This window comes from Anthonomus grandis, chromosome 9, assembly GCF_022605725.1.
Source record: "Anthonomus grandis grandis chromosome 9, icAntGran1.3, whole genome shotgun sequence".
Lineage (NCBI taxonomy): Eukaryota > Metazoa > Arthropoda > Insecta > Coleoptera > Curculionidae > Anthonomus > Anthonomus grandis.
The window spans coordinates 22,735,628-22,806,105 of NC_065554.1; the positions used below are offsets into that span (position 1 = coordinate 22,735,628).

At 32.3% G+C, this 70,478-nt stretch overlaps 1 protein-coding gene across 3 annotated transcripts; it reads left to right on the top strand.

Moving 5' to 3' along the window:
• Positions 1 to 29,329: 29,329 nt before the first annotated feature.
• On the top strand, positions 29,330 to 44,602 carry LOC126740577 (propionyl-CoA carboxylase alpha chain, mitochondrial-like). 3 transcript variants are annotated; one of them, XM_050446654.1, is made up of 10 exons: positions 29,330 to 29,452; positions 29,518 to 29,673; positions 33,701 to 33,868; positions 33,923 to 34,170; positions 38,379 to 38,576; positions 38,628 to 38,809; positions 38,868 to 39,018; positions 39,070 to 39,708; positions 44,215 to 44,402; positions 44,457 to 44,602. In XM_050446654.1, the coding sequence occupies exons 1-10, from the start codon at positions 29,390 to 29,392 to the stop codon at positions 44,570 to 44,572; spliced, it is 2,109 nt and encodes a 702-aa protein (XP_050302611.1). In that variant the 5' UTR covers positions 29,330 to 29,389; the 3' UTR covers positions 44,573 to 44,602. The 3 variants fall into 3 exon arrangements, with proteins under 3 accessions (XP_050302611.1, XP_050302614.1, XP_050302612.1); XM_050446655.1 differs by having other exon boundaries at positions 29,341 to 29,452; positions 29,521 to 29,673; XM_050446657.1 differs by lacking the exon at positions 44,457 to 44,602 and having other exon boundaries at positions 39,070 to 39,712; positions 44,215 to 44,363.
• The last annotated feature ends 25,876 nt before the right edge of the window (positions 44,603 to 70,478 follow it).

Sequence of the window (70,478 nt, forward strand, 5' to 3'; positions counted from 1 at the left end):
GATTGAAGCACCCCCGAAGTAACAAATTGCGAGTGTCGTCAAAAGAAATTTATATACACTGTGGCTTTAGATTTTAGATTGCAACGCTTACGCAGCTCTCTTTTGAAGGGGAATGATGAATTTACAAAGAAACGATGTTAGCTACAATTCTCCTAGAGTGTTCAAAGGAATTATTATTCTTTCATAGCCCCTCGGGCTTAAATTCCTTCGGTTTGTAGAGGTAAAAACGGAATATTTTTCTTACAGAGTGGTTTTCTGTAAAATCAATAAAATATTCGAATTATTTATAGGTAGACCGGGAAAATTCCCGGTTGCAAAACCGCAATCTTAAACTCAATCAACATTTCATCAATCGAATCGGGATGCTGACCACAACAATTGCGTCCATCCGGTGTCCATCCGAAATATCTGGATAACAAGGACAGATTTCTCTGAAGTTCGTGACTGTGTGGCTAACCCCACTATGTCTCATTTCATAAATTGATTAACTGAATTGTATGGTGTTGCCTAGAATTGAAATAGGACGCTGCATTTTGGAAATTTTCGAAATATTAATTCTAAGGCAAAGCATTGTTGAGTAAAAGTGTTAGAGCTATTAATTTAAAAATTATATTATTGATATACATACAGTGGGTATTAAAAGTGTTACCTTAATTAAATTATAAATAATTTGAGATGTGTCTTTATAATGATAAGCTCAGGCAGGTTCAGAAATATCTTCCAGCAATTAACAATTATTTATGTCTAAAATATTTGGGCAGGGATACATGATACAGGGATGGAAATAATCAAAACGATTCTTATGGTCTTTCTGAAATTATATCTTATTAGATATATTTATAGTATGTTTAAAGTTATGAGAAAAAGTGAGACTTAGATTCAAAAAGACTCCGAAATCTCTGACTGAGTCAAGCTCCCTTAAGAAGATACTATCAGTAACATATTGATAAGCAGTAGATACCTTAAACAAGCAAACTTTATAAACTCACATTTCTTAATATTTAATGATATTTTATTTAACGTATACCAGGAAAACGCTTTATTTATATCTCCCAGAAGCACCAACTTCTGAGAGGATTAAATTCATCGTAAAATCTTCGAATAATCAGCGAGCAGTACGAACTCAGACTCCAATAAGGCGACCGATAAAGAGACTGATGAATGGTTTTAGGTGGGAAAAGAAAAAAAAAGATCCGGTGACGCCAAGATAACGCTGGTGATAACTGGTGACGCTAAAATATGAAGAATATTATGGTTGACCTTATCAAAAGCTTTACTAAAGACCATGTATATTGTATGTATTTCAATACCGTCACCAAAAGAGTTAAAGGTATAGTAAAAGTTTGTATCCACTGAACGATCTCAAGTAAATTTATGTTATTGATCCCTAATTTTTTCCTGAAGTATACCAGATAGAGTCTATCGATATACACCTATCTGTATGTCTACCTGTATTCACCTACCTATACACAGTGCTCAAATAGCTTAGGAATTGCAGAGAGGATACATGGGATGATCATTAGTTATATTACTGTTTTTTCCAGATTTAGTAATAGAATATACATAAAACGAATTTTGTTATTTGGAAAAGGGTCAGGAATCAGGGAAAGATTGAAAATGTGAAAAAGTTGATGCAGTAGAAATACTAGTATCAGCCCTCGGATCATAAAGAATCATTTTAATTGTATTATTGGAACCTCAAACTTTCCAAAAGATTTGCTCTCAGTATAATATCTCTAGTAGTCCCTAGGTTTTCTGCCACAGCTTTCTGAGCACTGAAATTTAATTAATCAGTTTTTTTGTTTAATCAAAAATTCAATTAGTTTACAATTTTCTGCAACTTCTGTGTGCTTTCTTTTTACGAATAACTAGACTGTACAGACTCAAACAAATTTAAATGCTATTAATAAATCAAATAACTGAAAAAATGCATTTCTACTCTAACAATAAATGTACAAATTATATTTTCTTGAACCTGTATAGATATCAGAATCGAGACTCTGCTTCTGGATATAAGAAGACACTTGGACATAGAAGCTACTTGGGCGAAGTTTTCTTTCTGGGTGTTAAAAAATTTACCCTGCAAGATTTGTTTCTATAAGATGGAAGTCCATTTATTGCGATGGCTTGATCTTAGCATGCTATTATCAGTGCCTCTGTTTCTGTCTCTAGATTTGCGTATGACAGTCACATCCAAATTTGGGTTATGTTTATTGTCTCTTTTGTAAGCTGCCCATGTAAGGCTTTAGACATTCATGTCCTAATTCGAAGATCTATCATTTGCTGTTTTAGGTATTGCTTCATCTCGTTTTGCTTGTTTTTTCACTTTAAGATTTTGCTTTTCTGTTTCTTCATATTTAATTTGAGGCCATCTAGTTTTTTAGATGTCTGTACCTCAAACCTAAGTATTTATGTCGTTCTCTGAAGACGATTGATGGCAAACGCTTCAGTGAAGTCGTAAATGACATAGCAGACGTTCAATTTAAAGACATTATCGCAAAATTAGAAGTGCCAGAAAAGAAGCTTGATGGCAATGACATTTTAATAGAATTTTCGATGAATATTGACGTATTTGAAAAAAAATAGTAACCTTTAGTAACACGTAAGTGTGCTAGGTGGTAATATATATTATTCTTATGTTATAATTCTGCCATATATATAATTATAATAAGGTTTTTGTTCACTTATGCTAGACATGTTGCACCCGCGATCGCTTTAAAAGTAAAAAATTTCTTGCTAATTTAAGTCTTGTATCATTTCAATGATTAGTTTGGTTAATTATTGTATTGGCTTTTAAAAAATGAAGGCATAATATAATAAAAGTTCAATATTTAACAGAATTTTGTGTTTTTGTTCAGAATCTTGAAAATGGTGGGCCAATTTGGTTGCACCCGCGATAGCTTTTTAAAAATTCCTAGTAATTATTTATGTATTTCAATTGAATTCTTATTAACAAATCAAAATAAAACAGGTTAAAATGTTATCCTTTAAAGAAGGATTTTATTAAAATTTTATTTAATTTTACAAGTAAAAAACTTTAAATACGTTTAAATGTTGCACCCGCGATAACGGAATCGCCCCACCCGCCCTGTAGCTCAAAATCTAAAAGGTTTAGGACCTATGTTTATAGGAACTTTTTTGCGAATTTTTATCCAAAGAACACGTGCCTGAATTTTGTCGCAATATATAAAAAACACCCTGTATAATGTAACAAATGATATTTTTCAAGCCTAAGATACAGGGTTGTTTGCTACGCTGCATATTTTGCTCGACTACTCAAAAGCATTCAACAAGATTCAGCATCAGTTACTAATTTCTATACTTAAATTGTACGACTTTGATTTATCTGCTCTGGAATTATTTACATCTTATCTTTCTCATATAACTCAATGCATATCATACTCGTATAAAGATAATTTTTCCGAACAGCTAAATTTATTATCCATACGTCGCATTTATTAACCTCATCAAAGCACTGCAAGATTCTTGCTTATGCTGATGATACGCAGTTGTATTTTTCATTTGACCCTAATAACTTCAGTGAAACCAGTAATGTGGCTAATAATGAACTTGCACAAATTTGCCATTTATCATCATAAAATAATTTAAATTTAAACTTTATTAAATCTAACGCGATGCTATTTACAAGGAAGAGTAACGTTGACTTTTTAAAGGATAATATTAAGATTTGTATTGATCATGTTCTGCTTGAGTATGTGGACGTGGCTCGCAATTCGGGTCCATTATTGGATTCACAACTAAAATTTGATCCTCACTTTGCTGAAGTTACGAAGAAAGCATTTTATAATTTAAATTTGATGTATTGTAATGTCAATATTTTAATTTGATCTTAAGAAAGATCTCTCTAACTCAGTCTTTAGTTCTTTCAAGTTTATTTTTTCAAAAATCTGTTGCTTTTACATTAAATTCTCTTTTAAATCAGTTGCTAGTAGAGTTTAGAAATGTAATTGCTTTAAAGTTTAAGTATAAGTTTAAAACACTTTTTTTAATGAAATAAGCTAATGATCATCGGCAACTATAATCGTTTATCTATTATAGCAACCGATGATCTACTATTGGTAATTTAATGTGTGCCCCATTTCTGTTGCCACCGCCCTGTAACTTTTAATATGATTATCTTCGTTAATCTTAAGGCAAAGTGTTGGAATTTTGAAATTAGTTTTATCTCATATATTATTATAATTGTTATGAATCTCATGGACTTTTACAACTATAATTGTGTCTTGTTAAAAGGAACTCGTTTTCTCATGTAATGTGATGGTTACTAGAATAGCAAAATTTTATAGACTTCGCCATTTTCATTTTTTTTTTGGTGTTACTTAATAAAGACCAGATTTATTTATTTATAAAATTAAACTTACACAAAAGCTAAATCCAGTCGATCATGGACGATGCCGTAGTTTTTATAATTGGATCCTAGAGCGGAAAACAGAGGACAACAATTTTTGCAATAAAATCATTTTTAGTGACGAGGCTCATTTCCACTTGAACGTTTACATAAATAATTGTCGAATCTGGGGCAATAGAAATCCTAGGCAAATCGATGAAAAATTCATAGTTTGGTGCGGTTTTTGGTTTAGAAGTATCATTGAACTATATTTTTTTGAAAATACGAGAGCTATACCTAACGATGATTAATCGTTTTTTATAGAATGAGATAATGCACATAAATCTAGAGATTATAAGGTTCTAAAAAGATGGTGCAACATGTCATACATCACGATTTAACGCTACTGGATTATTTTTTGTGGGGCTATATAAAAAACAAAGCTTACATAAACAATCTACAAAGCACTCAACAATTAAAAGAAGAGATAATTCGTGATATAACTCTAGAAATGTGTTTAGAAATAATGGGAAATTGTATGCTGCCGGAGAAGTCGTGGTGGTCACTTGGCAGATATTATGCTTCACGTATCAGTAGATATCAGTGTCTGACACTATCCGTGTCACTAGCCTTATTGAAACACCCTTTATATATCAATTTTTTGGGAATTATAGAGATACCTGCAGAGCTTGTTATGCTGATGCCTTTATCGTTTGAATTATCAGACTTAGAGATTAGGAAAATAATACGAAAATCATTTCTTCCATATTTTAAGACAAAAAGGCAGAGCTGTAGTAAGATTTAAAAAAAAAATCCTCATTGGAATCTGGATAGTAGCTTTTCTGCAGTAAAGTTTTTGATTTTCATCGTGATTTTGTTCCTACTATAAAAAGATTTACGACAAGCGTAAATTTTCATAAAGAACGTCAAATAATCTTAGCAGAGTTATTTTGCATTTTTATGGAAAATTGACTTTCACCAATTTGTTAATTTATTAGTAGAGTCTAAATTAATGGCAAGTTCAGAAGGGAGGTGCCAGACGGATGGCATTTATACCAATCTCTTCAAAACCTTTGTTAAATATTGATTCTGAAAATTTGATGAATAAATTTGATCCTTTTGGTTTCTCAGGCTTTGACAGCTTTGCTGGACTAATTCTTTTTCTAGACAGCTAGATTTAATATAAAAGTTTCATTTAAAAAATATACTTCCACTTTTCTGACTACACAATTACTTTTTATCAAAAGATGTTGGTACTAAATATAGAGATGGGGTTTTCATGAGTAAATTATTATAATAATATATCATAATATGTATAAATTTAAAAAAAACAATAATAAAGGATATTGAATGTGGCAGCCAACCCGTTAATAATAACCACCAAATAAAAATAAATCTCAGTAACCAATAAAACGAAATATATAAAATTATACTTATTACCACCTATTCTCTCATTACTAATTATAAACACTCTACTGATGGCGCTAAAGACTAAACTTATTAAATTAAAATTTTTGGTTAAACTGATTTTACGTACTCAAATCTTATCTTTAAATTAAATATTATCTTGCTATCAACTATCCCGAATTTCTAACTTTATTAAACTTAACCCAACAATCCCGAATAATAAGCAACTTTTCACGCTTGAGTGGCTGTGACTAGGGTCAGACGTCTAACAAAATAGTACGTGGGCGTATGTAGTCAAATTTTACAAATCAAATGTATAAATTTAAAAAAAAATTAAAAGATTAAAAGATGCATACCATGTGACAATACAAGCAATACTGACACACGGACTATTCGCGGCACATCAAAGATTCATTCTAATAGATCTCTGAACTAGACTTGATATGTCCCATTTTCATCGAATCAAAAATTTCATAACACTAAATTTGTCAATGCACGATGACACCTCTCCCACAAATACGTTCCGGTACCCCGGCATGGATCTAAAAAAGGGATTTGGACGATAAGAAAAGACAAAGAACTGTATTAGAAAATATTTACAGCTGCGTCCCTCTTACCGATGAGACCCGTAGTCGCAGCTCGGATTGACAAATATTTTATGATCTAAAAAAGTGCAGAATTTGGCATTATAGCATACTCCCAAGTTAGGTTACGGAACCTCGGAAAAGACCTTTCAAAAATTTAAGTAATAAAGTTTACAAACTAAAGAGTAAATAAACTAAATTATTAGTTTTTCCTGCATAACTATGTATCACCCATATTTATAATAATCACAAAACAGTTTTATCACAAACCAAAACTCTTGTGACAATCTTTTTTAAATGCTTGGGTTTCGCTAACGATATGAATTTTGCTTCAGGAGATGGTTTTAAAATGGTTAATATAATAAGTAATAACAGGCGAGTGGGTAGGGTCAGGACAAGCTGCATTGATTTATCATGTGATATTCTATAGAGAGATCATTGTTCTTCCTTATTTTTTTTGACGTAGTGAGTTGTAGTGCAGAGGGAGACTAACAGGCTAAGTCAGTAATGCATTAGAATGTTGCAAAAGATATTGATGTTTGGTTTAATAAGCAACTAACCTTCCACCAACGTGTAAACAAAATTGTTCTCAACTCATCTAAGGTTCTGATTTTACACTTCGGAAACCCAGGGGGTTTTATTTTGTTTTACTTTATAAATAGACTAAGACAACCCAAATATGCTCCAAACGCCAACATCTTATTTCAAGAAAATATGTTCTCTATGTGGTGTCACTAGAGGATCTCAACACGCTACCGTTTTGACTTTAACGAATCTGGCATTTACATGTTAAATTTAACAAAAGGGATTTTAATAAGCAAAAAGTTCCGAGATAGGCTATTAAAACATTACGTGAAATAGGGAAATTTTACGCTCCGCTCTGCCAAAATGGAAACTTTTATCTCGGTTTGTGTTTAAACACATCGGAATAATTTTACCAATTAAAATTATTCGTGTTTAAATTCTTAATTGACGCCTAAAGCTTCAGTAGGTACGTTGAGAGAATGTATTTTTACATGTATAATATTTTATTGATCAGTAGGTTAAATTAATGTTAAGTAGGAAAATGCGATTGTTCAATCCTAGAGGAAAAGGTGCCACTGAAATTATATCTTCGCGATCTTAATCATTATGTTATTTTCCTCCCTAGGTGAATATTATCAATTAATTTGAAACCGAAGTTCTTTACACTTTTTTTTATTGCTAAACTCCTGAAAAAGCTATATATAACCGAAATGCTTTAGAAAGGGGAATTTCTTTTTCATAATTTGGAACCAACAAAAATAGAGAATTAATGATTATTTACAATATCCATGCAGATGTTACTGTCCCGAAAAGTCATAAATTCCGAGCCATAAACAACCAAATATAATAAAATGCAGACACTTTAGATAATGCGGGCTGAATTACGCGTTCTTAAGTGGAAGCAATTACACGGGTATTGTTCTATTAAAAATCCCTGTCCCTTATGTTTGGAACTTGTCCATTTAACGCTCCATCATTATTAGATTTATTGCGGGTTTTATGGTCATTGTGTGATTTATGAATAAAGTTCATTATAAATACAGAAGTGTCTTGTTATTGACAAGAAAATGTAAGCCACTGACTTTTCTTAAAATGGTCAATCTTCTATTTTTTATTGAATAAAAGCTTAGAGGAAACAAATAAAAACCACTTTATTGCATATCCCTGGGTACTAAAGGGCTGCAAGAAATTAGATTCGACAAAGTAAAAGATAAAGACTTAAAATTGTATCACAGTATTTGTAATTGAAATGATATCTATAGAGTATATTTAAGGAGTCTTCGCGATTCTTAGATTATATTCCCACAACCGATGTTTGTTGGATTCAGGCCAAAAATAAAACGTTCTAAGACAATTATATCTTTATATTCTTGCATTTTTCTTAATCATTAGTTAGGAATTAAAATAATCCAAAACAGTCAACTAATTTATTTACATACTTTACTACGAAAATTCGATCACTCACGACTACTAGAGATATTTATTTTTACTGTATTTATTTACAACTATTTAAATCTCGCGCCAATATTCTATCTTTACTTCACTTAACTGACAACTGACAACCGTCGGCGATGCGGCTCCTTATATACTAGGCAGAATGCTGTTCCGGAAGATTCCCGCTGAACCTTCGAGATGTCGTGCGGTGTATCGCTTGTATCCGGAATGACGGAGAATCAACTGGTTTCTCGGTGTTTACAATATCGTTACAATATTATATTAAGGTTTTGACCTCTATGAGGTCCTCTTCAAGATAATAAAATAGAAAAAATTTATGATGTTAAATATTCTTATAATAAAAAATGCTAATTACATATAAATTAGTTATCTGCGTTAATAAATAATATAAAAAAACATAAACAAATATAGATAGATTCAAGGATTATGCGATATTTTATATGTATATCTTTTCACAACAACTATAATATTAAATACCTTAATTTTAACAGATAATACATTCTAGAATACTTATAGCCCTATGGTTCGAACCTTTGGTGTGACACTCAAATTGCGAGACAGTTTTACCACTAACCAAAATTTTTATTTTTGCTCTAGACACGTGTTTCGCTAACAATGTGAGCATCTTCGGGAGAAGATTAAAACTGTTTTTATTAACTTTAACGTCGTTTCGTAATTTCGTAATTAACGTAATTTCTAGGTGAGCGTTATTGCAACATCTTGCACAACTTTGAAATTAATTAGCTACGAAGTTTGCCGCTGGCTAATCATTGCAATGTATTTAATAAACACAAGCGCCTTTATATGATGGTTATTTAGTCAATAATCAACAATATGTTTTACGATCAATGGATAGCCAACAACGTAAACAGTATTTTTCAAATCTTTGGCCATCCCGCTCCCCAGGTCTAACCGTACTGGATTTTTACTGCACATTGCCTCTTACAGATTCAAGTTTTGTATAATTTTTTTGATAGTATTTGAGTATGCTTTCTTTTTTCCAAAAGTGCAGCATGGTCGCAAATGAAGACATGTTATTGTGTTTACTTTATTATATTCTCCGTAAATAATAACTAATAATTTAAATATTCTTTGCTTGCTAATTTTAATTTTCCTGGCATTGTTATATTAACAGAACATTGGCTTAGACCTAATGAATGTTTTTGTATTGATGAATATGTACCACTGTCAGTTTATTATTGACAAAACTCTCTGCATGGAGGGACTGCTGTTCTAGTTAGGAGACATTTTCAAAACTTTTTCTGTACTGTTGATAAGTTTGGTGATGCCTCAGTTGAACGGGTTTTTGAGTGTTCGGTGTGTTTTTGTAAATTGTTTAATATGTACGTTATTTGTATATACCGCCCGTTCTCTGGGGATATCAGTGTGTTTCTTGACAGGTTAGATTGTCTTCTGTCCCAGCTCCCTATTCACTCTCGTGTTATCTTGGCTGGAGATTTTAATATTAATTATTCAAAGGTTTCCTTACCGCAAAGAATTTCTCGTGATGGAATCTTCAAATCATTTGCACTCACCATGCATGTTAATGCACCCACTCGTATTTCGTCCTCTTCATCGACCACTATTGATTATTTCTGCAGTAATTTGGACGGTGTTACCTATTCAGTGCACTCAGTGGGTATATCGGATCACGAGGGAGTGTATGTCCAATTCCCTGGTGACTTTAAAAACAAATCTGGCCGCCGCATTGGGAGAGTGTTTAGTGGGAACAATTTGAATTTATTTTCTCAATCCATTTCATCTGTTAACTGGAATATAATTCGGGCTGCTCCACAACCATTTTCTTCCTTTTATTATATATTACGTGATAAAATAAATATCTGCTTTCCCTTGCTTCGACTTAAATCCAAGAGACGAAAACCATGAATCACCGCGGGACTAAAAACATCTGCCCAAACTTTGCGATGCTTAGCAAGACTTCACAAATCTATTGACAATCAATTCATCAAGTCTTATTTTCAGGATTATCGGAAAATTTATAGGCGTCTGATAAAAGTCAGAAAGGAACTGTATTACAATGAGCGCTTAGACTGGTCCGGTAACAGACAGAAGGAAAGTTGGTTATTCATTAACGAATGTAGGCAGTCTTCTTGTCGGCGGTTGGTTGAATCGGACTTGGGCCCCGATGATTTCATTGACTATTTTTCTAATATTGCTGAGAAGTTACTGGAAGCAGTTCCCAGTGAGGGCGATCCATTGCAGTATCTTAATCGGAATCCTATCAACCAATAATTTTTTTTCCACCCTGTAGATGCAACAATTGGTCCTTGAAACAATTCTGTGCTTGAAGAATCATAGGTCTTTAGGTTCCGATGGTATCTCTTCACGTCTGCTGTCACTTCTGCTTGCGAGCGCTTTAGGTGCTTTGGTTTGGGCAATCAATCAGTCATTTCTTCGGGGCGAGTTCCCATCCTGCTTAAAGGAAGCTATGATTATCCCTCTTCATAAAGGTGGTAGCTTGGACCGACCCTCTAACTTCCGTCCCATATTAATTTTGTCTACCTTCTCCAAGGTTCTTGAGCGGCTTGCAAAAAAGAGAATTGTCTCTTTTTTGACCAAATACAATGTGCTGTCCCCTAATCAGTAGGGATTTTAGTCATCTAAGGGCACGCAGGGTGCTATTTTCAGATTCTTGGAAAGTTTGTATCTATCTATGAACTCCAAGGAGGCTGCAGCAGCGGTGTTCTGTCCAAGGCCTTCGATTGTGTGGATCATGGAATACTGCTGTCAAAGCTTGATTTTTACGGATTTAAGGGAATGGCTTTGGGGTGGTTGCATCTGGATTTTCATCAGGGATAGCACACCTTAAATATGGTGTACCTCAAGGGTCAGTGTTGGGTCCTATTTTATTTTTATTATACGTTAATGACTTAAGCTCTCTATCACTGCATGGGCTAGTGGTTCAGTTTGTCGATGATACTACAATTTTGTGGCATAACAAAGATCAAAAAGTAGTCAGATCTCTCATAGTAGAGGACCTTCATAAAATTAAAGAGTGGTGCATCTGCAATCAGTTTGTATTCAATGTTGATAAGACTTTTGTTCTGGGCTTCAAGTGTAATGTGGAGGGTTTTTTGTTTGATGAGCAGAGTCCACTACATGGTGGGGATTATTGTCGATTTCTCGGCCTCTTCATTGATGAGAGTTTAATGTTTGACAACCACGTTTTGGGCCTCGCTGCCAAACTCTCTTCTGGTTGTTTTGCAGTCAGGGTTGCCAGGCATGAGTTGGGGGGGGTTGTTTGCTCGTTCAGTTTATTTCGCCTTAATAGACTCTCATATCCGTTATGATTTGCCATTTCGGGGTTTGTGCTCCAAGGGACTCCTTAACATCATTTTTACTATTCAGAAAAAAGCATTAAGGTATCTGTGTGGTTTGGTCTGACAGTCTCTTGTAAACCTCTTTTTGTAGCTGAAAGAATTTTAACAGTTTTCTCACTCTTTATATTGGAAACTGCAACACTCATACATAAGTCCGTAAGTCCACCATCCTGCACCAGTCATAATACTCGTCAAGTGGGCAACTTATCTCTTCCAATCCCCACCTCCTCACTTACGAGAAACTCTCTTATACATATTTATTAGTCAAATTATTAAACATGTTCCTTTTTCTATTAGGACTGTTACAGACCTTAAAAAGTTTAGGAGAGAACTAAAGAAATTAATTTTACCAAAAGCTTACTACAGCATTGAAGAGTATTTTAACGACTCATTTTAATATTTAAAATTAATTATATATCTGTTGATCAGATTTATTTTATATATTTTTTTATTATTCTTGTTTTATGTTGGTTCTTGCCTTTTCTTTTCTTCTTTTTTGGTTTTTTCTTTGATTATATAAAATATGCTTCTATGTACAATCACAATTGATTCTGTATTCTGTTTTTGTCCTGTATCCTGTATAGCCAAATAAATACTAGTATTATAAATTCTAGGATTAGGAAGCTTTTAGCACAAGTTTGTAAACTTAGCAAATAAAGTATATTTTGACTTTGACTTTGCCTTTGAGTGTGCAATTCAATCGTCATTATAATATTTGTAGACATTATTGTATTACTTGATGGTCTTGTAATGCCACGTTGTTATGGCCAACGGGTACAATTTAGACAGCATATAGTATTCTTACGATAAAAAAGTTATAATATTAACATTTACAAAATCAGTGGTTCTCTGCTTTGGCAACGAAAATTCTGATACTGCACAGAAAGTGAATCTGAAATTTAACTAAGGATTACTTTCATTGTCATTCTGTGCTAAAAACCTTGGCCTTATGATATAAAGCACACATGATATATGATACGGAAAACCACGATTTAGAGAACACGTCAGCATGAATATTAAAAAAGCATATGAAACATTAAAGACAAACAAAGAAACTTAAAGTCCCTTGTTTTTTTCTATGGATTAATCAAACTAAGACTCCATCATATTTTATCAAAAGAAATAAATATCGGACAGATGATCGATCATAACCTTAACATAAGGGAACAAATAACACCTCTTCAGCATTATATTTAAATGTTTTTAGCAAAGCTTTACCTATAACGTCAACCGCTTGTACAATTTTATATAAAAGCACACTTAAAACAATAGATTGCTAATAATTTCAGAAAGAAAATAAAATTATACCTACTTGGTTAAAAAAGAGAAAAAAATAACATTGAAAATAATCAATGATGTCACAATTTTTGGTTTTAACATTTTGTACTATTAAACTTAAAATATATTTTTTTTAAATATAGCAGCAACTTTAAAATACTATGTTGACATACGTATAATTGATATAATATATTGTAACGATATTGAACACTCCGAGAAACTTAGCTGATTCTCCACTATTCCGGAATGACATAAGTGGCACACTGCACGACGTCTCGAAGATCAGTGAATCTTCCGGACTTATGGTCAGCCAAGTATATAAGGAGCTGCGTCGCCGCTGGGAATCAGTTGACAGTTCAGTTCAGAATATTGGTGCGAGATTTAAATTAGACATAAACAGTTGTAAGTAAATAGAGTGAAAATACATATTTCTAGTAGTCGTAAGTGTGTAAATAAATTAGTGGTCTATTTTCGATTGTTAATTCTCACCTAACGAACGGGAAAAACCCTACAATATATATAATTTTGTTTAACCAAATTTTGTATTCTTGCAGCTTGAACTGATTATTTCTAATTTCCTTTTGCATTATCTACATTCATTCTGTATGACAATATTTTTAGGAAATAATAAGAAACATTCTTACCTTTTTTACCCAATGTAAGAACATTTCTTGCATCTCAAGACTTTTTTGAGTTAAAGTCATATTTATCATCTAAAATCTGAGAGCCACCAAATTTGAAGCATTTTTTTGTAATTTATACAGAGCTCCCGATGATAAAATTGACTGTAAAAAGTAGAAAATAGATCTATTTTTATTTAAGATCTTCTAAACTTCTATGTAGCTTTTAATTTTGAGCAATAATAACTTTAACTTCCTTTAACTAATAAACTGCATTGCCTTTAAATGCAATAATGCCCACATAAATAAAATTACCATTAACGATCAACCCTGTAAAAATTAATTTAAAGAACTTCAAACACACATGCATCCATGGTAATTGTTCCAGAGACTCGTATCCAAACAAGTGCAGGGCTTCATTTATCGATTGAGGCTACTCCATCATTTATGAGTTTGTGTTCCAGCTAAATTCACATCGGGAGCCGAAGGCGATAGACTTAACGAAGCTTACGTTTGCCGTAATTACAGCGTTACCGCTGGCCATTCGCTTCCTTAACAAAATAAACATCCCGAGTATACGTCTCTGACGGACGTATATTTATGATTGAGTTAAGACCACGTGAAAGCAGCAGCTATGGTGGAAATAATTATTTGGTTGTTAATTGTTCACCATTACCATTAAATTCACTATTGCGTTCTGACGAAGCATTTTCCGTTATTGAATTCAGAACTTACCTAACACTCCAGGGATTTTCGATTCAATTTACATACAAGGGTTTTTTCTAAAACGTTAACAAAGGAACAAGATACAGATACTTCCTTTGTCGACTTATTTCTAACATGCTCCTAAAATCCAAAATTAGGAAAGTCAGATTTCAGAATCTAAGATTTCACCGTTTAAATTTTCGGCAGAAACTTCATCCAACTGGAAGTTTTTGGTTGATAACTTGATGTACTAAAGCTGGAATTATGAAATAAGGCATGTTTGATACAAGATCAACCAACTTCAAAGATTTGGGAGTCATTTTTGATAGCTCACTTTCATTTAGTTTTCATATCGAAGATATTATAAAAAGAAGTTATAAAATGCTGGGTTTTGTTGTCAGGAAGTCTCAATTCTTTGAGAATATATCTAGAAATAAACTCTCTGGTCGCCATACTATCAGAACCATATTGAAGAGCTTCAAAATATACAGCGAAAATTTCTTAAATTCCTTTTGTTTAAATGAGAAACAGGGTATCCTGAACTTGGCTTCTCACATGATTTTGCTTGAAAGATTTCAGGTAAAATCCTTACAGGAAGGAAGGGATTCGGTAGACTTACAGTTCTTACATAAATGAAATAATGGCGTAATTGACTCATCAGAGATCTTGCAACTTCTAAATTTACACAGTCCTTGGCTATTAGCTTGCAGTTCTCAAACTTTTTACCTTTCAATACCTCGAATCAACATTACAAAATTTTCACCTATACGTAGAGCTTGCAATACATACAACTCTTTACAGAATCAATGCGATATATCTAACTGTAGCCTAGACGAAATTAAAAGAATTCGCTTAGTTTAGATAATCTTGTTTTCTTCTTTTTTATATATTTATTAATAATTTATCATATCTATAATATTAATTTTATTTTTATAAGATCATTTCATGTTTATATACATCGTTTCCACTCTATTGTTGGAGTTTCTGTGTTGAGTAATGTAAATAAATAAATAAATAAAATAACTTTTTATTAAGAAATAACTCTAAAGACGTCAGGACGTAAGTATCCCCTATATCTTCTTTGGTAGTTGATATAAAATTATAAGAAATATAAGCAAAGTTAAAGATTACCTCAATGTCTGTGAGATTCCATCGGTTCAATTTTTTAACCAGAACTTTCTTGTTGATAACTTTTGATCTACTGAATCTAGAATCATGAAATAAGTAGCGTTAAATTAAAACCAATAAGCTATTCATATCACTACTAAAGCTCTAAACGCCCTATAGAGGTGAAATATTTTAGCTCTTATTTAATATGCCTCTTCCAAACAGATTGGAACTTCAATCATGAGCAATATTAAAGAGTAGGTAATTATTTAAATGTTTCTATTAAGACGACTTAAAATTTGCCTTATGTTAGGAGACCTTTACTCGGTCCAGCTATGAATTTTTAATTGATTACTTTAAATCTATCGTAGCTAGGATTATATATATTTTATTATATACATATTTTTTTAATTAGAAGTTATTAAGGGTGGTTCATTTTGAAATGAAAGTACTATATAACGAGAAACATTAAAAAAATTATAACATATCTTCTTCAGACCCCAGGTATCATACATAGATGATACTATACATAGATGATTTTATTTTCTCAAACAAAGCGCGCAATAATATTTCGCTCAGAACCAGACGTATCATTGGCGATGCCCACTGGCAATGCTGTTTATATTTTTTTCCGCACACGATTTTGACATTTTGAGGTTATAGTTTTATGCGGTTTGTTTACGCTTGGACTTTTGTTTCTTGGACCATGGTTTTAAGTAGAAATAAACGTAAGTATAGAAAAATGAATTATTTTGTTTTGTTTAAAATATAGTTTGTAGCTTGCAGAATTACGATTTAATAAAAAATTGTGAATAAAGTTAAAATCTCGGATGATTTGGAGAGTTTTAGCAAGCAAAAAAATATTCAATCAACGGTTTTAGTTAAGGTATCATTGGCGATACCTTGGGATTCTACCGATTCAGATATATACGAGCCCCGTCTCATTTCAGTTGGCCCACTTAGTAAAAAACGAATTTATTATTCTTTTATCGAATCTTTATTCCACAATATTACAATACCAAAAAGTATCTCATATAAACATTATGTGTTATCTGTAAAATTAGATTTTGATTGATTGATACATTTTTTAATCATATTTAATATAGTAGAAATAAATTTCTTGTTTCTATTTTTTATTTTATTTTCATCTTATTTTTATTTTATTTTAACTCTTTAGGCATATACAAGGGTTCTATTCATTATGTCTGAAATCCACTAGCAAGAAATTTGGGATAGTTTTAATCAGGGGGAGTACCAGAACTTAATAAACACCATGCCTTAAAGAATTGCGGCTGTTAAAAAATAAAAAATAAAAATATGTTCAATATAAATTTGTTTACTTTCCCATTTTGTCGTGTTTATAGGTATATAAGTAAAGCTTATTATTTGTTTAAAACTATATAGCAGTATAAAATTTGTCCATTTTTGGTGGTTTAAACAGAAATTATTAAGAATTTTTAATTGGGCCAACTGAAGTGAGACAGGGCTCGTATTATATTATTATTTTTTACTTGATAAAAACCACTTTTAGTTTTTATTTTTTGATGATAATATTTTTGTTTTAGGACCTTTAACACAAAAGGAGCTTCAAAATTTAGCAGACAACATTGATTTGAACCAGTCGGATATCGGAGAGCTGTCATCAGAAGAAGAGGAGGACCTGACAACGCATTTTGCTGAAGATGAAGAAGATCAACAAACCGACTCTTCATCATCGGACGATGACCTACCTTTGTCCCATTTTCTCCCAGCAAAAAAAAAAGTTGGGGCCGAACTGCTAAGCTAGAGGTTCATTCTTTTCCATTTTTTGAATGATGCTGCTGATGTAAACAAAGAGTTAGAGTACTCCATCAAATATTTAGACAAATACATTTCAGACGACTTTTACAAAGATATTACACTCTACACAAACATGAGAGAAGTAAAAGATAAAGGTCGTTCTTTCGAGACTACTTCAGATGAAATAAAAATGTTTTTTGGAGTGTCGATATTAATGGGAATTTATGGACTTCCAAGAATTCGGATGTTTTGGTCCAGAGAAATGAGGGTTCCCATGATATCTGATAATATAACCAGAGACCGATACTTTGGTTTGCGCTGTCGTCTGAAACTTGTAGAAGATGACAAAATATCAAGGGAGTAAAGGAGTTTAGATAGGTTTTGGAAAGTAAGGCCAATGCTTGACAGAGTTTTGAAAGGATGTAGATGAAATAAACGTACTGAGGCGGCATCAATCGACGAACAGATGATACCATTCCATGGTAAAGTAATAATGCAACAATTTTTGCGTGGAAAACATGAACCAGTAGGCATTAAGAATTTTGTAATGACAACACTAACTGGAATTCCTTTTGATTTTTACTTGTACTAACGAAAGGGGTCATCAGTAGAGTCAGCGCTCACTCCTGTACCAAAGAAGCTTGATATAGGTGGCATAATGGTACTCAAACTAACTGACACTTTACCAGCTGGTGTTTCAGTTTACACTGACAGATATTTTACATCTATTCCACTAATAGATGCATTATTGTCCAGAAAACTAACCCCAACAGGAACCATGATGCTAAGTAGGCTTCCAAAAAAAGCAAAATTTTTAAAAGATAACGATTTAAAAAAAAAACAGGTAGAGGTTCCCATGACCAGTTCCATACAGGATTCCAACGTCAATTTAGTAAAGTGGTTTGATTCGAAACCTGTACACTTTGCTTCATCATCTACTGGCGTTGAGCCACTAGGAACATGTTCACGTTGGTCCAAAACTGAACATAAATACATAACAATAAATCAGCCTGCAATAGTAAATGAATACAATTTAAAAATGGGAGGGGTGGATCGACTGGATAGAGTGATTGGAAAGTATCCTATGCGTGCTCCAACAGACCTCCTGCAATATTTTTCTGTGTTGTAGCGTTGACAGAAATTGTTTTGAGTTATTAATTAGCATTTAATTAGTTCGACAAAAATTAATAAGTTCGGTTTTTATTTGTATTGATATAATCCCGACGTATCATATATGATACCTATTTTTTTTCCAAAAATATAAAAAAGTAAAATAAAAAAAATTGAAAATTGTTTTATTAACCTACTACCTACAGGAATAATGCAATGTGTTTTTGTAAATTTATACATGTCATAACCAAAAAAAAATGTTTGGTATTGAACACATTTAATATTGAACAAACACAGTTTATTACACGAAATTATAATAGTTTTAAAAAGTTACTGATAAACTAATTTAAAGTGCATTTGTTAATTACTTTTGATTATCAGCTTACGTAATTGCGAAAATTATAATCCCCTGAAAGTTGATTCACTTGTCAATTTTGTTTAAATTTTTAATTTCCTCCTAGTTACTTCTTGTTCTTCCTCCGCTCCTCTGCTCCTTATAGTAGAATAACATATTTATCAATGTAGGAAATGAAAAATTTTGAACACAGGCCTAATCTATGGTCTAGTAAAATTGTTCATTTCATTTTAATGGATTTCATTATCTATTTAAGATAATATGAAAAATATGAATTACATTAATTATATAATTAAAACTAGTACTATGAATTATATTATAACTTTTAAATTGTGTCTATAAATTGCAATATACATTTGTAAAAATTTCCGTAATATATTGTATTGTATTGTATTGTATTTATGTAATGGTATGACTGAAATAAGATGAATTATGAATAGTTATCATTTAGGCAACCTGTGGCTTTTAGCTGGTATGTCCTAAAGCGGACATCCAATGCCTTAAATGATGATATGTAGGATCCGTTACTCTGACATAAAAAGCCAAGCATAAACACCGGCAACTTTAATTCTCAATTATTGAATGAACTTTTAAGTATTTTCAATAAAGAATTAACGAAAAACGAACCAGTTTTTCATTAGTTTAATAGCTGCTCGTAAACAAGCGAAAAACCAATAAAGTTCCGAAAATTTGCATTTCCTATTCACCTGCAATTATTCAGGGCGTAAAGCCGTCGGTCTCTGACGTGTTTCGCGTTTTTCCAGAATACTTAAGTAGCTTTAACGGCAAAGAGGCAGATTTCCGTTCGGTATAAAAACAAAATGATGAAACCTGATAAGGATGTCAGAAAAAATAATGAGACAAAAGTTTTGTCCCAGAAGAAAATATTTTTTAGATCATAAACTAGCTTTGGGGTCGTTTGAATTCTTATTCAATTATAAGGAACTTACAGAAAAAAATTTGTTTTCCTTTGATTTTTTTTATTACTAACCCATAGTTCAAAAAAAAAATCTCTTTGATCACCTTTTATAACAATTTTAATTATAAAGGCTTATACTAAGTTAAGTGTAAATAATTGATTGTCTTGTTGTTATTTAAGATTAAATTTGGATTCTACCAATGTTCTCAGGGAAATCCTTGAGCAATTTCCAGGTGTAAAGTCGTATGTGTGGTAATTTTAATAAAAAGGTGTTCATCACTGCTAATTTATTATTCTGCCAGGTCAATAAGATGATCACGTTGGTCATTACCAACTCCCAGTCCATCTAAAAGTAAATATTTATATTTACCTAATAATAATATTTACTTCATATTTATTGCAAGATTTGAACCCGTTCTATTTGTCTATAATATACAAATTAATTACGAAATTATGCCTGGAATAAAGAAAGGAATATCTTAAAGTCTATGTGCCTTGCATTATTGAATAATAGTCCACGTTTTAACTACCCAGAAGAAACAAATATGCATGAATCTTCTCTTGAATAAAAGAGGGATATTCCAGGGTTCTACTTCTTTAAATGAAGGGAAAAACTAATGGTTTTATTGCCTGGAATAAATAAGGAATAATTCCTAATATTATGCCTGGAAGAAAAGGAAACGATTCGATTCCATAAGCTGGAATATCAAAATATTTAGCTTTCAATTAATAAGAGAAGAACAATACATCGGTTAATTGTCTGAAATGACAAAATAATCAGGAATTTTGTGACCCGACTTGAAATAAAGGGAAAATAGGACTAATTAGTGGTGTAAGTGCCTGAAACAACAGAATAATCATTACTTTTTGACTTACTTAAATAATAGACAAAAGGAATAATTCATTTTCAACTGCCTGAAATGTTTTAACTAACTGAATTTAAAAAAGTATCATGAATATTTGCCTGGAAATGTCTGGAATAGAAAAGCTTAACATAATTGATATTTATTTGCCTAAAGTTAAAGAGAAATTATTCATAATTCAGGAAAAATCTATATTTCAACTGCCTGGAATAGGATTATTTCAAGTTCAAAGTAACAATTAATAAAAAATAATTCACGGTTTAAGGACCTAGAATAAAAGGGAAAAAGTATATGAACTGCCTGGAATAAACAAGTAATCATGAATCTTGTTTTGAAATTTTTGCAGAGCCTTGCGAAAACGTTGACCCTGAAATGCCATTAATTTTTATTTGCTTTCCTGTATTTATGTTTTTATTTTTGTCAACATGTTCACTAAAAATAACGCTTATGGAAGCACCCGTATCAATTAAAAAATTTAACTGTTTACCAGTGTATAAAATTTGGGCCATTTACGTTTAGAATAACTGACTCTTGTTCTTGTTTAGGCACGAAAAAACTTATCAGCCTGTGTTGCGCTATCCGTAAGTACATTATCTTCTACATGTAATATGCTATATTATTTCCCCTTAAATTATTGTTAGGAAATCCTCTACTTCGACTCCTATTTTGAAAAGTCCTTGTATATCTTGACCCTCGAAAACCATTCCTATAATTATTTTGAGCCGGACTATTATAGCTATTTGGAGAATTTTGAATTCCTCGACCGCGAGAAAATCCTCTATTATAACCCCGTGAGTTATTATTACCTCTACCTCTCATAATATCGAAAAGTCGCGAGTTACCATCTTGCCTAGTAACCTCCTCATCTTTAGCGCCGCAAATAGGGTCAGTTAATTTAATATAATTTCGAGCTTTTATAATTGTGCGTAATTCTGTGTTTTGTAGGCCGTTTGCGAATGTTTTAATGGCAAGTTTTTCATTAATTGGAGTTAAAAGCGCTACAGCCCCGTCATTACCCTCCGATTGAGCAATAGTCAAATCAAGCAGTAGATTCTCAATTTTTCTACCAAATTCTTCAATACCCTTATTACCTTGCCTAACATTACTCAATTGGACGGATAATGCTGCAGCAGATTTTTTATTTAGCAAATTGTTTTTTAAAGCACGTACTAACAACTAGTTAGACTCGTAAGATCATTGGAGGCGTATTTTAGCATTAGCTGTTAATCTAGTTTTAAGAACATAATTAGTTAAATATTGTTTTGCATTAGCCTCCAGCAGTGAGTCATATAACTCGATGCCATCAATTAATTTTAGTCGTATTTTCGTGCAAAAGGGATGCAGCGGTTCTCAAATGAAATTTTTCCCCCATGATTTCGACTCTTTCCAGACAATCAGAATTGGCTTCCTCTGAATATGGATTTAAATTATCTGAACTACTTTCTGCCTTTTCTGTTTGTTCAGCTAGAGCCGTTTTTAATCTACTTTGTAATATTTTATCGATGGCGGAAAAATAAGACTCGATACTCTCAATGTATTTTTTATCCTCAGAAATTACCTCTTCTTTATGATTAACACTATTAAATTTATCTCTTATGTTCACAAATTCTATACTAAAATTATTAACTGTGTCTAACTTACCCCTATTATATTTAAAATTATCACGCCTATCTAATGAATCCTTATTCAAGTTCCTATAAAATACTTTAAGCTCGTCCAAAAGGTACCTCAGCTACTGGGCCTCCATGCATCTCTCATCCCTCGGTGCGTATTAGCGGCTTTTTGCCTCACTAATGCGTTCCCACGATGCTGGCTCCGGTATGGATATAACCAGTTGAAGTTCGCATGTTGTGACCGCTCTTCGGAATCGGTCTAATGACGTCAAAAGGGCACTTATACACGCTCTTGGCTTAGAGCTATTTCTCTCCGTATCTTCTACTTTAAAAATTTATTATATCTGTTCCAGCAGAAATAAATTATGACAAAAATCACCGATATCAGCACTCCTAGGCCTAAAATATCTTTGAGTGCCATGGCGCGGCTTTTGCGATACTGGGATTGTTGGTTAGGCCTCCACTGTTACCCGCTTGGGCAATAATCACCTCTTCTTTTGAATATTCGGTTCCCATGATATTCACCAAATATCTTCTTTGGCACTAACACTTATACACATTTACAAAATTACTTTAACTTAATTTACTTATTATTTACCACTACTATAATAACGCCAACTGGCAGGGTCGCCATGTGATGTTGGGAAAAGGTTCATCGTAAATCGAAGGCGTTAGAGTGGTGTTTACTATAGATTTATTAGCATCTGACTTACAACTGCCTTACGTCTACAATAATCCTAAACTAGTAACCTTAACTACGCAGCGTCTACGTGCTGTTTTTTATGTAATAAGCATAATATAAATTATAAATATATTGGTGTTGCCTTGACAATCTAGAACACCATACTAACCTGCATACCTTGGACTACATTCCTTAATTAAAGATTAAACAATAATTATGTCATACATATTAGACCTCAGAAGGACCTTGAAATATTCCCTAATACAGGGTTCAAACTCATGACAGAATTCCTCGATCTAATCATCAACTTTTTCAGCTGTTAGAGCATATACCTGGAACATGCAAATTCTTATTGGAATGCCAAGTAAGAATATACGTAACTAATTGTAAGAATGCAATTGCAGTTAAAATTGGTATAAAGTCAATAACTAATTTTTTCAGTTTATTAGAAATACTTAAAGCGACTCCATGTCTATGGTATGGTGGGAGTCAATATTACCGCTGTAATAAATACAATGTATAAGGTGTCGGTTACATGAATTTATCATAAGTACTATTGAAGCATATATGGCTAATAAAAATCATAGAACTAGTTCCGCATTCTTTTAATTTTGACTATTTCACTATAATGAAGATTCTGGCTTTATTTACCTAAGTTTGACTAAATTTTACTATTCAGGCTCTCTGGCTTCAGGAATCTATTTTTCCTCTAATTTTAAATCACCCTTCATAGAAAGCTTAGTAAATGGGCTACTTTTTTTATAAAAAACCATAATACAAATTAAAAAATCAAAATCCGCCGTGCTTATTATAGAAATATTTTCCCTGCTACAAAAACAGCATTGAAAGCTTGTAACAAAGCTATCTATATTTCAGTGAACATTCACCTGTCTACAGCCGCGAGTTGTGCAAAAAAAACGTAATCCATATTCGATTTTTGTTGAAACAGGCCGAACCCTCATATTTGATATTTGCCCAAAAACTCCGTTGTTTGCTTTAAATTTGAATTTTTTCGCAGCAAACTTGTGTGATAACGGCTACGTAAATAGCAATCACCTCCTCCCTGGTCAATATATAAATTTGAATAAAAATAAGTTATAAAGCTATAAAATGAAAAGATTTATGCCTTAAAGGCCCTTATATCAAATATGAAACATATTAAAATTTAACAAAAACATGGCTCCTTTCATCTTTCCATAATACACGAGACATATAATTCATATTATTCAGCGTTATCTTTGTGGACCAAAAAATTTATAACATCTTGCGGTATTGGTTTTGTTCAGTTTCTATGCACACAAGAAAATATATTGCTTAAAGTGGTCCTCATTCGGGAATTTTGATTTATCGATGTTTGCTTTAGGAGGAATATTGTTAGGGGTAAAAAGGGAACAGGGAGTTTAAAACATGTTTATATCACCTAAACCGAACTGACTTAGTTGCAATTAGGAGTAGAGAATGAACAATTAGCGAAGACAGGCTTAAGATCAAAATTACACATAATAACAGGATAGGGAACGGTTCGATCGTGACAGAAGTGACATTGAAGAAGACAGTTTGATTGCCTTAAAAGGTGGAGAAACGATGTTTGGTGTGAACCGGAACGAAAATACTATTGTGTTATCAGTAGCGTAGTATTTTTTTTCTTTTATGTAGACTTTCATATAGGATTGATGTACAAAAATAGTAATTTATGTAGCAAGTTTGTAAAATTAAATTTTTATGAACAGAAATTTTGGATAAATAAATTCCATTAAATAAAATTTAATAAAGATCGTAAAACGAAAGAATATAACCAACATTAACAAAAAAACTCTTTGTGCCTTTTTTTAAGGGATAATAATTCAATATCAATAGCTATTTACTTAATGAGACGTTTGATATAATTTAAAAAAATATAATTATTTTATTCTGATAAAAGAAGAAACTAAATTTAGTATATTTGACAATTAGACAGTAAAGAAACGCCATTACTGTGTATAAAAGATTAAGACTTTTTTAGGGATAATAGACACAGAAAAAAGGGAATACTTTTTTACTTTTCAAGATAAACAAATGAAAGTTGGTATATCGATAGAATAGTTACAAGAGAATCTTTTGACATATTCTATTGTTTTCTATCACATCCGATTTAACAGGAAAAAACACTAACTTTCTTATTATAAATGGGATACTTGGTATATTATTACGTATTTCGATAGAAAATGATACTCTGAAAACAATGATACTCTATTTACTACATTTTATTTTATACTCATAGAAAAAATAATTTTTTTAAATTTTAAAATAGGGTGCTATGAATGCGTTGAAAGTTTTAATTTTTAATCAAGTAATCACGTAAAAATAGTTTTCATTGCATTTTATGACCTAAATCTTTTATACGCCTATTTAAAATGTCCAAACTATTAATTTTGGCATTTGCTTGATTTTTTTAAATAGCACATTATTGGGAACACCCACTTTTCAAATGCGGTTTTTTTTCCTAATAATTTGATATAATTATTTTTTAAATCGGTTGATAAATAAGCCCATGTTGCCCAAAATGATTTTTTCTTTGAGTATAAAATAAAAAGTAGTAAAAGAGTAGAGTATCATTATTTTCAGAATATCATTTTCTATCGAAATATATAATAATATACCAACTGTCCCATTTGAAATAAGAAAGTTCTTACCAAAGTACCATTCTTCCTGTTAAACCGGAAGTAATGGTAAACAATAGAATATGTCAAAAGATGCTCTTATAATACGCTCTTATAAGAGAACTATTCTATCGATATACCAAATTTCATTTGTTTATGTTGAAAAATAAAAAAAGTTATTAAGTGTTCCCTTTTTTCTGTGTCACCCGGTATAAGCCGTTTAAGTAACCCGAAATATTTTAAGCAACTAGAATGATTCTACTCTGATAAAAAAAAATTAATTTTAATAAGTTTGACCGTTATTTTATTTTGTTAATCATGAACACCTATTTGAGGCCCAGCAATCATTGACGATCGTAATGTGTTAGTGGTTCACGTCTGTCGTCGCGTCGGTTCAAGTATTATAAAGTCACATTTATAAATTAGTCAAAGCGTATTAGAGAGGTGAGATGCGGTAGAATGCCAAATAATGGACTTTTGACCCCCTTTTTAGTATGAAAACCTATCTGAGATCCAGAAATCATTGACGATCGTAATGGATTAAAAGTTCACATCTGTGATCAATTTAATTACATACGAAAAGTAATATTTTAAGATGATTCAAGGCATATTAGAGAGATGAGATGCGGTAAAATGCCAAATAATGGTCTTTTAACCCCCTTTTTGGCATCAAAACCAATCTGAGACGCAGAAATCATTGACGATCTCAATGGATTGGAGGTTCCCGTCTGCGATCGGTTCAATTACATACGAAAAGTAACATTTCAAGATGGTTTAAAGCATATTAGAGAGGTGAGATGCGGTAGAATGCCAAATAATTGACTTTTGACCCCCTTTTTGGCATGAAAACCTATCTGAGACCCAGGAATCATTGACGATCGCCATAAATTAAAGGTTTCCATCTGTAGTCGGTTCAATTACATATGAAAAGTAATATTTTAAGATAATTTAAGGCATATTAGAGAGTTAAGATGCGGTAGAATGCCAAATAATGGACTTCTGACCCCCTTTTTGGCATGAAAACCTATCTGAGACCCAGAAATCATTGACGATCGCAATGGATTAAAGGTTCTCGTCTGTGATCGATTTAATTACATACGAGAAGTAACATTTTAAGATGCTTCAAGGCATATTAGAGAGATGAGATCCGGTAAAATGCCAAATAATGGTCTTTTGATCCCCTTTTTGGCATAAAAACCTATCTGAGACCCAAAAATCATTGACGATCCTAATGAATTGATAATTCACATCTGTGATCGGTTTAATTTCATACGAAAAGTAACATTTCAAGATGATTCAGGGCATATTAGAGAGATGAGATGCGGTAGAAACCCAAATAATGAACTTTTGACCCTCTGTTTGGCATGAAAACCTATCTGAGACCCAGGAATCATTGACGAACGCAATGGATTGATGGTTCCTATCTGTGATCGATTTAATTAGATACGAAAAATAACATTTTAAGTTGATTCAAGGCATATTAGAGAGGTGAGATGCGATAAAATGCCAAATAATGGACTTTTGACCCTCTTTTAGGCATGAAAACCTATCTGAGACCCAGGAATCATTAACGATCGCAACGGATTAAAGGTTTTCATTTGTGGTCGGTTCAATGACATATGAAAAGTAATATTTTAGGACGATTCAAGGCATATTAGTGAGATGCGATGCGGTAAAATGCCAAATAATGGTCTTTTAACCCCCTTTTTGGCATAAAAACCTATCTGAGACCCAGAAATCATTGACGATCCTAATGAATTGATAATTCACATCTGTGACCGGTTTAATTTCATACGAAAAGTAACATTTCAAGATGATTCAGGGCATATTAGAGAGATGAGATGCGGTAGAAACCCAAATAATGAACTTTTGACCCTCTGTTTGGCATGAAAACCTATCTGAGACCCAGGAATCATTGACGATCGCAATGGGTTGAAGGTTCCCATTTGTGGTCAGTTCAATTACATATGAAAAGTAATACTTCAAGATGATTCAAGGCATATTAGAAAGTTAAAATGCGGTAGAATGCCAAATAATGGACTTCTGACCCCCGTTTTGGCATGAAAGCCTATCTGAGAAACAGGAATCATTGACGAACGCAATGGATTGATGGTTCCTATCTGTGATTGATTTAATTACATACGAAAAGTAACATTTTAAGATGATTCAAGCCATATTAGAGAGGTGAGATGCGATAAAATGCCAAATAATGGACTTTTGACCCTCTTTTAGGCATAAAAACCTATCTGAGACCCAGGAATCATTAACGATCGCAATGGATTAAAGGTTTCCATTTGTGGTCGGTTCAATGACATATGAAAAGTAATATTTTAGGATGATTCAAGGCATATTAGTGAGCTGCGATGCGGTAAAATGCCAAATAATGGTCTTTTAACCCCCTTTGTGGCATCAAAACCTATCTGAGATACAGGAATTATTGATGATCGCAATGAATTAATAATTCACGTCTGTGCTTGGTTTAATTATATATGAAAAGTAATATTTAAAAATTACTCAAAGCATATTAGAACGGTGAGATGCGGTAGAATGCCAAATAATGGTCTTTTGACCCCCTTTTTGGCATGAAAACCTATCTGAGACCCAGTAATCATTGACGAACGCAATGGATTGATGGTTTCTATCTGTGATCCATTTAAATACATACGAAAAGTCACATTTTAAGATGATTCAAGGCATATTAGAGAGGTGAGATGCGATAAAATGCCAAATAATGGACTTTTGACCCCCTTTTCAGCATGAAAACCTATCTGAAATCCAGAAATCATTGACTATCGCAATGAATTGAAGGTTCCCGTCTGTGATCGGTTCAATTACATACGAAAAGAAATATCTCAAAATTATTCAAAGCATATTAGAACGGTGAGATGCGGTAGAATACCTAATAATGTCGGTGTAAAATAATCTTGGAAAATTCCTCTGGAAATGTTTACTTACCCTCGTTATAGTTATTGAGAAGATTATTATTTCTTTAAGTGTCCATAAGGTAATGTAGGTTTTCTCATTTTGGGACATACCTTGTAGATTTCCAGTACTTTTATTGGCGAGTTGTGAGGGAAAAAATCATCTATTATTATTATTATTTTTAATAAGAAACAAACTTGAAATCATCAGAAACCAAAAATGTCCAAAAAAGTTGTGGTCTGAAATCAGCCCGTATAAGTGGATTCACCTAGAAGGCATAAAAAAAAATATTTCCATTTAAAATTAATATAAATTTATGTTTTCATTTAATTATTAGTTTTATATTATCTTGCACAATACCAAAAGTTACTTACAATAAACTCCAAAGTTAAATTGCTTTGCCCAAGTACTTTATACAGCATAACCCCAATCCCCCTAAAGGCGGAAACTCACAGACCAGCAAAAAACATTCAATTTTCATGGGAAGACTTTGGAATTATAAATTCGCCGTCCGACACGTTCCGTAATGATAACCATACATTTTCAGTGAAGTAAGAGTAACGAGGGCAACCGTGAAAATCGTAAATGTGAAGGGAAGAGGTTTTTTTAGAGGGTGTACAATTGATCGCGGTTATTTACTGCAATTCTTATTTGTTTTTAACCGCTTTAGGGAGCGTCAAAATGTTACTACAAAATCAGTTGGTTTATTGACCTATCTCATAAAACTTTTATTTCAATCCAGAGTAATTACCCTAAAATCCACCTGCTATAACCTGGGTTTAAGAAAAGGCTCTTAAATGCATCTGTCCTCGGGCATTTCGCCACTAAAGTGCAGTATTTACATGAAAAGATCATTTCAAACTTTAGACTTTGTAATAAGGGTTACTTAAGTGAGAAACTTCTGCTAAATTAGGTTGAGATTTATTAAGAAATTTAAAAGGATAAATAATTTAACACAGTTTGGGTTAGATTTCAATCGTGTAAATCAAGTCAAATCGATTTCTTAATAATATGATTATGTGCTTAATGGACTTTGAGCCCCGGATTTTTATTTACTGATAAGAAGACACGAGTCATTTATTTTTAAAATTCACACAAGAGTAACACTGGGTAAAGAGGCTGATTTTTTTGTTCAATATGGTGCTTCAAAAAAATGGAATTTTTAGGACACTATTGTGTATTTGCTATGAGAGCGTACAGGTAAGTTACTTTGAAAGGTTTGAAATTGTTTATAACAATCCACTATTTTTCAAAAAAATCTTTAGCAGCGTAGTCTGAGTCTTTTGTCTCAATCTGAAGAACCAATTTTTAAAAAAGTTCTGGTGGCCAACAGGGGTGAGATCGCTTGCAGAATTATACGTTCGGCCAAACAAATGGGAATTAAGACTGTGGCAGTGTATTCTGTAGCTGATTCTCAAGCTGTAAGTAACTGAATTTTTATTTATTTTAATTAATTAATTAATAAACATAGGAATAGTTATAATATATTGTAGCGTTTTTCCCGTTCGTTAGGTTTGATTTAAAACAATCAAATATAATCAACTAATTTATTTACATACTTCACTACGAAAACACGATTACTCACGACTACTAGAAATATTTATTTTTACTGCATTTATTTACAACTATTTAAATCTTGTGCCAATATTTCGACCTTTACTTCACTGAACTAAAAACTGACTTCCATCGGTGATGCGGCTCCTTATATACTCGGCTGTTCTTGAAAATTCTCGCTAACTTTCGAGACGTCGTGCGGTGTACGATTTGTATCATTCCAGAATGACGGAGAGTCAATCCTATTAGTATAATAAAAGGTGTCATAATAATTAAGGATGTTTCATTATGTTCACGTAAATATTTTGATGATCTCACGAGCATTATCTAGTAGGTTTTTTCTGGTTTGTAATTGGTGGATTTATCAACATTTTATGATAATACTGCCTGACAAGATGAGAAATAATCTGATCTCAGAGGGACATAAATTTATTAATAATAGTTCTTAAAAAAAATTTCAGATTATATACAACTATTCAATAGACCCACGAAGATCTGGAGGCTTGAGAGCCATACCAATCCTAAAAGCACTTATTCTTACAATACTTTCAATGGACTTATTCAATATCATCAATTATGGTGATATATTTTAGATTTGATATAGTATGTCTGAGAATATTTAGTCAATATGGGAAGCTTTAGTGGAAACCCTAAGCCGATAGAATTATTTGCTCTCCTGACATATTTAAGGTACATCAAGAGTTGGTATTGAGATCACTTTTATAAAATTCATTAATGATCTCCCAGATATAGATCCTTAAGCTCAATACACTCGATAAAAGACATTTATTTATCAGGGCTTTTGGGCATTCTTGAAAGTGCTTTAGGGTGGAATAGGACAATAATGATTTGTTACGAATAAGTTTTGTTTTAAATATTCCACAAAATAATCTTAAACTGCATTGAGCTTTATTATTAAAATTTGCAAATTATTAGGCAACAATATCTTTTTAATTAGGTAGTTGATTGGCTTTTTAATATGTTGATAATTATTATCTGAGACTGTTAAAAATCCATATTACACAAACGTGTCTTCAAATATCTTTATTTGCTATATATAGAAAGACTTCTGTTTTTTTTATAAAATCATATATTTCCCATTATGCGACTTAAAACTATCAACATAATCGTAATAAACGTCATAATATAATTCTTATGCCAAACAAATGGCTACTTATCGGGTGGACATCAAATTCCATGCATTTACTTTTGTTACTTACTATCTTGATCTATTTCTACTTCATTAACTGAGTGATATTAAATGATTTAGTGAACATAATTGCAAGAACTGATTCTAATCATTCTAGAGCAACTAGCAACCTGTAGGCACTTTAGTCTCAAAAATCTCCATATCATCAGCAAAATGCTAAGACAGGTCTATAAGTTATGTGATCATCAATGCCATAAACAAATAAATTAAAAATTAGTGGTTCACAGTGGAAATATTTTTAAATTATTAAATTAGTTTGCTTATGTGTTTCCTTTTAAACCAAGATAACATAGAGCCAATTCTCAAAGATTCCAATTTTTGAAGGAGAATAATGTGCTTGATGCAGTCGAATACTTAAGAAAAGTCTATATGAGCAAAGTCAACCTGCAACGGCTGTTCCATGGCAGGTAATATATTGTACTCGTATAACACTAAATTAGAAGCAGTGCAGCTACTAAAAGTAGATATATGGGTGAATCTTGAGCTAATGGTCTATAAAAAGCAAAAAATGACCCTCTTGAGTACCTGCGATGGAACTTTTTTTAGGCACTTATTGCCATATTAAAGATCTATTTAAGTAAAATTAGAACATAATGTCAAAGGCATTTAAGCATAAGAAAACAGGGAAGTTACAAACATTTTAGGCGTGGTAACTTAGTTAGAAGAGTTAGAAGAGCATGGAACATATTAGAAGAATAAATGACCTCTTTTGACTGACTCGAAGAAGAAAATCAAACGCTTAAATGTTTTGTTCTTACAAGTTGATAGAAAAATGTATGTTTTTCAGTTAGTAAATCATGAGAAAAAGCACTTCACTACCCAGAAATGATACCGACAAAGTGGAATGGATAAGACCCTCTTAAAATAGAACATTGCACTTTTTAACATCTTTTTGATCTTACCTATTTTTTTTCTTCCTTATCAAGAGCCGAAAGAAGAGAAACTGGACAGAAATTTGACGGCTGGAAATTCACTGTTTAATATAATAAGAAAGGCCCAATTGTATCTATTGTTGAAAAATCGATGTTTTTTAGTTTTTGGTGACACTTTCCTTAGCACTAGCAATAGTACAAGTATGCCCAGAAGTTTAGTGTCAGCTGCAGATACAACTTGAATTTTTGAGCCAAATTCTACAGTAGATTTTGTTCAAAAAATTCACCTAAAGCACAAAATGCATTTTTTGATAACATTATACAATATTTTACTTATTTGCTTTGAAATCTGTGCAGCCATATAAAAGTTGTGCTTTACAACGGGATCTGAAAGGTAAATTTTGGAAAAAAAATTATGTATCCCGTGTTTCACTTTTATACCGTAGCGCCACCTAATAGTCCTGCTTTGAAACAAAAGTTAAGGTATTTGAAACTCAAAAGGAAACCTATTCAAATAAAAGAGAAATGAAGAAGTTAAAACACGTTAGGTCAAGAAACTTTTAATTCTTCTAAAGCAACTAGCAATCTGTATCTACTTATAGTCTTAAAAATTTTCACATCATTAAAAAAATTAAGTTCTAAATGAACAAATTTAAAAATTATGGTTCACAATAGAAATGATATAAAATTATCATATTAACTGCTTATGACCCTGTCAAATGCTTTAAAAAAGTCTGTGCAAAGAGATTCAACCTGTAACTACACCTCAAATAATACCGATCTAGTAGCATTGCAGCTACCAAGAGTACATAAATGTGTGAATCTTGAACTCCTGATCTACAAAGACTGCCTAGAAGAGAAATTTTTCAGACAAAATTAAAAAATAATGAAAAGATGAGTTTAAGAGTAAGGAAACTGAAGAATTTAAAGACCCTTTAGGTCTGGAACGTTCAAAAGAGCAATAAATGATAAAGAGATACAGGAACTTTAAGGATCATGCAGATGATTTTCTTTATGAAAAAGAAAAACTTTTAGACATAATGAAATTACTTCAGCTTATGATTTATTAAGTGCGTCTGTTAGATTTAATATTCAGCCAAATTGAGAAATGTCCCTGCAGAATATTCTTCCTTTATTGATTTTTTATTGTTGTAAGAAGAATAGATCAATGTGGCATCAATGGAAGGATGAAGATGCTGCTGAAAGTTCAAATAACGCTCATTACTTAGAGATTGATAATATTTCAACATTCATTTTGGGAATTTGCACTAGTACTCATGCAATTAGATAGAAGGAAAGATATCAGTAGAACCAATATGGGGCTTCAACAAGAAAAGAAGTATAAGTTATGGAATCTACCTCAATTACTCTTGATAAAAATTCTACCATGCTACGGAGACTTTTTACTTTATTTTGGATGGTACAGGTGAATAAGTCTTCAGTTAAAGTGGAATAATTAAAGCTTGAAATATAAGATATAAGAATCTCACCAAGACTTGCAAAAGTAAATGTTTAATAGTCCAACTAAATAATCAAACAATTTTGGTACTTTAGATTGAGAATATTATATGGCTCTATAGTAATCCATATTATATGTTCCTTATGATTTAAAAATACGTCTATAATTATAAAATAGAAAATGTTCGAACAACAAATCGTTAAAGAAATGCTCTTTCTCTTCCAAAACATATTTTATTCCAACAGTGAATTATTTGCAATATTACTGAAAACTGCAGAGAAAAATTATCCCTGATAATTATTAACAACTGGTTACCCAATGATATTTTCTTATATTTCTTTATGTCTTAATAGAAGCATGTAAAAATGGCTGACGAATCAGTATTCATCGGTCCTTCTCCAGCGACCGACTCATATTTAAACACAGAAAAAATCCTAAAAGCAATAGATGAAACCAACTCAGACTTTCTACATCCCGGCTACGGTTTCCTGTCAGAAAACTCTAAATTTGTTCAGACATTGGTAAGTTATTATCCCAAAATAACTAAGCAATCAAAAACCATTATCTCTTCTTAGGAGAACCATAATATAACTTATATAGGTCCTCATTCCACAATGATTTCCAAAATGGGAGACAAGCTGGAATCGAAACGGACGGCCATACAGGCTGGAGTGAACGTTATACCTGGATACGATGGCGTGATAAAGCATGTCGAAGAATGCGTTAAAATAGCCAGAGAAATCGGTTATCCAGTTATGATAAAAGCTTCTGCCGGTGGTGGGGGAAAGGGCATGCGAGTTGCTAGGAATGATCAAGAAGTCAAGTAAGCATGACTGAAATTAAAATAGAAAGAATATTTAATTTAGAAAGAATTAAAAGAAAGACTAGAGATATAATTATCTGAGAGTATATGTAATTTTTTCTGCGTTAATTATGTGGTATTTTTTTATTATGTAGGTTTCGTTTATTCTTTTGACCTTTACATCAACATTTTTTAAGGATTTTTTTTAGTTAATAATTAACGAAAATATTGAACTTAAGCAAAAAGATGTTCAAAATTATTTTCTTAGTTAAAATCGTATGCGGTATTTAAATATTTTTTATTTTTTTTAAATTTTTGTTTTTTTATTGATTTTTTTTCTTTAAAGTAGTTGTTAGTAAGTGCTGATTTATTCTTTAGTCGTATTTGTTATTCAGGCGTTTATTGGCCTACTTGATTGATATAGAGATTTTAAAAACCTTTTGGTTTTCTTTTAGGAATTAAAAATGTAACATTTTTACAGTTTCTTCCGAATCTCCATCGCTAATTAGGCAATGAAAATGGAAATTGATGCAGCCATAGCATATACTTCTATTTATTGGTAGAAATGATTCTATGCAAAAATTGTAGCCGTTTTACTCAGATGAAATTCTCTTTAGATGGTTTCTATCATAGTACAAATGGATGATCACTTTTTCTCCATATTTTGTTTGTTGCACCTCGCCCTGATTTCCTTGGTTATTTATTTACATCTCTTGTAGTCATCAAAATTCAGATTCCTAGATATGCTTAAGTGCATATTAATTATCTGGGTGGAGTTTCTTAAAAAAATAATAAAAAGGAGATTTTAGCATAAAGAAAGGGGAAGTTGAAGATACTTTAGGTCTGTAAACTATTAAAAGAGTAATGTCATATTCAATGTCTTGAAGAAAAACAATATGTTTCTACAATGACGAGGGCAGAAGCTACAAGGATCATTAAAACTATATTCTTTATAAAAAGGAAGAATTTGGATTCGTTTAATATCATTATTATATTATACTGGATAGCTTCTATTAGGATACTATATCTCAGACTTTGTCTGACCAAAGTACAACAAATCTGAGGATAGTTATAGAGCTGTCAGTATGGGAAACTTTAGTTGAAAATCTAAGCCGTTGGTTCAAATAAAATTCTAAGTATGGTTTAATTATTGCTATCAATCGATTTAGTAAATAATATTGCAATAATTGATTCTAATCTTTCAGGAGCAACTAGCACTCTGTAGGTACCTAGAGTCTTAAAAATCTTCATAATCAGCAAATATTGAAAACTAAAAATATGTGGTTTTTCAGTAATGGTTAATAAGTGTTAGTTTCTTCTTTTAATCGTATTTGTGCCCTATTATTTAAGGATTCGGCTACTTAGTCGATATAAAGAGAGAGCATATACCGGCCTAGCCAAAGAAGGTCTTGAGTGCGAGCACTTTATGAGCTTTATAAGTTAACATTTTAAAGAGCCACTTTGATATTTTGTTGTTTTAACATATTTTCTATTTTTTCAGATAAGCCTGGAATTATTTTTATTGTTAATTTTATTTACATTGGTTATAAATGTTATGCAGAAGATCATGTATTATTGGACTTTTAACTTACTTCATTTCTTGTACAAGGATTTCCTAAAAATGATAATTTAAGTTGTTCTTTTGGTCCCATAGTGAAGTTTATTAGTAAATTTTATTCACAACATTTTTTTCCACCATAACTTTAATCAATAGCATAATCACCAATATAATATTATAGATTACTGATCACTCTTTTTTATATTTTGTTGGAACTCGCTCTAATTTCCTTGTTTTTCTTAGTATTTCTTGTACTCATCAAAGCCTGGAATCATATTAATGTTTAACCAACTGGAAATCAGGTATGGGATTTCTCCAGCTTGCATTTTTTATATCTTTATATGCTTTTATATCCGAGTGAGCTTTCTTCTCTTTTCCGTTGAGTTAAGATAGTTTGAAACTGCGGCATTTAAAGAAAAAGTTACCTTTGGGTAAATCATATTTTCTCTTTTTTTTTAAGGGTATAACAATAATTTATTTATATCAAAATGAATCCATCAATCTCATTTAATCAAATAAAAAATGAAAAATGAAAAGGGTTTCAACTATACAGGGTGATTTTTAACCTATGCGCATAAACTTGGGAAATGATAGCTGATGAGTAATAATGAGTAATAATGAAAAAAAAATGTAGTAAAATATTTTTAGTTTTGGAGATATCCATATTTTTTTATAATAAAAAACGTGTATTTTTTAACGTGTTTAATTTAAACTAATTTAAAGCAACTATTCGAAGTTGTTTCCATTATTTTCGATACAGAGTGAGCTCGTCGAATCCATGAAGACGTACATGCACGGGCCAAACCAGGCTGTAGGTGAATTGCGTCACTGGCAGCGTTTATGCGATGTCGTAGCTCTTGCTCAGTATCAACTTCGTTTACATACACCATTGTTTTCATATGACCCCCCAAATAAAAGTCTAATGGATTAAGGTCAGGCGAGCGAGGGGGCCACCCAACTGGACCATCACGGCCTATCCATCGTCCGGGAAAGACACGATCTAAATGTTGTCGCACTGGTCGTGAAAAATGTGGTGAAGCAGCATCATGAAGAAACCACATGTTCTGCCTAACATTGAGATTCACATTTTCAAGGAGCACTGGTAAATTGTTGCGCAAAAATTCTAAATACCGAGCACCAGTCAAATGATTTTCCAGAATAAAAGGTCCGATAAGCATCCTGTTCAGAATTCCAGCCCATACATTTACAGAAAAACGTTGTTGAAAGTATGTTCTTCGTGTAATATGCGGATTTTCCAAAGCCCAGTAATGAGTGTTATGAAAGTTGAAAATTCCATTGCGCGTAAAATTTACCTCATCCGTAACTAAAATGTTCATGGCAAAGTTTGGGCTTAACTGCTGGTGATGTAACAACCACTCACAAAAGTGTACTCGAAGCGGCAAATCTCTTGGAAGTAGGGCTTGTACCCCTCTGCACATGAAACAGGTACAGCAACTCGTGCCTTAAAATTTGCCAACTTGTAGATTGCGATATTCCAAATCGCGCTGCAATTGTCCTAGTGCTAATTCTAGGTTTTTCTTCGATAACTTCTAAAATATCCTCCTCCAGATTTAGAATGTGCCTAGGTCTAATAGGTCCTCCATCTTGTCCAGGCCGCGGCCGCAAATTGCCAGTTTCTCTACCCCGCTGAATAACACGTAAGAAAGCCCCACGTCTCGGGTGATATCTTCGGGGAAATCTTTGGGCATACAGATCAGCTGCTGCCACTGAATTCTGATGCGTTTCTCCGTAAACCAAAACCATGTCGACAAGTTCTTCATTTGTGAAAATGTGCGCCATTACATTTGACGCTTTTATTTTGTTCGTGTGAAAATAACGATCGAAAACGATCACAGCCACCAACAAACTAAGTACTGTTAAAGATTCCAAACAACAAATTCCAAACATTATGACTTATTTACTATCAGTTATTAATAAACAAAATAAGTTCGTCTGATACACGTTCTGTTGACATTTATTTAACTTTATTTCGGAAACCAAAAATATCTTACTACATTTTTTTCTCATTATTACTCATTATTGATCTTCATCTACAATTTTCCAAGTTTATGCGCATAGGTTGAAAATCATCCTGTATACATCTTTACGGAGATCACAAAATGACGTAAATACCTAATTGGGGGTCATAAGGCTTCATTTTAATTTTCTACTCTGAAGGAATTACAGTTGATCACACAAATTACCTTTTCCAACTCTGAAGAAGCCGAAAAGTAGAAACACGTATCGGCGAATACCTTTCTAACTATTTCTTTCAATCTTGGCTAAACATATTGGATATTGACTGAAGGGCAAGTTCTCTAGCAAAGTATAGATTGAAGAGATTCAGTAGAATAACTTATGATATCTCCTGATCTAATATCTCTCGAGACTTAATTTTTGAGATTGGTCAAAATCCTTCCATTATTGAATGTTATGAATTTAGTGGGAATATGTTCAGGAGAAAACTAAAGTGAAACTTCTTAACACCGATTTGGTGTACGCACTAAGTTTAAACCACAATAATCTAATGTTCAATTGTCGCATCCGTTAGATATGTGTTAACGTGACTTCAAGCTCCTTTCTTTTTTATTCATTTTCAACTTGCTTCTCAGATTTACTATAACTTCTCTGATCTTGTTTGTTCACCTTAACTAATCAGTTATTCTTTCAGAGAAGGTTTCATTTTATCCACACAAGAAGCCAGATCCAGCTTTGGAGACACTAGAATGTTGGTGGAAAAGTTCATAGAAAACCCTAGACACATAGAAATCCAGATTTTAGGAGACAAGTTCGGAAACATCGTTTATTTAAACGAAAGAGAATGTAGCATCCAAAGGAGAAACCAAAAAGTCATTGAAGAAGCCCCTAGGTACTCCTTTAGTGAATGATAACTACTATTCTGTTTTTTCTACTCTTAAAGTGTATTTCTAGACTCGGAGACTAGAAAAGCTATGGGGCAACAGGCGGTGTCCCTTTGCCAAAAACTAAAGTATTATTCAGTGGGCACTGTTGAGTTTTTAATAGACAAAAATAAAAACTTTTACTTCCTTGAAATGAATACTAGATTGCAAGTGGAACATCCCATCACCGAGTGTATTACAGGTAAAATACTATTTGTCCCTATAGGTATAATATATAATCTAAAAGGGCTATATTACAGGTATTGATCTAATAAAAGAAATGTTTAAAGTAGCTAAAGGACAAAAGCTAACAATAAACCAAGACGACATAACAATTGATGGCTGGGCCATCGAAAGTAGGGTGTACGCTGAAGACCCTTATAAACAATTCGGTTTGCCTAGCATCGGAAGGTGTTGCTCCTCAATATGAATTTAATTTTATCATAACTACAATTTTTATAGGTTGTATAAGTATAAAGAACCCTTGCACATTCCAGGGGTTCGATGCGATAGTGGGGTAGAAGAAGGGAGTGAAATCAGCATGCACTATGACCCCTTAGTATGTAAACTAGTGACCCACGGTAAAACCCGTGAAGAAGCCATAAAAATAAGCAAACGGGCCCTCGATTCTTACGTTATCCGTGGCATCAAACATAACATTCCGCTACTCCGTGACATTTTAAGTAATAAAAAGTTCTCTGCAGGTGAAATAACTACTAATTACTTACCAGAAACTTACCCAGAAGGATTTAAAGGGATGACATTAAGTAGCTGCGACAGGTTAAAGCTCTTAGCATTCGCGGCGGCAATTTACTGCACCGCAGATCTAAGAAATCGAATTTATACCAATCTCACTCCGTTCAAATTGCATAAAAACCTCTTGAAATCATGGCAATTGCATATACAATTGGATAAAGCAGACTTTACGGTGAGCATAGAGGAAACTAATGGCCAATTTAAGGTAGAGTGTGGCGAGAAGGCGCTTTTAGTTGACAAAGGTGACATTAAGATGGCAGCACCTCTAATGGAAGTGAATATGGATGGGGAAATAAGCTTGTTTCAATTGGCATGGAAAAGCGCTAGCGGAGAGTATCATATTGTGTAGGTAGAGAGCTTTTTTTTTAATGAATTTTCTTTTTGGCTAAAAGACAGTTAAATATGTTTTTGTTTTTCAGAGAAAATGGTTTCATCTTATGATGAATTAATTCTTGTTTGATAAGAAGAATTTAAAAAGTTTCGTGTTGATCCTTAAATTGATAAACCAGTATTTGTGTTCTTTTAATTATTAAGCTTTTTCTATGATAGAAGAACTACTGAAGAACGACTATTGCAACTGACATAGACTGTTCTTCCAGAAATAAGACTTTTGAATTTTATAAGAAGTTCACTTAATTTCGGAGGGCTTTTAGGTAATGCTGGATAGTTAAGCTTAAGTGAGCCAAAATAAGTGGAATCTATAAGTAGTTAGTAATATTCTGAATTCCAAATCGAGCCCCTTAAATTCCTTAATAGATGCAACATTAAATGACTTGGATGAGATTTTTCGTTATTGATTTTTCTCATTATTTCAGTGGTTTGGTTCTATTTTTCCGGAAAAAAGTCTGTTTCATTGTGTATGTTAAAAGATGTTTCATTCTCATTTACAACTGAGCACTGAGATACATCAGTGCTGGTAATATTTTAAAAATAGTGTTCCTTTCAGCTTTCACTCTTTTAAATGATCCTTTACTAAATGTGCACAAACATAATTCTTTTCTTAATTTACCTTGCTCTTTTGCGTTCTCGAGTATAATTAGTAGTGAAAAAATTGATTTAAACTTACGATAGTTTAAATCTGATACAGCCGAGACGAACTTTAAAGACCATTTTTTTCCTCATAGTTTACCTCAACTAACATCTATTATTAATCAACATCTTTTTAAGCAAAAATTTCCAATACAGTAAAAACTTTCGAACGTTTTGCCAACCACTAAAATAAATATCCCTTCTAATTTATCTTATTTTAGGTCAATTAATATTTCTTTCAAATTTAAAAAATATTGCTTAGCAAATCATTTAGTGTTACTACTCGACCTGGCTTTAGATCACTACACAGCACTACCATTTCTCCAGCTAAAATAACTGCTGATAATCTGCTGTGATCAGAGTAATCCTGCATGCTTGCTGTTTTTTGATTTCAGTAAAGCATTTGATACAATCATAAAAACTTAGTCAAACACTCTCTGGTTAGAAACAGTGAGTGGTTTACTATTACGGAATATTCAGATTGGTCTTCTAGGTATTCTTCAGAGCCGCATTTATGACTTTTGCTCTTTTATATTTATACTGCAATTTTTCTAGCTATCTGAAACATATATATTAGCACCAAACAATTTTATAACATATCAGAATGCTCAGTTAGCGAAAACCTACATTAATCAAGATGTTGATATTATATTTAGAATGTCCTCATGTCACTACTTAGTATTAAGTTCCATAAAGGTATAAATTCTAATTTTTCAAAAATTTGCTGCGGAATTTTCACGTTCGATATGCCACAGATTCCTGCAAGAATGTAGATGTTACTTTTGATAAGGAATTTAGAAAACATGGTTATTTACAAAAGATTTTGTAAATTAAAGACTCTTAACGACAGTTGTTCGACTGTCAACTGAGTTTATATTAACGGAACTTTGTTTAGCACTCAGATTAAATGAAGACTTTTTGATTCCATTATCATGTCCTATGTGAGTTATTGTATTTTTGTTTACTGGCCAGCTCTTCTATTAGAGGATAGCATTAGTTTAAAAAGGACTTTAAAATATAAGAAAATTTGATCATGAGCTAAATATTCTCAATTTTGTTGATTTCGTTACAAAGGTAGGTCAGGTAGACGCAGTGTATACTGATTTTTCAAAAGCTTTTGATCATGTAGATCACGTTTTCTTGTTAAACAAATTATCTAAGTTTGGCTTTAGTGGATGCTTATACATATATTTCAGAACTATGGGATCAAACTTCTGGGGGTTGTTCAGTGCAACTGAAAAATCCATTTGAGTATAGGAACCCATGTCTGGAAATGCGTCACTACGGCACTACGGCCCTAAGACTTATAAGTTTTAAATTTATTCTACTAAAGGTACCCCCTTGGGAGTTGTTACTAGTGTGAAGGATCTAGGTATTATAATCAATTTTTTGTTTTATATTATGTCAGCTGTGTCCAGATCTCTACAAATGTTGGGCTTCATCAAGAGATGATTTTCAAGATATAAATTCCATAACCCTTTACTGTACTCTGGTTCGATTTTGAATATGGGTCCTGTGTATAGTCACCACATAATAACAGCGTCACACAAATCATTGAACAAGTTCAGCACAATTCCTTGAGGTATATTGCTTTTAAGAGTAATAATCCTTTACCTGTAGTTTATGAGGAATTTGAAATTGAACTACATCTTTTTAGTCTTCAGACTTATCGAATCATGATTTGACCTTCTTCTATGATGTTCTTCATTCCTATAATTCATCTCCTATCTACTTTATAAAATTGAACTTCATGTTTCTGGTTGTTTGACCAGACAAGCAGCTTGTAGTTCTGCCAGATGTAGTTCTTTTTCTTAGAGTCAGCAAATTGGCTAACCGCTACTTATCAAGTTGACTAACTGGCTAGCTCAGCTAGACTATTTTATTGATAGAAATTAGTTTTTGAGTTAGTTAAAGTGTGATATAGGGTTCCTATTAAGCTTTATTGAGCTTTTTGCCTATTGTTGCTGCTTAGATTGTCTTTTGAGTGTCTTAAACACTGAATTAAAATGTAATTTTTATACTCCTTGGGTTACTATTATTATGAAATATTATTTTTATCTTATTACTCTGTATTGGGCTTACTATCCATTGATGAATGAATAAATAAATAAATATTCATGATAGAAACACTTGTTATTGTACCAGGTTTATTATTCCAAAATATGAAACTTTCCATTTTGAACATTCATTCAAATATAACGGGCCAAGTGCTATATTTTTTTACCCAGTATTTTAAAAGAGTGCTTATTACTGGTTAAGAGTAGGTTTAATCTATACCTCACCACTCATTTGTATAAGCCCTCTTAGCTGCACTTACTAAGTCAATTAAATACAGTTACATACATAATAGTTTTTTATTATTATTTATTCTCAGTAGTTTTAACATATTTTTTTTAAAAAAGAGTAAATGAGTGGTCTAAAATACAAAAAGAAAAAGAAAAACTTGAAAAAAGTAATAAAGGAAAAATAAATTAAAAAAAGAGATCAAAAGGGAACTGAATGCCTTATAATATTATTTGAAATGCCTTATAGAATTAGGAAAACTGCAAGGAAACTCTAAAATTAGTACGAGATTACTTTAAATAATTGAAAAATATTATCCATGTATATAATTGGATTAGGTGAAGAGATACTTAAATATAAATTTACTGGACAAGTTTGTATTTACAGAAATCTATCATAGACACGTCAATAAATTAGAAAAAGGTTTCCACTTCCCTGGAACTAGACAGGAAAAATAGTTATAATAAAATTAGAAGAGTAAAAAAAGGAACGGAAAACATTAGGGAATTAATTGAACTTTTTGAAACATTTTCAAAAAAAATGAATTTTTTTAGTTTGGAGTTAAAAGGCAAAATTGGAAAAAATATACTTAGGAAATAATTGGACTGGAATTGAACAATTATTAATTGCTTCTAAATGCGTGAAGGGATGTCAAATTAATTTTTTTAAATTAATTACCTGCCTAAAAGAATTGAAAAGTTACATCATTTATTTAAAAAAATTGAGAAAATATCTCACATAAAAAACTTAAGGAAATACTTTTAAATGGTTAAAAAAGGTCAATACTCATCACATGCATACATGTACATACATATGTCTTTAGTAGTCAACCTGAAAATAAAACTGGACTACTTGATTGCATGAAAACTTAATTCAGCTGTAGAAACATATGAACAGAGAGTAAAAAAATATAAAAAGGAGTAAGAATAGATGAAATAAAAGAAAAGAAAATGAAAACCTAGAAGATTATTTCCAATATACGAGGACTCAGTTGCCTAATAAGAAAAAATTACCTTAGAGTAACAAAGCAAAGTTGGAAAGAAAAATAATAAAGGATTTATTTAAAAAAAAACGTGTTTAAAAAAAAGACGTCAATGGCCTGAAAACTTCTTTGAATATCTGCTTGATGAGAATACGTAGAACAAAAAGAGTAATGAAAAATAAAAGAAGAAAAATAAAGGGACCAGAAAAAATAAAAATAAAAAATTCAGCTGACTAATAATTTGACTAAAAAAAGAGTCAGAAAATAGCTTTAATTACTTTAAAAAATTAATTTTTTTCCTAGTTGATCTGAAATATGAATAATCTTAATGAAAATTGTTGATTGAAAATTAGAACTATACTGCGTATGTGTAATATTTTATTTGGCACTTTTCTACATTATATGAATGTTTAATCAAAATATGAATAATAATTTTATTTTTAATTTTTTTCAATTCCTACTATAATATTCTCATAATTCAGGCATATCAATAAATTACTTGATTTTTTAATCTTTTTAACCCTATGTTTTCAAACACTATTCCATTGTATTTTCAGATATCATGGAAACAATTATAAAGTAAAAATTTTAACAAAAAAAGCAGCCACTTATCTGGACTTGATGCCAAAAAAACAAGAGATTAAGAAGTTGAATGAAGTGAAAGCTCCAATGTCAGGACTGGTTAAATCGGTTTTATGTTCAGTTGGAGACATGGTAAATGAAAGCCAAGAACTCCTTGTCATTGGTAAACATTTGTACAGAGTTAAATTCAAGAATATTACTAAACAATTAATTTTAGAGGCAATGAAGATGCAAAATTTTATGCTGGCAAAGTCAAATGGTGTAGTAAAAACTCTCAAAGTCAAAGTGGGTGATACAGTAACAAGTGGAGATGTTTTAATTAATTTGGAGTAAAATGTCTAAAAATACAATCTCTAATGTTTATTCATTTTATTGCTCCCAAAAGATGACGACCTCAGATACAGTTTTTTCTTAACAATAATGATACACCCAACCATTACTCATCTACTATCACCGATCAAATCAAGAAATACGATGCTTCGCATCGCCTACGATTTCTTTTTCATTCCGCATCGTGATTTAAATACAATTTGTAATAATTACTAGTTACGAGACATTGATTATACCTTCACAATGATGTATTGCTGTTATTACATACCGTGTTACCCCACTAGACAAAAAAAACACCATAAAGAATCGATGTTAGTTGACAGTGGCATAATTTGTGAGTGTTAATTTCTACGAGGGAAACCATCAGTTTTAAATAATGAAAACCGGGTTCACAATCTCGCAAAACTAAGTAGAATGAAATGGAGTTTGTACACGCTTAAGTACACCGATCATTCACCCACAAAGAACAATATTTGAGAGCGGACAGAAATTTATAATTCCCGACACATCTGGGCAAAGATAATTGAAAGCGGGCCCTTTTGTCAAATCGCTTTGTACAAGAATTGTACCAATTTGACGCGAATAACCCCAAAATGGGCAAGGGACCTACTATACCCTTGTTATTTCTGCATATTGTATGTCACATCTATGGTAAGGGGAGCATATTTTTTGATTGGTCACGTTCTTGTTTAGGGGTGTTAATGACCTTTGGTCAGCCTTGTATAGTATATTGTTAGTTTCTTTGAACAAGGAATCAGAATAAAGTCTCTAATCAGAAGTTTATGTAAAAAGCGATTATTGAGCTGTATCTATTAATTGAAATATTCTTGAAATGGAATTAATAAGATTAGTAAAAATTTAAAAAAAAAATAATATTAGGCGATCCTCAACAAACCTCATTTTGAACCTACTGACTCGTCAATCTAAATCATTTTAAACTAAAAAGTAGTGAGTTATTATGTAGACCTTTCTTGTTAGCAACTTAGTACAGTCTAACAATATGTATAATAGAGTGGTTACTGAGTTAATCTTCTTAATTCTGGAGAGTTACTCTGCCAACAACCTGATGGTCATTGTCATTAAACTTAGGGAATAGTGGGTAGCTATAATTTCTTCATGGCTTTTGCTTTTTAGTTTACAAGAGAGATGCTTTCTTTATCGCCTTTCAATATATCATACAGATTTGTAGGCTTGTTATGCAACAAATCTACATATGCAATTAACCAGTACAACAGGTAATAAAATGCAAAAAACAACGACTGCTTCCAGGAAATAATAATTAGAATATAAAGCAAGAGCAGCGTTTATGAAATTGAAAAAAATATTCTTTACAAGAAATGTCATTTCGGCTTTGAAAATCAGATTGCTTAGATACTATGTGCTGTCTGTGTGGCATGGAGGCATGAACAATTAAGAAAGAAGATATTAGAAGACTAGAGGCTTTCGAATACTGGATATACCAGAAAATACTAAAAATTTGCTGGATAGAACGAATAAAAAATATTAAAAAATATTAAAAAAAAATGTCTGACATAAAAAACGGAAATGATAGTATCTGGGACATTTTATTAGGGGAAAAGATGCACGGAAGAAGAAGTGTCGCAAGAAGATGCCACCTACAGAAGAAGGAGAACGTATAATATCCTCGGATAGTATTGTCATGTCTTGCAGTTTTCCATTTTCGTTGTTGTGAGTGTGGACTTTAGTTAAGATTGTCGTATATTGCTGTCTTGAGGAAGTATTATCTGTTTCGTTTTGTGATATAGTATTTCAGAAAATCTGTGTCTAAATCCCAGTGCAAAGTGGTATTTCTGTTGAAGCAGGGTGTTTAGACAGCTTTACGTCATCCGAAGTATCTGTTGCTTAGGTATAAGTTAAAATTGGCCTTAGTCCTCAGCGAAAGTCGCTTCTTGGAGTGTAAAAACGCGGAAAATTGGAAAAATGCGGTTGCCTTCGGTGCTTGGCATTCAACGTGTTGTGCCCATGTCGGGGTTAGTCAAGGAAAACATCCATATACTTGACGTGAGTAGCCCAAAGAAGATACACATCTTGTGCCTCTGTGAAAACATATTGGTTTGAGTCTTCCTGGAATCTACCTCTCGTCTCCCTTAGGCTATTCATGCCATTAGCTGGTCCAGGTAGCGTGGCCTCATCGTTATAAAAAATTAGTAGATCTTGGTAGACTTGCTAGTGATCCAATCAGACATGTAGATGTTGAAAGAGTGGTAAAAGTAATGATTCTTGAGCAGCCAAGGGCTTATGAGCCCATCATGCCCCACCGAAAGTCACCAGAGGCCAAATTATACTTTATGACCTAATGATGTTTGCTAATCGTTTTTTTGTTCCCAAGACTTTAAATGATGCAAATAAATTTAAAAATATTTATTGTCTTTTGGACACGTGGTCAAATCTAGAGGATATTATTAATTCGTTGGCTATTCTGGAGAATTCTTCTGCCAACATTTGACCTCTGCAGAAGTTGTTGGACGTGAATAATTGGTCATAGATTCTACTTTAGCAGGGTCTGTGGCTAAGGAATTATTGCCTACAATAAAACTTAAATATTTTTAAAAAGTTTTAAAAAATTGACATTTTTCAAGTCCAGCTTCTTGAAGCAAATTTTTTACCTTTTCTAATAATTCAATATGGTGTTCGAGAGTGGGCGAATAAACAAGAAAATCATCTGAGTATGAGAACAGATACTGATACAGATACTTAGCACCGAAGATAGAATCTACCAATCTTTGTTGGGTTTGTGCTGCGTTACATAGCCCGAATGGTGTTACAATAAATTAAAAATGACCTCGTCCAATTAAAGAAAAAACAGTTTTTTCTTTCATTATCTAAAGAAATTTATATGGCCATTGACTTGAATTTGGAATTTAACTTAGGAGATAGTGGGCAGCTATTTTTTTCTTAACATGGATTTGGTTTTTTGTGTGAAAGGCAAGAAGCTTTCTTTACTCCCATTTCATGAGCCGGATCATGATCTACTAAAGTGGGTCATGTCTTATTTGCAGCTTTTCATATCCGCTGCTGTGAATATTGCTTTTAGTTAACTGGTCTAAGCACATCGCACAAGTCGTTCAGTAGTTTATTAAGAGTATGAGATTGTCGTATATTTCCGCCTTTAGGAGGTATTTTTTGTTTGATCTTTCACTAGTTCTGTATCCAAATCCCTGTACAAAGTGGTGTTTCTGATGAACCCTTCCTGAAGGCCCTATTTTCGTCAGCCTTAAGTCATCCGAAGTGGCTATTCTTCATGTCTGCCCAAGAAGAAGTAAAAATTGGCCTCACATACACCTCGTAAATTCTTAATCCTCAGTGAAAGTCTATTCTTAGATTGTAAAAGCACGTAGAGTAAGCGAAGTAGCGCATGTATCTTAAATGCTTGTCGTTTAGGGTATCTTTTCACTTTAGTTTTTTGCGAGGATGTTTCTTGCACCTCTTCGAAAATATAATCGCTTGTATGTAATAACAAAATGGCAGGTCTTGGTAGACTTCGTAGTGAGTTGATCCGACATGTAGATGTTGAACAGGAGTGATAAAAGGGATGAATCTTGTGATACTCTACTGCTAGGATTTGGCTTTAGATACTGCTTTTGGGACTTGAAAAGACTGCTAAGGGACCTGCTGATAAATCCATCAAATCCAAACCCCAACGAAGAAAACTAGAAGCCAAAACCTACTTTATGGCTCAAAGGTGTTTGCGTTTTTTTTTCCCGACTACCTTCAAATACTCGTATTTATATGAATTATGAAAATAAATTTAAAAAAATATAATGTCTCACGGAAACGTGTTCTAACCTAGAGAATATTAATTCATTAGTTATTTATGGCTATACGACACGCACATTTTAATGTCGAACTATTTTTACTTATATTGGTGCAGCTATTTAGCTAATTTTTGTTAAAAATAATATTGAATGAAAACTGATTTATAAGAGGGTTTATACCATTGATGCTATAAATTAAATTTAATATATTTTTGTGTTTTATAGGCCACCAGATGAAAATTTCGACGCTTTTCTCAGTCTAGTCGCAAAGTAGTTCTTGTCGCGATTAAGACACCTTAGTTCTATAAATAATAAATGTTTTCTTGTCTTTCAATATTTGTTTGCCCCCAAGTTATATTATTCATTCTGGATTTAGTTTTCACTAATATATTTGAATGTAAGGGATGCTGTGGTGAAAAGCAATAGTATAATGTATAGTATATATATCAGTCCACGAAACTACACGTCAGAGGGTTCCTTCCTAAACGTAATTTTCTATGTGCTTTGAATGCCATTTTTGCAAGGTTTCTTGTCTCTGGACAGCTTAAGAGACCTGGTTGGATAAATATATAGCGCCGTCCAAATCATAGAAGTGGTTAACTGATTTTTTTGTCAAAATTGACTTGTTTACATGAATGGATTTGTTAGGAAATTCTATATGTCACTATTCTTTTTATTTTACAAAAACAAATTAGTTAAATATTATTGATTCAAAATTTACTATGCATGACAGAATCAATACGAAATGAAAAAGTAAAACTTGATTTTCTTGAATTTAAGATAAATGCTAACTGCATAAGAAGGTGTATTAGGAAAATAATTTTAATGTTCAATTTGACGTACTTAAGCTATTTAAATTTAAGTTTTTCATAAGAAGTCTTACATCTAAATAAAAAATCATAAGTAACAAATGAGATTAGAAAATGTACTAAAAATTTTAAATATTTACATTATCGACGAAGTGTGGTCCTAGAACAGGACGACGTATAGGAGTGAAAGTGCCAAGCATAAAATATTAAATTATCATAGTAAAAAACAATTTTTATTAGCATAAAATATCAAATTCTGAAAATCCTAGCAAATCAATATGGTCTATTATGTCTAAGCTAAAAAACGATAAATCAAAATGTTTTTTTGACTTTCATACAAAGAAAATTGGTTTAATAAGTACAAATCATGTATAAGTAGCTAATTTATTCAATAACTCTTTTAAAATAGGTTTAGTATCAGACTATTAACATAAGGCTTGGATCCGACGATTAACATATCTCATTAATATGTCATCAATAAGAGCATAATTAAAATTTAATAAAAAATTAAGGTTTAATTTAAAAGAGTTTTTTTTTTTAATTTAACCTTAATTTTTTTTGTTTTTAAAAGAGGGGATTTTGTTTAATTTTATAAATGAAATTAAATAGAATAATAAAATTTTTAAAAGTAACGTTTACTGTTAAGTAGATCTAGCTCGTCCACCATTTTATCGTTTTCATCGATGAATGTCTTAAGGCACTTGAGCATCTTTTGAGAATTAGGTAAGGCGTTCGACTGTGTCAGCCATAGTGCTTTGTTGTGCAAAAATTGAATTATTTATTAAGAGACCTTGTTGGATAAACATATGCCAGCAAGTATAACATAATCCTAGCAAGTTAATATGGTTTATTGTGTCTAAACTAAATAACAATAAATCGAAAAGTTTTTTTCACTTTTGTACAAAGAATAAAAATTTAATAGGTACAAATCATGTAGAAGTAGCTAATTTATTAAATAACTCTTTTAAAATCGGTTTAATTTCAGACTAATAATAAAAGGCTTGCACAGAATAAAAGTAATAAAAATAACGTTTACTGTTTGGTAGATCTAGCTCGTCTGAAGGCACTTAAGCATCTTTTGAGAATTAGGCAAGGCGTTCGATTGTGTCAGCCATAATGCTTTGTTGTGCAAGATGGAATCATACGGAGATTAGAAGTATTGTCGTAAATTGGTTCACCTCCCTTTTGGCATATCGGACTTACTATGTCGAAATAAAGAATAAATTAGGTTCATATTATTTAAACAATCTTCACACTGACTTAGGAGTACTTCGAGGTTCGATGCTTGGACCTGTATTATTTTTTATATTTATGAATTCATTGTCTATATATTTACTGCATGGTCATGTTACTATTGATGCGGTTGACACATCGTTTCTTTTCATGGTATTTGAAGCATGGAGGCACATTGCAATAACTTGTCATTAAAATTAAGCAGTTTTTGTTATGCCATACGAAATACTAATTTTTTCAAGTTCCTAAATGGATAAAAACCAGTTGGTGGGCATTTACTATGTATGATATAAATCATTTTAGTATATAATGTTTGTAATTTGAACCACGACAAGTGTTTGGCACAACCTCTCCTACAAGAATCAAGACATATTTGCAACAAAAAATTATTTGTTCTGCTAGTGTTCATAACCAAGCTGCAAATGTAATACGACAATTGAAGTACGATAAATGTTTCCGCTGCAATTGCAAAATGCGTCTTCGGTGTGGGGCTTGCCTTAGGTTCAAATATTGCTTACAACCGGAGCATTGTATAGTTAAACTCTCAGGGCTTTTTAAATAATGAGGATGGTATATTTATTCTATTAAAGGAGTGGCAACCTAGATCTTGTTTCTCAGTGAAACTCATGTGTCGGAGGAAACTGAATAAATGTGGAAAGGACAAAGAAAGCAACTGAGATGAATGAGGAGTTCTACTGAAAACCATAAAAGACGACCTAAAAAAAATAAAATAACGACAAAGGAAAGAACAGCAAGAAGTAGAGAAATATATGACAAAAAATTAAACTGGGACAAACCAAAAGTATACACGTATAACAATAAAAAGCAGGATGAGCATAAAAGAATTTAAAAAGAACAAGAAAAATGATAAACAAGAATTTAAGGAAAGTTATTGGAAGTATTAACAGAATAGGGTATTGAGAATATATGTTTTGAGAATATAAAAATGGAATAATGTGACAACGAACAGAAGAGTTACACTCAAAAATGGAGGAAGAATATGGGACGAGAAATTTGATTTAGTATATCGAAAAGGAGACATTAAGCGAGATAAAGTAGAGAGCAAGACATAGAACAAAAAAACCTACTCTGAACTATGAAAGAATAACAGAATAGTAGTAAAAAGCATGAGAAAGAAGAAGGCAAATAAAAACTTCAAAACGAAGGTGAAATAAATATAAAATAAAATAATTCTTTAAAGGTAGTACGAAGATCTACATGGATATCTGTAATTCAATTGAGCTAAAAGTGTAAAATAAAGTCTAATTTTAAAAATAGAAATCGTTGTCATATCCCAATAAATTGCACCTCATTTTATAGAAAAAAAGCTGAATCTGTTTAACACAACATTGAAAAATATCATGAAAATTCCATCATTTTATCGTGTAAATTACGTGTAAAAAAATTACGTTATTATTTCCACAGTTAGTCATTTAAAGTCCATCACTGATATCTTCTTTTGAATTATGATTCTAGATATTTGTTAGTTGCTAGATTTTTTCCAGTAAACTTGTTATCTTATATAAAACTATGAATCCAATGTTAATTTACTGTAAAGATTAATCCTAAAAGAGTCGTCAGTTTTAGACGTATGCTAAAATATTAGGTTAGTATCTTCTTAGAATATTTGGTTACTTATGGACTACGTTACATCAGTTTAATTTAAATATCTTAAGAAAAACCAACTAAATTTTAACTTATTTATTAACGTGTGTCATTTATCATTATAATCCGGCAGTTTAGAGTGAGAAAAATTACTTCGTTTTTTAACATTGTTAATTGACTCTTCTCTCCTACAAAAAAAGACCAACCATTGTCTATTTAACATTGGAATTGTCTTAAAAATTACGTGACTTCTTTTATTATCGGTTGGTGGTCATTTATGTTCGTCATTGACGTATTTCAGTAGAAGAATCAATCTGAGGCACTTACTTCTATTATCATTCCAATCGGTCATATTTTAATAATTCAATCTATCAAACATCATTATTTTAAATGTACATTGGCTTATTAATTAGTTTAATGTGAAAATATCCAGATATTAAAATCCGAAAAAAAACTGCTTTCTTTTTTACAATCCCATTTCATTAAAGTTCAGAATCGATAAATAAACCGTTAAAAATGGGGTACGAAAAACAGTAAGCGCTCATTACTTAAAGCTGTACATTGTACACGAATTAATTATTTAGAAACAGCTATTCAGGAGCAAAATGGAAGCACTAAATTCCAATAATTGCCGTTTTCTGAAAGCTTTCGAACTAAGGTAAATTGTTATGGCTATTTTAATCTAGCTAACTGCTCAATTTTAGCTAATTCCTTGCCTGTTTTATTTAAGCCTTCACTGATTCTATTTTACTTTTAAAGCAATCAATTAATAACTAAACGAATGTTTTTTAATAAATAGATTTACTTCGTAAGGTCTTATTTTACCTTTTCATTTAAAACCTGTTTTCTATTCATAAGACCGGTTCACGTTTGCCATGAAAGATTTAAATTTAACAAAGTCTCCGGGAATTGCTCAAGTTTAGAGTAGCAAGTGCCTTAATCTAATGCTATTAAGTATTTATTGCTCCAAAAGGGACACATGTAGAGAGCAAAGAGCACTTTAAGCTGGAAAGTTTGGATTTATTTCCCTGATAAATTGTTTGGACCTTAAATTGCAGTTTGCCTTTGGTCCCTGGGTACTTGCGAATTAAAAATAAGTGTCCGACGTTTTTATTTGCTAGATAAGTTACTTTTTTCCCTATAAAATATCGACTGTTACTTAAACTTAAATAAGCTCCTACTGTCAATTTCTGTTCTTTTTTTTTCGGTCCGGAAATGAAAAGACGAAAAAACGGAGATCTTAAGCACGAAATAAGAATAATTTTACCCGATTCCGGAGCACCGTAACGGAATAATTAATCAACCCCAAATGAATTTTGCGGGGTTTTATCAAAGAACAATGGAGGCAAGGTAGATGATTAATAATGGCTCAGATAAAGAGATTAAATATTGCAAATTCCGACATTTTGAGTTCCGGGCTTCTGATAGATATAGATAGGGATGTTGATGCCAGTTATCGGTTTTCGGCCCGGAGGCTAAACGGTTTGAATCGGAGTTATTATCAGTCAGGGTTTTTAATCAAATTAAAAAAAAAAAAAGATTTTGCCGCAACCATATTTTTTTTTATTGAGGGTACTTAACTAAATTGTCAAATTTGGTGAGGTTTTTTATAAAAGGTAAAAACACAAAATTTACAGCATCACAGAAACACTTAATAAAATGACAAGTATTACATGTTTCGCTCGACTCTAGCATCATCAGACCTATAATAATTAAGATGATGTAACCCGAAAAAAGGAAAGTTTAACAAAAACTTACCATAACATACACAAAACACACCTTACAATAAAGTGGCACTATCTATGTACAAAGAAATCAAATAAACAATCAAATCACCTTATATATTTCAGAACTCTAACCATCTTCTGAGAATCTAAAATTATTTAAGGTTATTAAAAAAACTAGTTGACCATCAAATTCAAACCTTTCATTTACACAGGACAGATCTGGGCATTTAAAAGCTTTACTATATTTCATTGTCTCCAGCAAGTCTAGTTTTTTACTTTTATTGAACTGATGAAGTATTTTTATATTTTGTCTGTCAGAAAAATTATATTTGGAGTCGAGGAGGTGATTAGCAAAAGGTGACTGTGATATCGGTATTTTTAAATTTATTATATTGGGCCTTGCGTTCACTAATCCTAGTAGAATCATGGATGAATTTTTCGAGTTAAATTTGATGAGGGCTTTTTACAAAGATCTTGCGTGCTAAGTATGCGGCCGGATGGAGGACTGAACGGTGCCTGGGCTCCAATTGGGTCTGTATTTATAGGAATATCAAATAGGGCGGACGGGAGACTTAACGGTATTTTATTTTATGTTTTCTAAATGATTTTTAAAGACAGAATGATTTTTATTGTATAAGTTTCTCACTGTTTCTTTGAATGTAGTATATAACATAGTAAAATAACCAATATAGCCCGTCTAGAATATATCCAAAATTTTGTATTTTTTCTAAGTTTAATATATTTTCTTTTCGTAACATTCTAAGATAAAAGTAATGCATCAAGTAGAGTGTGAAAGGGTGTTCCTTAAAAAACTAGTGCAATTGACTGAACTTAGAAAAAGTGTAGTGTATGAAGCAATTAAGAGGTTACAAACTGAAACCTTGTTATTTCAGGAGAGAATGAAGCTTTTGCTGATTGTACAGCACTGTGGTCAATGGACGTCGATAACCCTCTCGACTTGCAAAATATTATAGCTCTTGCCGTTCAAAAGATCAGGGATTGATGTGATGCTAATCAACTAGCTCTTAACCTATCAAAAACTCATGTTGTTGAATTAAAAAACATGCGCTTGGGGCATATTACCACTGAGACTCAAATTTTGAAGATTTGAGAGTTTGAACATAAATTACGAGTTGAAATTTGACTCTCATTTGAGCTGTCTAAATAGGAAGCTGGCGTCTAATCTTGTACGAGACCAGTTTTGGGAAGACCGCTCTGACTGCTGCCAAGATTCGCGGAAACCATTTAAACGCTTTAGGGAATTTAGGACGACAAAATCCGAGCCTAGGGTTTCAAAAACTGACCAGCGGATTTAGAAGTCAACGAAGAATAAATGTGTGTTCAGAAACTGAAAGACTAAGCTACATATCAAGGAAACCAAAAAAATCCCTGCAATAATAGGTCTAATAATACGATAAACGATCATAGCAATATTTTTATATCTGACAAGAGTTATTTTAAGATTGGTGCAAACTATCTGAAAATCCTGTCAAAAGAAAATGTTTAAATTTCCAAACTTCCCACTAAAATAATAGTTGCATTCTCTGTATAGTTGATGGTACTGTTGATAGTGCAAAGTATTGTGATATTTTAAATGGTTTTCCTCGTGAAACGGCTTATGCTTTATATCCAGAGGGGTGGCGTTTCCAGCAGAATAATTCAAGATGCCTATACACAAGCTTGTATGCCAAGAACACCAACTAACAACAATTCCATGGTTAGCAGCTTCACCAGATCTTAGTCCCATTGAAAATATATCGGGATTAATGAAAATTAAAGTGGAACAAAAAAAACCTTCTTCTCTTGTTCGGTTTTACCGGCCTGGACCACCACACCGAGTAGTATGGCAATCACCTAATTTCTGATATAACTGGACGTTTAGTTAAGGGTTTAGAATTAAATGGAGGTTGTATAAGTAAATGAGATGAATTGCTTGTTGTTATTTTATAATCTATATATATAAAAGAGTTTGTCCTCACTGACTGACTCCTCATAGCAGAGCCGAAACTACAACAGCTAGAAACGTGAAATTTTGCCAACGGGTTCCTTTTATAATGTAGGCACCGGATAAGAGCGGATTTTTTGAAATTCCACCGATAAGGGGTAAAAAATGGGAAAATTGTTACACGTGACCTCGAGAACTAAGGGGGCGTGGCTTCGGAGTTTGAACGGAGACTGCCCGCACCAACGAGTTGCAGGCATCAACTTAACTAACTGCAACAATGTTTTTTTTATAATGTAGGCCCCGGATACGAACAAACTTTTTGAAATTCCACCGATAAGGGGTGTTAGCAATATGATAAATATCGCATAGCGGCATAAAACTGATTAATAAATACGATTGAAAATGTACCTCTGTATTATTTATATTTTGGTAGACATAACAACAAGGCGGGTCCATGCGAGACTGATATCCGCGAGGTGACTCGACTCAGTCTTACTGCTCGCTCTGCATCTAACGAATCATTTTTAAGATTATTTGTGTCTTGGTTTTATAATAATTATATTATATTAAGTAGTTATTTTTGAATTCAAAAACTTTGATTTCATGAGTTGAAAGGCAAAATTGCATAGGTATACAATATATGAGCTGAAGTAGTATCAAATATATGATAGGCAGCCAAAAGACCCTTTACATGATCAAGTACTTGGAGGATTTTGGAAGGGATGAAAGTTTGTGAAAGTACTGGTGTTATTACAATAAGAGAATTAGTCCATATCATCTCAATATGACTCTGTTATAATACACTTAATATGACCAATCTGATAAATGACAGTCAGTGTATTATAATCCAATATGATCTTAATCATAATCAATGTGAAGAAGCTATTAATTTAATTGTCTCTGCCTAAAAGCCAAATATTAATTTTCCTAATTGAATATGATGTGAGACAGTGTCAGACGCTTTTGTCAAGTCTTAAGATAGAATAGCCATACCAGCAACAGCTATGAGAGGTGTAATGATCTGTATTTTTTGGGTTTAAGTTTTCACTTTTTTATGAATTAGTCGAAACTTAATACTTAGTCTAGTCAATTGATTAACTTCTAAATCTAGCATATTATTAGAAACGAAGTCTCATGCCTCACACTCCATTGCCCTGGACAGCCCAAAAACCCCCCTTAGTTTGTTCTGGTCTTACTTAGAGATTCAGTATATATATTTATTGGAACGAAAACACCATCATCAAGCTATAATCTGCAAAATATTGGTAGCAGCTAGACCCTCCGAATACAGTAAGTTCCTATCCTGTGCGCGTCAAATTTTTCAATTTAGTCCTATCCAGGTAATTTTTTTCTAAAGCCAATTTTATTAATTTTAAAAGAAGTTTTATACTTGGTAGTATGAACTAGTTCCATGCATTTTCACACTAAACCCAAGTTATATTGTATGCTTTTGTTTGAATAATAAAAAGAGTTTTTCTATAAATAAATAAAAAGGAACTTTCCTTTATGGCTTCCAAACAGGTTTAGCATCGGCTATTGCTCAATAGCTTTTTAACAGTTTCTGATATTGGTCCACTCTCCATTGATCATAATCCAATTTTAGTTTCTTTATTAATATTCTTTTTACCATTTTATCGTGATTGGATTTCTTTTAGATCAGATTAATATATATTCTCCAAATATTTTTACGTCAATTTACGAAAACTTCATTAAAGTCATTGAAGTTCATGAATACGAATGTCTAAGTAAACAAAACATGGCTTCTCCACGACACTTTTTTTCATATCTCTCTATGGCTTCAGACTAACTTTCCTTAATGAATATCAGCTTCGAAAGACTGATCTATCAGGCTTAAAAGTGCTGTTTATCCTGTTCATCCAATGTACTATCTCTATTTTAATTTTATTTTAGCATTAGCTTTCTTATCTGTTTTTAATACCTTGAACTTCAACACACTTTGTCAGTGGAAGCTTGGACTATAGGGAAGATAAGCCCAACCAAATATGAAATCTCTTGTTCATAATTGAATTTAACATACTTCATTTACTTATGAATATACTGAGATTTATACTGTTCATTACGATGTTGCAGGTCTATCTGCACTACCTCCAACAAATGTTCTCACACCCTCCGGATTTAAAGGAAATCCTTACAATTAGTATGGTGACGTTAATTAAGTGTAAATTTCTTCCAGGTCGGATACTACACTGAGAAAACCTTACCGTCTATTGCTATCTGATCCCTGATCAACTTAGTCGAGATAACCTTAACTTTAATAATCCGAAGATCAACCCGTTCCAAAAAGTCTTTAGAGCTGTATCTGTGACAGAAGTAAAAAAGTATAGTACAGCTATAAAAGAGCTTCTGATTAACTTTTCTTTATGGATGTCAGTTTTCAAACACTTATCTATAACTCCTTCTAGTTCTCAAGGACATTTTTTGTTAAGAGCTTGGATCGCAAGGAAGATAAGCCCATCTGAATACAAAATCCCTTGTTCATAATGATGCTTTATATTCCCTGTTTACCGATCTAGCATAAATTTTATTTAATTGGATAATCAATAGAATCAATAGTTTTTGTCAAGTATTTATAGACAGGACTTTTATTACCTATTTCTCCCCTACTCATTTAAACGACCTTATTTAAAGAGCCCAGCATCTTACTTTGTCTTTTGGATCAGCTTGTTTTAGATTCAGATCTAAGTTTATGACAATCAAGGAGTTTTGTTTCGCTTTTTGATTTATATATATAATATTTATTTGTCTCTCTTTTTTTGACCTTATATCGTAAGAAAGGTCAATTCAAATGTAAAATATCGTGTTCATAATCGAATTCCGGATACTTTTATTGATCAATGTATCATAAACCGGTTTGTCTTTCCCGTTTATCTCCTTTGTCTGCACTACCTGCAGCTGTATCATTTTTACAGAAATCCTCTAGTAATTCAAAGGATTCTATGAAGAGCACCTTGATAAAATCTTATTTCAAATGAAGATCAAAATGCATAGTATTTTTTCTCCACGAGCTTTTGCATCATTAGAATTTAAGCCTTCTTGGTGGATTCTGATTAATTTTTCTTCGTGTGTATAGTTTTCAGAGCCTCATCTATATCTTTTTCTAGCTCTTTAACCATTTTTGTTGTTAGAAGCTTGGATCATAAGGCAGATAAGCTACGAACACGAAATCTTTGTTCAGATTCTCTGCTTATGGGTCTATCATAAGCAAGTCTATTATACCCACTGCCTTTTGTCAGTTATTCATTGATCCCGTATTATCATTATGTCACCTCAACGACATTTAGAAATCCAATTATTACCAAAGACTTCCAATTTGAGAGCTTTTGACTAGTTGAGCTTCATAAGTATTTTACTTACTCACTTTTCTAAAGACTGAAAGTTTTTTTAGATGTGTTAAGAAAAGAAGACCTTGTATAACTTATATACCGAAAGCACTAAATAGAAGCTATATATACGCCTAAAAATGTAATATTTTACTGGCTTTCTCTTAGAGCACTTGGCAAATCTTCTCCATTTTATTTCCCTCTGCTTGAATTTTTTGAGTTTAAGTGGCATAAAGCAAAATTACCGAAGCGTATTGACGGGAACTGACCCGAACTTCTTTCTCCCTCACTGGAAATGTTCGTTTCAGGGGTTACAACAAAAAGCTACCCTCGTAACACCTGACGAATTTCTCGGGGAGTTCAATATATATATACGTTTGTTAGCAGCTAAAGAAAAAAACTTAGGAGCTTTCTGTATTTCTTTTCCAAGTTGTTACTTGAAAGATAAGGCTTAGTAAACTTAAATATGATATTATATATACTATTACAATATTAAGGCCTCCCTAATATGTTCAAAATCCCTAGTGCCCTGCATCCCCCGGGCTCGTAATGTAATCCAGAACAACGCAAATCCCCTCCCTCTAAAACAAATTGCCTCGGTAGGTGCCACAATAAAAATTCTAGGAGCTTTAATGGCCGCGGGGATATCCCGTCGCGCAGAGGTCTTAAAAGAATCCAGGAAAATTCCTTTTCCGGATTTCAAAGCCTTTTTTACTCGCACATTTTTGCCAATAAAGTCGATAGCACATTTTTGAGAGGGTTTTCACTATAATATAAAATTTTTCTTGTTTTTTGTATTAGCTTTTATTAAAATACTTATATTATGCAGGTATAGCATAATATAGGGCAAGTTCTCTAAGCCAGTTTATCCAGTAATGTTATTTATGAATACTGGACAAACTTTCAACTTTCCTAAAACTAATTATTGAATTATTTTTGCTCTATTTTAGGTCAGATCAATGACTCATTATTCACTTTCTGAATGATTGTGAAATTACGTTTTTCTTATTCAACTGTGTCAAACAGTTGATTTTTCAATTTACCAAGCCAAAGCTGCATAGAAATAATTATTATCTACCGATCTCACCTTAGGCCCGAGGCACACCTACATAACAGATAAAGACTTCACATTACCATACAAACAAGATGCTCTTACTTATTTACATCGACAAGGATCACAACATTTCTATTTGAGGTTGTTTTAATAAAAGGTTGGCCTGAATGACTTATAGTTGTCAAACAAGCAGATGGGGCCAAAAACGCCTTTTGTGCGTATCCCCCTTTTATTCACTTTATGGCCACACACACACACACGCGGGCTTTAGCCAGGTATGAAATCTCTATTATATCGCGCCTTGAATACGGCAGGAGGTTTACAGGACCGGAGTTTAGCAATTTTTTTAGTAGTAATGGATTCTTGATTCGAAATTTTAAAAAGTTTTTTTTTGGTGTTGTTGGAGTGAGGAATTATGTTCTTGTTATGACTTTTATTCGTGACAAAATGACAATACTTACGTGGTTAATAATAAAACTAACGCCAAAATATTAGCGATTAAAAATTGTTTAACTTAAGGTTTGCCGACCTGTTACAGGTTTTATCTGCAACAGATATAAATTGTTTTGCTTAACTTATTCTCTTTAAATTCAAACACAGAAATATTAAACAATTAACTGATTACTTTTTTGGCCAGAATAAAGTAAATTTCAACTATAGTTTCATTAAATGATTTATTTAAAGATCATATATAAATATATACATATACTACACAGATATGATACACTACTAAGATGGTCCCTCCTAACATACCCGATCTGAAACAGAAGAAAAACCATTATTGGATGAGGAAAGTAAATAATAATGTGGGATATTGTTTCATATTTTTGTTAGTTGAATAGCATTAAGAACTACCATTGATTTTACCTTGCAGGTCAATTTGGCATATTTTAGATTTTAATGAATACTAAGCACATATTAATTATTTGTTTATTTTGTTCAAGTCATGAGGATGGTGATAAGAATGGTCTGGCAGTTTTTTTTGTAAATCATTGTTGCTAAACCATGGCCTTAGTTGCAAATCACTTAAACCAATGTTAGTACCAGATAGTACCTAGTAGTTAAGCCCAGCATGTCAACACCTAGGTACTTAGTGCATTCTTTAAAATCTGGGGAAAACTGACAATCCTGTTTTTAATAGATTCATTGTTTATCTGGTTCTAGAGTATGACAGATAGTTTCGCTTAATGCGGATGTGAAAAGGTAGACCCTATCTTGGCCTAACTTTTTTGTAATTATGTGCTAGGATAGCTTAATTGCTGATTTACTAAGAAGGTCTAAGAGTTTATAGGGCTCCCTGTTTTTTTTGTGTTAAATAAACCCCAGAAAAGGCCACATTCCATCTTCGGTAAGTTAGCACATGTCACATTCCTAAGTCATTTTCTTATTCTTATCATTTAATTCAATTTTTATTTGCATGCTTTTCGGTTTAATTCAAAAGAACATCAATGCATCTAACTTTTCAGAGATCAATTTTATAAAATTTAACTTACTTACCGACACAAAAATGCCATAAAACGGACAGCCATGCCAATCCTCATGTGTGGTCCCCATTTTTAGGCCTTCCTGTACCTTCTGCTTATCCTATGCTTCTGCTGTACTTTCTATTGTTACTACTTCCACCTCACTTGCTATTCCACCTGTCACCACATCAAGTCGCTTGGATCATCACCTCCGGAACCTGCATTCTTTGCAATCGGCTACACCCAATACCGATTGCCTTTCACTACCTGCTAGACATTTTGGAGGCCTCTTAACTGGTTGATCTGCTGGTTTTTTTGGCCCAAACGTATAGCTGTTAACAACGGAGCCCCATTCAGACCAGGTAGGCCCTGCTGCCAGTCGGAGGAAACTCAGAATTTCAGATACCCCTTTTTGGCTTGGTTTCTTCAGATACTGCTTTATCGGCTCGCCGTAATTTATAGATTTTTTTTTTGGAATTAATCTGTAGAAATGGTCACATATTTTAACTTGAATTTAGCAAAGTTGTTTATATAGCCACCATCATTGATTTGATTTGAAATTGGTAACTGAGTATATACTTATATGCGACGTATTATCAGATGTACAATTGAATAAGTATTAAGTGCTAATTTTACTTTATTTTCTCTCATAATCTTAAATTTCATAATTATAAATTGAGTAATTATTACTGTCTTACTGTATTTTTTTTAAATTGAGTTTATAGGTTAAATTAGTTCTCAATTATGACATTGATTTATCCTTCAATATTAAAGCTGAGTTTACCAATATAAAGCTGCGTTTTCTTTGCGTGCCCTAACTATTATTATTAGCCTAATAAAGGCTAATAATAATAACCTTGGAACCCACATTTAGGCATTGTGCGAGAAACAGTGAAACAGACCACTTTGATAATTGCCTCCCAAAGAAAGATTCTGGAACTGCTGAGGAGTTCTAGAGAATAAATATGTCTGTACTTATAAAAAAGCCAAAATTAGAAACTCGGACTATTGGACATTGTAAAGCTGTCAACAGTTTCGTCTATCTTGGAGCCCTAATAGAAAATACCGGGGAATGTGCAGCTATAACACAGTTAAATAAAATATGAAGGGAGTACCTTGGCCCTTTTGGTCTTTCTATATGCTTCAGAAACATAGACTGTCAAAGAAATAGATTGTCGTCGGATTTGTGTGCTTGTAATGTGGGCATGACGATGAATGTTGACACACATGAAACAAATCCTTGACAATTAATACTAGTTAATACAGATCATAATACATCTGTAAAGGTGAGTTATGATTAGAGTTATCATAAGTTAGTGAGTTAAGAAAAGCTATCCCTTTAAAGATACATTACTTGTATGTCCCTCTTAAATACAGTTGAAGTTATTTCTATTTCCTTTTTAGTTAGTTAAAGTCAATAAAATTGAAAACGATAGGAAAAATCAAAACTGACTTCAAATACTTAACATAACGAACATGCGACACATGAAAAAAACTCCAGAAACCTAAAAATATAAAAAAATATTTTTTAATTTCAGGACACATACAAAATGCCAAATGACATGAAAATTACAAATGAAACGCAGAAAAAATGCTTCTGAAAATCAGGAACAAATAAAAAAAATTCTTTAAAAACGTGGAGTAAAAAAGACGTTTTTTAAATTCCTGAAATAAAATGAAAAAATTACTTAAAAATATTAAAAATAAATATGAACAACCAAATAAATTCTGGAAGATCTAAAAATTATTTCAAATGACTAAAAGACATAAAACACTACTCATAAAGCTTGGAAAATGCGAAAAAATATTGATTCTTTTCATTAGTAGATTAACAATTACGTGAAATGCATCCGTCAAAACATAATTTCATTTTTTTAAATGCCTAGAAAATACAACAATTTATTTCCAACCCAAGGAAGTCATAGAATGTCTGTAACAAAATAAAAAAAGTATATGCATGGAACAAAATTTCTTCTAAATTACGTCACAGTCTGGAATGCTTAATAACGTGCTAGGAAATGCAAAAATTTATTTCCAATTCCTAAACAATTTTCATTCCTGGAACAAAATAAAAATTTTCTTTAAAAACCTGGAGCCAACATTTTTTGAAATATCTAGAAAAGAATTGAAAATTAGTTCAAAAATCTGAAACATTAAAAAAAACAGTAAATTTGGAAATTATAATCTATGTATTATCTTTGAGGCATTTATAGAAATTTTACATTTAAAATATCTTCTAGATATTAAAACTTATTTTTGTTCTAAATCTTTAAACACAGCTTCTATTTGTTCCAGACATTTTTAAACTCTTTGGGCATTGGTAGCTATTTCTCACGACTTGCAGTTATTTAAGAAAATTTGTTCATTTGCTCCAGGTATTGGTCGTCCTTTTTATATCTTCCAGGATTTCGATTTTTTTATATACATATTATCCTTTAGGTATATGAATTAATTTTTTATTTAGTTCCAGGCATTTTCAAATGTCTCCTGGATATCAAAACTTATTTTTATTTTAGGCATTTGGACACAGTTTTTATTGCTCGGGCATTTTTCAACTGTTTCAGGCAGTGGAAGTTATTTTTTGCGACTTTTTCCTTTTTCCTTTTCGCATTTTCCAGGTTTTTAGAAGTAGTTTTTTTTTTTTAAATTCAAGCCTTTATTTAAGATAATTTGATATTTTTTTTAAGCATTTGAAGTCCAACATAAATCTGTTCTTTCTTTTTCATAACAGATAAGAATTTTAAGGGCATTATTTTTTTTGTTGAGAGAAGGGGGGTCCATCCAGTTAATAATTTTCAAATACAAATACAGTTGCTTCATGCGTGACCCTTATTGTTCCTGTTTCCGGACTTCATTCTGTCATTTAAAAGCTCATGCGAACATTCTTTTCTAAAATAAAATACAACGTTCAAAGACATTAAAATAGGCTCATTTTCCCGATGATAACGATATTTACTCATCTCTAATTTAACACAACCTGGCTTTTCCCTATTTCACTATCTCTCATTGTTATATGCATCCCCCCCTGAGAATAACCACCGAGGAGATATGAGTAATGAACCATCTCGTTACCAGCTCGTTTCACATCTGTCAGACAAAGTTACTGCTAAAGTTTATTTAGGGCCAGTAAGTGTGACGTAAACAAGGTGACATCGTAGTTTTTCCCGTTTTGTTCCGGACTCCAGTGAGTCATCCGGTTCCTTGGTATAGTCTATTTAAATGCATTAAACCTACGGATTGTTATGCGATATCCATCAACAATTTCATAACAAAAGGTCGCCCGAAAATATATTTTATATGCCACGATGGCTGTGAATGGCGTCAACAATATATCGTTAAAGCTAATGCCGTGTAATGATATTTCTTCGTCTTTTGTATCCCTTTTTTAATAGAAACGTCTAACAAGGTTTCATTTATAAAAGACGCGAGACAGGGGTGGGTTTGACGACATTTTTTTAGAAAAAATGCATAACGATTATTCTTTCAGGAAAGTTTTTAGGGTTTTAGTTAGCAATCATTAGTTAGACTTCGATTTAATTAGTAAAAAGCAAATCAAAGTTTGTCTGCTTTTTTGATTATCTCAAGTTACTAAAGGTATTTAAGGAGATTTGATCACATCACATTTCATTCGGAGACAATTTAATAAATGGTTTGTATTTGATTTAATTTAATATTCATAAAATGGGTAACCTGTATCAGGTTAATGATTAAATGGCATCAAAAAATCACTTTTATCATATAAACATTACATACATTAAAATCACCTGCATTGCGTTGGCTTGTTTTTTTTATCGGTCAGAACGAAGTTTTAAGTGGGGTTCCACTACCTATGCCCTATTTGCTCTCTGAAAGTTTTGAAGATGATTCATTGTTCATTACCGAATTAGATCTCGTCATTAACAATTGGAATTTTATCTGTTCTATTAACGTTTTTTATATCCTACCGACTGCGCCAATCTATCTCTTAAAAACTCGACTTAACTTAAAGAAAAAACGTTTCAAAATTTGTTTTTTAGATTCATCAATTGACTTATTACGATTTTCAGTAACTCCTTTATTGTTCTCAGATTTTAGCATCCTTGTCTGATTCCACTAAGAATTTCAAGATCTTCAGTAATAATACTTGCTGATCGCCACCAGTATCGAGTTTTCGATGCATCTTATGAAATCTCTGTTATCTATGTCTGTGTGTCTCAAAATCTGCAAGAGTTTTGAGTTTTCAATGCGGTCGAACGCTTTTTAGTAATCTACAAAGTATAGGAATATGTTCTTGTTCCCGTTCCAATACTTAAAGACACACTGATTTGGGGCTGATATTTTTCTCAAACTTGTGTTTTATTATCTTAAGAAATATTTTTAAGGAGTGATTTATTAGGATTATTAGTCTATGGTATTTGCAATTTGGACAATTTTTTGTTTGGGTATAGAGGTATGAAATTGGACCTGGAATTTGGAGCTTTGAATGAAGTGCCCGTATTGTATATGTGATTAAAGACTTTATGTAATTCGTCGAAGTTTTCCTCATCAATCAGATTTAAGACCTCCGCTGGTGTCTGGTTATGTGGCTTTCTGATCTGCTTCTATTAAAGCTTTCCCTTATAAAAGTTCTGAGTTCAACGTGTGCTCAGAGGCAAGGAGGGATTTTCTTTACAAACATATTTACCGATTTTCTGTTCTCAAGTTTACACATATATACTCCAAAAGAGGAACTTTTTAGCTATATATTAACATATAATATAAATTATTTTTATTGGATATTGGACTAAAAATAAGACGTAGAAATAGATATAACCTAATCCAAGATCTGTTTTTTATTTAGTTTCTGTTTAAAAAACAGAAAAAGTCTCATTTTAGTATTTTTGTAAACTGTAACGATGTTAAAAACTTGTGCCGTTGATACCCTAGCAAAAGGCAATTAAAGCCGATCTTTTCACAAGTAAATATCGATACTTTCATAACATCACATCATGGGGAACCGTCTTCATATACGTAGAATAATAGGGGTCAAATTACGAGACAGTTTTACCACTAACCAAAACTCTTTATTTTGCTCTCCACACGTGTTTCGCTAACGATGTTAGCATCTTCAGGAGAAGATTAAAACTAAATTAGTTTTAATCTTCTCATAAAGATTTTACTTAAACCTGAATTGAAATATGAAATTAAAAATTTTTTTGACGACGTCACGACTGGTGTTGCAATGTCATTACCTTTTTCTTTAAAATACATTATCTTCCTTCATTTAACGTTAAATATCGACTTCATTAAAAAGTATCTTATCACAGTTAATTAAAAAAAAATGATTTTTTATTAAGAAGGAACAGTAGTATTGTTTTGTGTCTGTTAAATTAAGTGACAATTTTTTATGATATTATAAAGTGTTTTCTTGCAATTTCTACACAAGCATTTGACATCATTGTAACAGAGATGTTGCAAGCAAACAAACTGCCCTTAATTCCACGGTATGCTAGTTCTAGCCTTTCAATGTTCTTTCCTTATTTCTTCCTTTAGTATTGGTGATTCAGGTAAAGGTATGTTTAATTGGTTATCTATGCGTTCTTTAAGAGAATCGTCAACGAAGAATATGTTACAGATTTACCGTAACATATTCTTCCCACAGTGGTTTTTTATTATTGGTTTCCTCTAATATTAACTTGTCTGTAAGTATTGTTGTAGGTCGTTTTTTATGTACAACGGAGGCTTCTTTAATTTTCTCTGTGCCTCCCTTAGGGGTCTATTGTAGATATTCAATACTCTCACATTCTTCCTCCGGCCATTTTCTAATTTCTGATCTTATCAATTTCAATTTAATAGTAAATATTTTTTGACGACGTCGCTGGTAGTGATTCCTTGTGTGGATGGCATGAATAATGGGATCGAGTGGCGTTGCCATGTCATTACCTTTTTCTTTAAAATACATTACCTACATTCATTTAACGTTGAATATCGACTTCATTAAAGAACAGTAGTATTGTTTTTTGAATTTTTTTTCAGCCATTTTCTAATTCCATAATAATTTATTATGAGTTTAATTTCTTATATGCGCCGTGATTAATGTTCTTGTGTTGTCTACGTTCGTCCATTATTTGTAAAATTTCTTCGGTCATTCAGTTCTTGTTGCCACGTTTCTTCTGATGTCCTAAGTGGTTGCCATTCTATATCATTATTCTTTATTCCTTCCAGTACTTTGTTTAACTCATTTCTAAATTCCGCGCTGACATAGCAGTCTTGTGTGGTGTGCGGTTTTTACAAGTTGATTTTGGTTGATCTTCTGTTTTAGGCTTATCGTCAAAAGGCTATAACCGGATGGCACATTTGCATTTGAATAAGTTTCTGCCTTTGTAACGCTTGTGCTATTCATTAGGATAAAATCAATCTGATTACCAGCAATGTTTTTAGGATTGTCTCGTGGCGCTTTACATGTGTGCAGTCTTTTTAAAGATAAGAAGAACTAATTATTATAGTCTGTCTCGTCTGTTACTTCTTACTCCTAGTCCCGCTATTCTTTCGACTATTTCTCCCCTTTTCACCTTAGCTTAAAATCTCTATGAGGGACTTTCAGATGTTTAGTATATTTTAGAAGCCTTTTGATGTCCTTGTAGTCTCTTATATATCAAAACTTATATTTGTCTTAGACGGTTTCAACTTTTTCCCGGTATTTTTGACCTCTTCGGGGCATTGGAACCTATTTTTTGCGAATTTTAAGCTTTTGGGACGAGTTCTCTTCTTTTAATCGTACTTCTTTAGAGGTCATATGTATGCCTTCTAGGACTTAAAATAGCCCTTATATATAATCTTTTAGGCTATAAATGAAAAATTACATGTCTAGAGACATGTAATTAAAGTCAATAAAAGTTTCAATTTCTTCCAGGCATTTGTGATATCTTCGGGGCGTTCCTTATGACTTTGACGCCATTTTCGTTAATACAATTATTCAATATAATACAAAAAAATATTTATAATTTTTATGTTTATACAAAAGTACATTTGTATACCTAGATGTCATATCTGTGTGTGAAAAAAAAATTTATAATTCTAATTAAAAAAAAATACTAGCAAAAAAAAAATTATAATAAATAAATAAAGATCCCATTAATAAGACCCTTTTTCTACACATCTTTATTAAATTCTGAAAATTTAATGTAATATCAAAAACAAACCAAATTGCGCAATAAATTTGTTACCTACTTATTGAATGAGAATATACTTCAAAGTTCTGTTTTAAACATATTGACATTTGTTTGCTAAAGATACTTCTACTGTTTAAGCGTCTAGGAACTAGATTGAACAGTTTGGTACCAATATAGATAAGATGGAGTTACATTCTCGTTTTACTCAGATAAACATATTAAATCTTCTTGTGAAGCAATGTTTTCATGATGCGTTTCCAGATCAGTGCATTGAGAAAAGAGTTCCAATGGAATGGCCAGCGAGATCACCAGATCTAACGTTTAAAATGCGACCAGCTTCCCTCGATGATCGTCGACAACCGATTTTGATAGTTTGAAATTAGGTTATATTTACTTTTGTTTAGCCCATCTATTTTAATATAATAACAGTTCTGTCTAACTAATTATATACTCAGGTGGTGAGATATATAGTTCATTAAGAATATTAGTTGGTAAGCTATTTCAAATTTGAGTAAATGTGAAACGTCGTAGCAAATGTGCTTTTGATGTGTTGTTCTTATTTGATATTCCGATCAAACAAAACGCCCAAACATCTGATATGATCTACTTTACTAAGGAAATTGGAATATCCATATAATGCCTGCTTAGATAGACAGTGATGTGAAAGTATTTTAATTTTATTAGTTTGGTATTGATAGAGTCGAGAATACTAATGTCGAGAATGCTGCATATGAGAAATATACAGGCAAATGGCAGTATTTTTCTAATCTACAGTTTATGAAGTGCATAGTAGCTCCTAGAATTACGGAAGGAAATGTACCTCACAATGCGATATTGGAAAAATTGCAGATCTCGTTAGTTGACGATAAAGATACTGAGGCGCACATCTCGGACGAAAATTGGACTCCAAGTGCTTCATCGTTACCAGTAAGTGGCACTGTAGATGATTCGCCGATGGTTGCCACTGTCATTGTTCCACTCGCAGTTGCTAAGCATGGCGTTTCGCAAGGAAATGCCAACAATGATGTCTCACAATAAACAGAGCCTGTACAGATACAGGCTGAATCGAAAAATGTGCCGTCTTTGTCCAAGAAAAACCATTCTCGTTTAAAGAGAAAGATAGTACGCGAAGAGAATATTGATATGGAAGAAAAGTTACTTAATATAGAAACTAAAAAAATCGCTTTGCTTGAGCAGAGCACCAGAACACCGGAAGATGAAAATTCTTTATTTTTAAGATCTCTACTGCCATATTTCCAAAAAAATTAATCCGATACAGCAGCTGCGGGTAAGAAACAAATTCCAAGAGGTATTAATCCAAGAGATGTCACCGCAGACCACCAGTAGTATAAGTGTTGCTACGTATTTCCCTGCTCAACCATCGACTGTGCCATCAGGGCCCTCCTCCTATTCGAGTATGTCTATGTCTTCGCCTGCTTCCAACTTTACTACTCTGTTTTCAAATAGTGCATATAACGAAGGAAATTTCGAATAAGACTTTTTTCAAAATATTTAAGTTATATTAAGAGTTAATTATACCTTAATACATTTAACTTCAATAAAAACAATTAAAATGTACAATTTTGCTTAAGTTACTTACCTTAAGGTTAACAAAAGCCTCTCTTCAATAGAAATAGGTCTTTGAAAATTTGTGGTACAGTGGTAGCAGGCATCTCGAATTTTTACAACAATATAATCAAATGTATTTATTATCATTCTAGTATAATGTCGAAAAGCACTTCCATCTAGTCGCAATTCAAGATAAAGGTGATGAAATTCACCGTAAACGGTCCTATTTCTATAGATTCTATGAGTATTTTTTCTAT

Bases quoted from the DNA above. Each gene is read 5' to 3' on its own strand.
- LOC126740577 (XM_050446654.1), top strand. From the start codon at position 29,390: ATGGTGCTTCAAAAAAATGGAATTTTTAGGACACTATTGTGTATTTGC. The intron at 38,810-38,867 runs GTAAAATACTAT...GCTATATTACAG, and splicing joins CATCACCGAGTGTATTACAG to GTATTGATCTAATAAAAGAA. The intron at 44,403-44,456 runs GTAAACATTTGT...AATTAATTTTAG, and splicing joins CCAAGAACTCCTTGTCATTG to AGGCAATGAAGATGCAAAAT.